This window comes from Bufo gargarizans, chromosome 8, assembly GCF_014858855.1.
Source record: "Bufo gargarizans isolate SCDJY-AF-19 chromosome 8, ASM1485885v1, whole genome shotgun sequence".
Lineage (NCBI taxonomy): Eukaryota > Metazoa > Chordata > Amphibia > Anura > Bufonidae > Bufo > Bufo gargarizans.
The window spans coordinates 68,577,826-68,649,914 of NC_058087.1; the positions used below are offsets into that span (position 1 = coordinate 68,577,826).

General features: G+C 45.5%; 1 protein-coding gene across 3 annotated transcripts; it reads right to left on the reverse strand.

The window, feature by feature from the left end:
* Positions 1–28,768: 28,768 nt before the first annotated feature.
* ADPRH (ADP-ribosylarginine hydrolase) lies at positions 28,769–58,854 on the reverse strand. Of its 3 annotated transcripts, none has more exons than XM_044303875.1 (4): positions 58,763–58,854; positions 49,534–49,888; positions 40,787–41,147; positions 28,769–31,802 (listed from the first exon to the last, which is right to left on the reverse strand). In XM_044303875.1, exons 1-4 carry the CDS (start codon positions 58,808–58,810, stop codon positions 31,415–31,417), a joined length of 1,152 nt encoding a protein of 383 aa, XP_044159810.1. In that variant the 5' UTR covers positions 58,811–58,854; the 3' UTR covers positions 28,769–31,414. The 3 variants fall into 3 exon arrangements, with proteins under 3 accessions (XP_044159810.1, XP_044159812.1, XP_044159813.1); XM_044303877.1 differs by lacking the exon at positions 58,763–58,854 and adding an exon at positions 58,669–58,753; XM_044303878.1 differs by lacking the exon at positions 58,763–58,854 and adding an exon at positions 52,616–52,646.
* Between the last annotated feature and the right edge of the window lie 13,235 nt (positions 58,855–72,089).

A 72,089-nucleotide genomic window follows, 5' to 3' on the forward strand; every position in this document is an offset into this window, starting at 1 on the left:
TCTCTATTACCACCTGCACTTGGCACACTTGCCTCTGTCTGTATTGTACAGTTCAATGGCTATGTGCATATCTTATGCGGCCATCCCAGGTTTTTGGGTGGGCTAGTTTGCCTTGTGCTATTTGTACATTTTTTCATTTATCTTTCTGTGCATGCAACATACATACCAGTACATGTTACTTTGAGTGAACCTACATTTCTCACAATTTTCATGCTGATGTATACCTAGGGCTGTGACATCTTTTTCCCTGCCAGTTGGGTGTTTGGGAGAGAGGTTGTATCTGACCTCCTTACACGAGGTCCCCCCCCCCCCCCTCCTGTACACTTGTGCCTTATGTTTCATATATTGTTTGTTATGTGATCATGTCTCAATAAATTACATATATTTTATATGTGTGTCTCCCACTTTTCTTTGGGGTTATCGGTTCTGTTTTTGGGTTGGTTGTCAGAATAAAGTCATCAAAGAAATGGAAGCCAACCAACCTTAGGTCACTGCAAATCTTGTGATTGGCGCTGAAAGGACACCAAGAAGAACCAATTCAGCCCGCTGTCCTACCTGTGCTCCATGAAAGGTGTGAAACACCCAAGGCTAATGTCTGCAATTGGCAACCCCTCATATCAGTAACCGTCCTGATGCAGCTGTGTCAATGCATAGGAACACTGTGGGGATGGTGATACACACAGGGACACACACACTGGGATGGTCAAATACACACAGGGACCGACACACACACACACAGGGACACACATACACATAGGGACACACATACACACAGGGAGAGATACACACACATACATACACAGGGACAGACAAGAACACACAAACAAAGGGACAGATACACAGGGACACATATACACACAGGGACAGATATACACACACACACGGACACATATACACACAGGGAGAGATACACACACATACACACACAGGGACAGACAAGAACACACAAACAAAGGGACAGATACACAGGGACACATATACACACAGGGACAGATATACACACACACACGGACACATATACACACAGGGAGAGATACACACACATACACACACAGGGACAGACAAGAACACACAAACAAAGGGACAGATACACAGGGACACATATACACACAGGGACAGATATACACACACGGACACATATACACACAGGGACAGATATACACACACGGACAGATATACACACAGGGACAGATATACACACAGGGACAGATATATACACACACACACGGACACACATACACACAAGGACATACAGACACACAGGGACAGATACACAGGGACACACAGGGACAGATACATACAGGGACACACACACACACAGGGACAGATACATACAGGGACACACACACACACAGGGACAGACATACACAGCTAGGCCTCACCACATTCCAGCCTTGCTCTTCTCTGTACAGGAACACAGTTCTCTGCTAATCCGGCTCATCCCCCACTGGTCACGTGGGTGGATGACATCAGGAAGGTCCTATAGCCATCTACCCTGTTCTGTGTCATAGAGCTGCCCACCCCAGCAGTGCACATGGAGAAAATTGTCTGCATTGCTGGGGTAAGCTGCCCTAGAATTCAGAACAGGCAGGACACGGCTGCAGGAGGGAGCGGGCACAGTGGGCCCCCGCAGGAGCACTACCATTCAGTAGTTATAAAAGTAGTTTTCTTCCTCTGCTACTGTAACATCCCAGAGTATGTCACTAAAACTCTGTCACCCTGCTACATTATGTTAAAGTGTAAATGTGTTATCATCTGGTGTAATCTGACATTACATTTGTATTATCTGGATTTCTTATGACTGTTATATGTAAATTCCTGTAATTATTTATGTACACCAGTAGGTGGCGGCAATATGCAGATAGTCTATAGGACAGTTTAGTATATCTAGGCTAGAATAGTCCATTCCAGGCTAGCTCCCCCCTTTCTGAGGAGGAGTGGAATGTTCCCATTTCCTACCTCATAGGGAGGAAGGAAAGGTTAGTCAGTGTGAACCAGCCCCCAAGGCTGTGTTGGTAGGAGCTCCCAGTTACCTCGGCTGATGTTCAAGATCCATCTTCCCAGCCTGAGTCATCTACCTCAGCTGGACGACCAGAGAAGCAGCATCCACAGAACAATAGATCTCCAGGAAGAAGACACCATACCCTGCGAGCTGTCCTGTGAGTACAAATCCCAAGTCCAGGAGAAGCCAAGTACCTCCTCAGCTAGTCAGGCCCATACCAAGCAGACTACAGACAGAGCAGAAGACTAATACCTGCCAGATTTATAGGCGTATGTACCAGATGCAGAATATATATAAACTCCTGCCACATATTGCCAAAACCTGCTGGGACCCAAGACTATTGCTGTAACTTGTATGGATCTAAAGCTGCATTAAGTAAAGATGAGTTGGACGATATTTCCTGTCTGGATCTTAATTATTCCATCAGAACTCCTATTAACAGCACTCATTTCGTTGCATGTGAGCTAGGATACAGGAGTCCGGCCGTACCAAGGTAGGATACACCGTTGAAACTGCATAGAGACATTATTCCCCCTCTGGCATTCCTCACCTGGTATATGAGCTACACCATCTTAAAGGGCCCTGCTACAGTACCTCTGCAAGCTGCAACGAACTTATACACCTAGAAAGCTGACCCACTGCATAGCAACCCCACTGACCCAGTGTCCTGCTCATTGCATCAAGTGGCATCATGAACAGGATCGGATTGTATTGTGTGTCCATCCCTAGCAACAGAGCCGCATCTAATTGTGCGCAAAAACTGACTTAACATCGCATGTTTCACAGTATAACAGCAAGGGCTGAAGATTGTGCAAAAGATCGCTAAAAAGCGACTTTCTTACTTGTATTGCTGTGCCAAGGAAAGCGCTAAATGTGCGCTGCAGCACTTGAAGAGTTAATTCGACATTGTGGAAATTCGCCATATTCGTCTTAAAATGGCGCTGCATCTTCATGCCAAAGAACAAAATGAACCCAGGTGGAACGAAATGTCCATCGGTGGAGAAGATGTGTACCAAGAGCAGCCGCTGGAGATCCAGGTCTCCCAACTAATGCAGAGACGTGGACCGTCAATCTTTGGTGCCAAGCCGGAGGCCGTGAATCCCTCCGTGCCCAAAGACCCAGCATCGCCTGCCCTATGCAGTATCACAGAGGAGTCGGAGAAGGCCGCCGCTGAAGCCCCGATCCCTGATGCTGAGAATGAAGAAGTGTTCAAGTACCCGGAGGCCGTGGATCCCTCCGCCGACACAACTACCCCCGCGGAAGGCGACGCAGCCATAAAGATGGAAGTGGACGTCGATCCATCCACCGCAGGCGCAGACGAAGATGGAGCTGCTGGATCGTGATCAGAGGACACCGGAACCAGCCGCCCGGCCGCGACAGCAGGTAGGAGCAACCCCGCTCCCTGAGGCCCAGGCCCGGTATGTGTCCGTCCCACTGCCACGTCCCAAGACCCCAGCACCTGCCATCAGGCCCAGGCCTGAACCGCGTCCTGCGACACCTTCCAATGTCACCGGACCCCAGCCTGCACCTCTGTCTGTGCATCCTGGTGTGGCGGAGGCGGCTGGAGATTCCACACCGCCGCCCAGCTATGAGAAGCTCCGCAGTCTGAATCCTTACGTGCCCCACGAAATTACAGCATTCGCCCAGACCGCATGGGAATATAAGTCAGCGTTTGAGGAGTGGGTGAAACAAGTGATAGATGACCCTCAACCAGGAGATCCCAAATTGGCCAGGAGGACCGGAACCATCCTATGGTTTTCGGTAGAGAGAGGAGTGGGGTTCCTCCAAGACAATTACTCAGGGACTGAAGTATTTGTGGGCCGCCAGTCCGTGAAACGTCACTATTTGCCCCAGGAGAGACACAATTTGTATGTGGGGGATCAAGTAGAATACACCCCCATGAGGTCCATGCAAGGACTCTTTGCAGCAGGAGTCTCCCTACTGCAGAAACCACTTTCCCCTGCCGTCACCCCAGAGTCCTGGCAGGAGGATCCAGGCTCTGTGGGCAGGACCCGTTGTCTACAGGAGACCCGGGATGGCCGTCTGCTATTCAGGGAAAAGGCGCAACCTGCCCCTGCACCATTGATTCCGGATTTATCACCGCCACCAACCCTGAAGGTGGCGCAGATAAACAATAGTGTCCTAACGTTTAATCCCAAGGTGCAGCCCTGCTTCATGCCGCCTTATATGCTCCCCTGGAAGCAGCCACAACAGCAGCGTGTTACAGCAACACTTTCCAGGCTGTCTTCAAGATCAATCCCTACTGTCACCGGTAGAGGGCGGTGGCATACTACCAACGCTACTGTGTGCTTCCACGAGAGGCTGGAACCTCCTCTCATGAGGTTTAGAAACTCCAACAGTGACGAGGAGCTGGACGCCTATCTGTAAGGTGTCCCCACTACAGAAAAATTCCAACAGTGACATTGTTTTGGGAGCCATACCATGGACTGTTACCTGACTGGTGAGGACCTGTTTGGCATTTGTGTGATTTTAACCGTTTTTTGTTCCAGGTTGCCTGTTTGTCCTCATCCAGATGGTCATGCTAGTAAGGACTCCCCCATTAGCACTTTAACCCCCCATCTCCAAGTTAACTGTTTTATCCCCTTTCTCAGGTTACTTGATAGCCTTTGTTGCTCTTATTGACTTTTAACCCTTTGGATTACAATTTACTCCTTTGCCCTGTGGATTGCAAGGAACTTTTATAAGATTCCAGAGGACTCTACAATTTAAGCACTTTCAGGAAAATGGACTCAAGTTATTGTTGAGCCTCACCTGACATTGACATTTGCACTATTTTATATAAAATGTTTTATGGCAACGTAAAAGTTTGCACCCAAAGAAAGGACTTAAACGTGATACCTGAGCTCTTTGTGATTTTCATGCTATTTAATAATTTGTGTCATTGTAACCAGTTTACAAATGTTATGCAACGTTCAAGATAACATGCCCATTGTGTGTATTATCCTTTCAGGTGCCACAATGTGAATTTATGCACTGATTGCCATGATTGCACTTACCATTGCACTTAACAAAAAATGTAGTAACTTACTTAAAGTCTGCCTTTTCTACAGCTCTTGTTCTCTCCCCCCTTATACGGACTGTCAACATAGGGACATTAAATACTAATGGCCTACACCAGGGTAGGACCAAGTGGTAAGTCCAGGCAGATCCAGTTACACAGGTACCCCTGCTGCTTCGGGAATCGTTAGAAGCCATAGGCTGCTTCTTCCCGCTTGTTAAATGTTCCTGATTGTTCCCATACGGAGGTGTCTCATTTCCAGGAGCGCACAGGATTAAATACCCTCCTCCTGTGACATTGCCAGAAGACATGGAGACGATAAATACCTCCCCTTCTGAGCCTTTTGCCTAAGGTATGGTACCTCAAGCCTTAGCTTCCTCTTAGACATCATAGTGATTGTGCTACAAGCCAAATTTCTTCAGGCTATGGTGCAGGGAAGGGAATACAGGATAAAGCCACCCTTCTATTTGCGGGCTTTGCATTACATAATGGTGGGATTACGGAGTAATGGTGTCACGAACTTATACACATAGAAAGCTGACCCACTGCATAGCAACCCCACTGACCCAGTGTCCTGCTCATTGCACTACCCACTGTGTTTACTCTGATCCTGATCTGAGCCTTTGTTAGGTCGAGCATCCTCAGTGTGTTGCTATCAATTCTCTAGCTAAATGTTTTGCGAAACAAAGGGCGTGTTAGTGTGCTGCTGATTACTGAGTAGAGAGGGCGTGACCGGACTGTATTTCAGGCAGCCAATCAGTAAACATCAACACCCACAGCAGGAAAGCTAGGGATTGTGGGGATTGTAGTTTTGTGAGGGAAGTTCAGGCGCCATGACACTCTGTCTGTTGCAGGCTCACACAGTAGCTAGACAAATGGATTGCAAGGTAAATTGAAGCTCTGGTTATATGTATAGGTATGGGTTCTGGTTGGGTCACAGCTTGCAGCCTTAATGCAGTTTTTCAAAAATTTAGTTACTTTACCGGAATACCCCTTTAAATATCATGTTTTGACTACAACTATGGTTCGGATGCGGACCCATTCACTTCAATGGGGCCGCAAAAGGGTTAGACAGCACAATGTGTGCTGTCCACCTCCATATGTCTGTTCCGCGGCACCCGCAAAAAAATAGAACATGTCCTATTCTTGTCTGTGTTGCGGACAAGGATAGGACAGTTCTATAGAGGGCAGGACATTCCACAAAATGCGGAACACAAATGACCGGTATCTGTGTTTTGCGGATCTGCAATTTGGAGACTACAAAAACGGCAACGGCCGTGTGCATGAACCCTTAGGCTGTGGACAGAGGTTGCATTGGAAGGAGGTTACTGCTTAACATACTTTATTTTGCATGTGATATCAACAGTGTTCACTACTTCTTCAATGTTTTCTCTGGAAAGGACGCTGAGACCCCTGTGGTCTGTTGCTTACACATGTAGCTGGAGTTTATTGCTTTCTGCTGTGAAGGAGCTCTGACATCTAGTGACACATCAGTGCTATTACAGAACTGTTTAGAACAAAATAGAAGAATCTCTGTTTACTCCATTTTTATGGTGAATGTGATTAGAGATCCAGCGCAGCCAATGGCAGGACAAGAACAAATCCAGGGATTGAGTTGTCTTACATCACAGGCTGCACTACAACTGCAGTGCGAAATAACTGTCAAAAACTTGCATTAGGGCCTTGCTCCGGCAGTTTTTGTTCACCAAGAAAACTCCTGCATTTTTCCATACAGGTTATAGTTTTTACTGTGTTTTTTCTAAATGTTTTTCTTCTAAACAACTGAAAAAATACCGTTTTTTTTCTTTTATTCCATATGTAGGATAAATTTCAGAAAAAAATATTTAGAGCCTCAACATGCTGCGTTTTAACCCTTTCCGGACCTCTGCCGTACATGTATGGTGGAAGTCCGGTCTTTCACCCTTTCGTTTTTGCTTGTTTGTTTTTGCTGCAGGCCATAGACTTCTATTATGACAGAATGAATAATGGAATGCCTCTAAAGGCATTTCGTTATGCATACGTCATAGAATTGTGTTATGGTTCATGGTAACGGAATCCATAACGCAATTCTGCTTTTACCACCAAAGGGTGAACGAATTTCATAACATGAAATTCGCTCATCTCTAGTCACGTCACTTCGCCAAAAAAATTAATAAAAAGTGATCAAAAAGTCATACACCATAGATGGTATAAAAAAAAAAAATACAGATCATCCCAAAAGATCATAAAAAAAAACTTTGGGGGACATTTTCACTTTATTTTACTTTGTACTTTTCTACTGTAATTGGGGGCATCCAAAGGATGCTGCCTCTAGTGACTGAATAATGTTTAGAGATGTGCAACAAAGAAAGGATACATTATTAAAGGGAACCTGTCATCAACTTTATGCTGACCTCACTGAGGGCAGTATAAAATAGTGACATAAATGCTGATTTCAGCGGTGTGTCACTTATGAGCTAAAAGTAAGGGGTTGCTGAGAACCAGAATCATAATCATTGCAGCCCAGGCCTTGAAAAGAGTCAAATCTACCTGAGAAGAGTCCTGGTTATTCATAATCTCCTCTCCCCGTCCATCTGCTGATGATTGGCAGTTCTCTCCTAGAGAGAAAGGGAGAAAACTAGGTAGAAGACTGTGAATGATCAGCAGGTGGGCAGGAGAGCAGGAATTCATGAATAACCAGGACTCTTCTCAGGTGAGGTACAGGGCTGGTTCTAGCTATGTTATAAAGAGATTGTCATGTACTATATGATTTCATTTTTTACATTAATCATTCATGGGATAACATCTCTCAATACTTTAAGCCTTTCTCTCCTAGCGGTTCAAAGGGGGAACATGTCAAATCAGACAGAACTCAATTTTACTTCCAAGGAGGAATAAAAGATCTCACTGTAGACCTTCTCCTATTTCTCTTATTGCTCAAGGATGATGTGCTATCTTTTCATCATAAAACACACTCAAGGTCAACACTTGTACCCTTAAGTTTCTAGGCCCTTTATTAAATCCTTGTTGAAAGAAATCGAGGATAGTAGGAATATGATGTTTATCTCCAACTAAACCTGAATCAACACACCAGGATGGACCTTTTTACAGGTGAAACTCTAAAAATTAGAATATTGTGCAAAAGTTCATTTATTTCAGTAATGCAACTTGAAAAAGGTGAAACTAATATATGAGACTCGTTACATGCAAAGCGAGATATTGCAAGCCTTTATTTGTTATAATTTGGATGATTATGGCTTACAGCTTATGAAAACCCCAAATCTTAGAAAATTAGAATATTCTGAAAAGGTTCAATATTCTAGGCTCAAAGTGTCACACTTTAGTCAGCTAATTAATCCATACCCCCTGAGCAAAGGGTATCTGAGCCTTTAAATTGTCTCTCAGTCTGGTTCCATAGAAATCACAATTATGGGAAAGACTGCTGACCTGACAGTTGTGCAGAAAACCATCATTGACACCCTCCATAAGGAGGAAAAGCCTCAAAAGGTAATTGCAAAAGAAGTTGCATGTTCCCAAAGTGCTGTATCAAAGCACATTAATAGAAAGTTATGTGGAAGGGACAAGTATGGAAGAAAAAGGTGCACAAGCAGCAGGGATGACCGCAGCCTGGAGAGGATTGTCAGGAAAATACCATTCAAAAGTGTTGGGGACTTTCACAAGGAGTGGACTGAGGCTGGAGTTAGTGCATCAAGAGCAATCACACACAGACGGATCCTGGACATGGGTTTCGTACTCCTCTTGTCAAGCCGAGGGGCGTCGTTAGGTCAAAACATTTGGGGCTTGAGCCCCGGATGTTTTGTCCAGTGCCCCAAATGTTATGCTGATAGCATTTTTTTTATTTGGCTATTCCAGGGCCCTTTAATATTGATTGGACCTGGGCAACCCACCACAGATCATCCCCCCACCCCCCTTGTACTTGTTCCGCTGATCCGCTACTTGCGGGCCTACGCGGGCGTGAGTTCAGTCACTTCGGTGCGCAATCACATCCTGCAGCGTGTGATCCCGCAAGACTCGCCGTGGGAGGTCATGGGTCTCGCGGGATTATGAACCGCAGAACAGGATTGCGCACCCGAAGTGACTGAACTCATGCCCGCGGGGGTGGGGGATGACCTGTGGGGTTTACTCCCATCAATATTAAAGGGCCCAAGCAAAGATTTCTGCAGTGGTGAGGAAATGAAACATAACAGATATTGGAAAGTTACAGAATGTTGTATTATATAATGACTGCAGTCTGCAGTACTGCACTACATTTGCGTAAACCAGAACACCCCTTTAAGCATGCCTTTAATGTGCAATTTCAACACAGTGGACTTGTGCCTTGGAGGTTTTCAGACCCTAGCAACGCCCCTGGTCAAGCCTGTCCTGAACAACAAACAACGTCAGAAGCGTCTTACCTGGGCTTAAGAAAAAAAAAAAACTGGTCTGTTGCTCAGTGGTCCAAAGTCCTCTTTTCTGATGAGAGCAACTTTTGCATCTTATTTGGAAACCAAAGACCCAGAGTCTGAAGGAAGAATGGAGAGGCACACAATGCAAGATGCTTGAAGTCTAGTGTGATGTTTCCACAGTCTGTGTTGATTTGGGGAGCCATGTCATCTGCCGATGTTGGTCCACTGTGCTTCATTAAGTCCAGAGTCAACGCAGCCATCTACTAGGTGATTTTCGAGCACTTAAAGGGAGTCTGTCACCTCCATATGGCCATATACAGTGCTTACATGGCTCTGTAGCACACCTATACAGGATTGTAATGGTCCCTTTGTTCTCTTCTTTAGACTTGCACCAGCAGGAAAAACTAAGTTTAATTCATATGCAAATGAGCACTCGCAAGTGCCCAGGGAGGAGTTCAGTGTGTAGGTGCCCAGGCTGCTCTGCCTTCTTTTCACTTTACTCCTCCCCAGCCTCTGCCTTTGCCTGCCCTCCAAGTCTCTTGCCTCATCGATAGGTCCAGACTTGGAGGGCAGGCAAAAGAAGAGGCTGGGGAAGAGTAAAGTGAAAAAAAGGCAGAGCAGCCTGGGCACTCACACACTGAACACGTTGCAGTCTTTGAGCTTGGACTCCCATATTGTTGAATGAATTAGGCAGTGGCTGAGGGACAGACAACAGAGGGTTGTAGTCAATGGAGTATATTAATACCATGGTCTTGTTACCAGTGGGGTACCTCAGGGATCTTTTCTGGGACCCATATTGTTTAATATCTTTATCAGCGAAATTGCAGAAGGCCTCGATGTTAAGGTGTGTCTTTTTGCTGATGACACAAAGATTTGTAACAGGGTTGAGGTTCCTGGAGGGATACACCAAATGGAAAAGGATTTAGGAAAACTAGAGGAATGGTCAAAAATCTGGCAACTAAAATTTTATGTTGACAAGTGCAAGATAATGTACCTGGGGCATAAAAACCCAAGAGCAGAATATAAAATCATTGATACAGTCCTAACCTCAGTATCTGAGGAAAGGGATTTAGGGATCATTATTCCAGAAGACTTAAAGGTAGGCAGACAATGTCATAGAGCAGCAGGAAATGCTGGCAGAATGCTTGGGTGTATAGTGAGAGGCATTACCAGTAGAAAGAGGGAGGTGCTCATGCCGCTCTACAGAGCGCTAGTGAGACCTCATTTGGAGTATTGTGCTCAGTACTGGAGACCATATCTCCAGAAGGATATTGATACTTTTGAGAGGATTCAGAGAAGAGCTACTAAACTAGTACATGGATTGCAGGATAAAACTTACCAGGAAATATTAAAGGACCTTAACATGTATATCTTAGAAGAAAGACGAGGGGATATGATAGAAACTTTTAAATACATAAAGGGAATCAACGAGGTAAAAGAGGAGAGAATATTTAAAAGAAGAAAAACTGCTACAAGAGGACAGAGTTTTAAATTAGAGGGGCAAAGGTTTAAAAGTAATATCAGGAAGTATTACTTTACTGAGAGAGTAGTGAATGCATGGAATAGCCTTCCTGCAGAAGTGGTAGCTGCAAATACAGTGAAGGGGTTTAAGCATGCATGGGATAGGCATAAGGCCATCATTCATATAAGATAGGGCCAGGGGCTATTCATAGTATTCAGTATATTGGGCAGACTAGATGGGCCAAATGGTTCTTATCTGCCGACACATTCTATGTTTCTATTTTCTATGAGATGGTGACTTCATTTTCCAGCAGGACTTGGCACCTGCCCACACTGCCAAAAGTACCAAAACCTGGTTCAATGACCATTGGATTACTGTGCTTGATTAGCCAGCAACCCCATAGAGAATCTATGGGGCATTGCCAAGAGAAAGATGAGAGACATGAGACCAAACAATGCAGAAGAGCTGAAGGCAGCTATTGAAGCATCCTGGTCTTCCATAACACCTCAGCAGTGCCATAGGATGATAGCATCCATGCTACGCCGCATTGAGGAGCCCAAACCAAGTACTGAGTACATATGCATGATTATACTTTTCAGAGGTCCTACATTTTTCTATTTAACTATTTTCTATAAAAAATTTTTTTTATTGATTTCATGTAATCTAATTTTCTGAGATTGTGAATTTGGGGTTTTCATAAACTGTAAGCCATAATCATCCAAATTATAACAAATAAAGGCTTGAAAGATCTCGCTTTGCATGTAATGAGTCTATCTCATATATTGGTTTCACCTTTTAAGTTGCATTACTGAAATAAATGACCTTTGCATGATATTCTAATTTTTTCGAGTTTTACCTGTATTTCCACATTTTTGCATTAATCTTTGTGGTCACTGTCTTCTTGTTAGTTATTATGGTATTGATTACTTTTTCAGATAACCCGTTTGTCTTTAAGATTAACCTCTCAGGATCCAGGCTGCTAAATGTAGCTTTCTACCTGAGGATTGGTCCTTGGGACAGCAGATCCAGTCTCCAAGGAAGTGTCCAGGGACTTTCTATTGTCATTGATTTCAGAAAGCGGAGCCAAGATTATTTTCAGCCAGATTGAAACTACTAAGATAATTGTCACCTTCTTTTCTTGAAGTTTTCTTAGCACTCTGGAGATCAAGGGCAGAAAAGGCTAATGCATGCCTCACCTAAAAGTTCTCCGGTAATGTTAGTGCATCCATCCCAGCACTTACTGTAACTTGTCCCTTTGGTCTAGCCAGAAACATGTTGGAAGTTTTCTGGATCCAACCTCTTTCTTCTGGATCCAAATGTTGCCTTTCTGGCCACCAAAAAATGTCATCAGTCAAATTTTGAAATAGTCTGCTTTTTGTGCCTCCTTGACAATTATATATGAGACTACTTTTATGTTGTCTGACCAAACTTGTATATTGTGGTATAATATATTTGGGGAAAAATTCTTAGAACTTCCCAAATGCCCTTTACTCTTTGTAATTTCACAGCATTCTGTTTTGTAACTGAGTCCATTCCCCCTTGAATGGAGAGTGACCAGAGTGCACACCTCAATGCCACAGAATGGCATCTGTTGATTTTGTTTTACCCAACAGACCCCAAATTGTAGATTTTCTTTAGACTCCCACCAGTTTAGAGATGTTTTTACGTTGTCTGAAATCACTAAGATGTCTTCCAGAGAATTCAGCCTCCTGTTCCATTAATGGATGTTTGCTGCTTGATGCACTTTCCCAGGTTGATCAGCTCAAACACGGCATTACAACGCTTTACTTTACACACAGGCTCGGACTGGCCCACTGGGATGCCGGGGAAACCCTCGGTGGGCCCCTGGCATTTTCATTCATAATGAATAGTGCGGCAGGCAGGTCTCCAACTTCCCGCTGGCCAGCACCACTGCCTGCTACTTCAATGAGCACGACAGTGGTTCCCTTAGACTTGTCATATAAGTGGCGTTGTGGCGAGATGACTTATCCATGATCATTCACCTCACCACTTCACTTGCCATGGCCGCCAGTGCCCAGTGCCTCCTCTTCAGGCAGCTCCCCTGCAGCGCTGCTTAGTGCAGCCGGGCCTACCTTCCACCATCATGGGTCTCGCCTCCTCATACTCGACGTGCCTGCGCTGCGCTCTCCGTACAGAGCATCCCTACGCAGTGCAGGCACGCAGCCAGTAAGGTTCCCCGCCACGCCCTGGAGTCTTCAGAGCACAGCGGCGGGTTTATAGTGCCCAGCAGTTATCCCTCTGTCTCAGGCTAGTCCAGACAGTCCATTTTCCCTGGAATGGAGAGTGACCAGAGTGCACACCTCAATTCCGCAGACTGGCATCTGTTGATTTTGTTTTACCCAACAGACCCCAAATTGTAGATTTTCTTTGGACTCCCACCAGTTTAGAGATGTTTTTACGTTGTCTGAAACCACTAAGATGTCTTCCAGAGAATTCAGCCTCCTGTTCCATTAATGGATGTTTGCTGCTTGATGCACTTTCCCAGGTTGATCAGCTCAAAAACGGCATGGCAACGCTTTACTTTACACACAGGCTCGGACTGACCCACCGGGATGACGGGGAAACCCTTGGTGGGCCCCTGGCATTTTGATTCATAATGATTAGTGCGGCAGGCAGGTCTCCAGCTTCCCGCTGGCCAGCACCACTGCCTGCCACTTCAATGAGCACAACAGTGATTCCCCAGACTTGTCATATAAGTGGCGTCGTGGCGAGATGACTGATCCATGATCATTCACCTCGCCGCTTCACTTGCCATGGCCTCCAGTGCCCAGCACTTCCTCTTCAGACAGCTCCCCTGCAGCGCTGCTTAGTGCAGCCGGGCTTACCTTTCACCATCGTGGGCCCCGCCTCCTCATACACGACGTGCCTGCGCTCTCCATTTAGAGCATCCCTACGCAGTGCAGGCACGCAGCCAGTAAGGTTCCCCGCCACGTCCTGGAGTCTGCAGAGCACAGCGGCAGGTTTATAGTGTGCAAAATCTCGCATGGGGTGAAGTCACCACACCAGCGAGCTGGCCGGGCTCGGTATCTTCAATCAAGATGGCCATGATGGCCTTTTCACAGGCAAATGGATAAGATGAGTATGTATTTTTTAGCTAACCTGATTAACCCCTGAAAACCCCCAATTGTTGCATCAGATGCCACGATCAGTGATGAATGGAGTATCTGAGGGGTTCAATAATGGGGGTCAGCTCCATCCCCATTCTCCTTCATTACGCCTGCTACATACAAAGTAATGTGCTTCTTGATTAAGTAATTCAAATCTGGGTTACAAATTTTTTTTTTTTAGAAAGTCGGGGAAACAGCCAAATCAAAGTTTTCATAACTTTGCTTGTCACTAATTAAAGTTATTAGTTTTTTTTGGAGAAGGGTTGTTGATTCAAGAAATTTCATAGCCAGCCTTCCAGCCCCATCTTTATTTCCCCAGTAATGAACCCAGAAGCTACACCTGGGTTGCCACTGGCTATGGGAAATTGTTCTGGTACTGGCATGAAGAGGGAATGGCAAGTCTTACTACCAAACCTACATGCCATTCCATAAAAAAATCCAGCCCACCAAACACATATTAGAAAAAGGTGATGTGAAGAGTAATAGAATAGGCGTCACTCACCAGCGTAGATAAGACAATTCTTTATTCATACTAAAGTATTTTTTTTTGTATGAATAAAGAATCGTCTTATCTACGCTGGTGAGTGACGCCTATTCTATTACTCTTCACATCACCATATTTTATGCTGTTGAGGCTGTGCACCGCAGATGGCGTATTAAAGGGACAGGTAGTTGAGGACCGGGAACACATATATACATATTGTGACGTCTGGCAGTGCCGCCTATCTTTCTTCTCTCCCAACCATACATATTAGAAAAAGACAGCAAACTACACTTTGCTCAAGCAACCCATCTTTGTTAGATTAATTTCACCTCACCCATTTAAACATTCTTGGTGAGATATCCTTTCCCTACAGTTCTTCCAGACACTGTATTACAATGGATAGAATAATGTGGTGTTTGTAGCAAATTGTCTTTCACCTAGGCATATAATATCACTAGTTTACCAATGAAATTATTGTATTAAATATATATATATGAAATACAAGGTCTTCTGCAATAATGCATCCGTTAACACAGATAACAGTGCAATGTTTGCAGAAATGTGAACTGTACATTTAATATCCCTGTTTTAACAGCTAAATTATTGTACTAAAAAGGTCTATGAAAAACACAGTCTGCTGCAATAATGTGTCTGCTGACATAGACATTGCAGTGTTTGTGGGAATTTGAACTAGACATTTAACTTCATGGGTATAAAAATTGCTTTATTGCAGTAAGATTTTGGTATAATGCATTTAAGGCATTTAACCCCTTAAGGACCAGGCTCATTTTCACCTTAAGGACCAGGCAATTTTTTGCAAATCAGACCAGTGTCACTTTAAGTGCTCATAACTTTAAAACGCTTTGACTTACCCAGGCCGTTCTGAGATAGTTTTTTCGTCACATATTGTACTTCATGACACTGCTAAAACTGGGTCAAAAAAGTTAATTTTTTTGCATCAAAAAATAAAATTTTTACCAAAATTTTTGAACAATTAGCAAATTTCAAAGTTTCAGTTTCTCTACTTCTGTAATACATAGTAATACCCCCAAAAATTGTGATGACTTTACATTCCCCATATGTCTACTTCATGTTTGTAGCATTTTGGGAATGATATTTTATTTTTTGGGGATATTACAAGGCTTAGAAGTTTAGAAGCAAATTTTGAAATTTTTCAGAAATCTTCAAAATCCCACTTTTTATGGACCAGTTCAGGTTTGAAGTCATATTGTGAGGCTTAGATAATAGAAACCTCCCAAAAATGACCCCATTCTAGAAACTACACCCCTCAAGGTATTCAAAACTGTTTTTTCAAACTTTATTAACCCTTTAGGTCTCCCACAAGAGTTAATGGCAGATGGAGAAACAATTTTGAAATTTCAATTTTTGGGAAAATTTTCCAATATAATCAATTTTTTCCAGGAGTAAAGCAAGGGTTAACTGCCAAGCAACACTCAAAATGGGTTGCCCTGATTTTGTAGTTTGCAGAAACACACCATATGTGGTCATAAACTACTGTTTGGCCGAACGGTAGCACATAGAAGGAGGGGAACACCATATGGGTTTTGGAAGGCAGATTTTGCAGGACTGGTTTTGTTTATACCATGTCCCATTTGAAGCCCCCTGTTGCACCCCTAGAATAGAAATTTCAAAAAAGTGACTCCATCTAAGAAAGTACACCCTCAAGGTATTCAAAACTGGGTTTACAAACTTTGTTAACCCTTTAGGTGTTCCACAAGAGTTAATGGCAGATGGAGAAACAATTTAGAAATTTCAATTTTTTGGAAAATTTTCCAATATAATCAATTTTTTCCAGGAGTAAAACAAGGGTTAACTGCCAAACAACACTCAAAATGGGTTGCCCTGATTCTGTAGTTTGCAGAAACACCCCATATGTGGTCGTAAACTACTATTTGGCTAAACGGCAGGACATAGAAGAAGGGGAACGTCATATGGTTTTTGGAAGGCAGATTTTGCTGGACTGGTTTATTTACACCATGTACCCTTTCAAGCCCCCTGATGCACCCCTAGAGTAGAAACTCCACAAAAGTGACCCCATCTAGGAAACTACAGGATAAGGTGGTTGTTGTTTTGGGTCTATTTTTGGGGTAAATTTGATTTTTGGTTGCTCTATATTACTCTTTTTTGAGGCAATGTAACAAAAAAATTAAATTCTAAAATTGTTTCTACATTCGCTATTTAGTTTTGTGGAACACCTAAAGGGTTAACATAGTTTGTAAAGTAACTTTTGAATACCTTGAGGGGTGTAGTTTCTTAGATGGGGTCACTTTTTTGGAGTTTCTAGTCTAGGCTACATCAGGGGGGCTTCTAATGGGACATGGTGTCAATAAAAAAACTGTCCATCAAAATCTGCCTTCCAGAAACCGTATGGAGTTCCCTTCATTCTATGCCCTGCCGTGCGGCTATATAGCCATTTACGACCACATATGGGGTGCTTCTGCAAACTACAGATTCGGGGCAATAAATATGTAGTTTTGTTTGCCTGTTAACCCTTGCTTTATTACCGGCAAAATGGATTCAAATTGAAATTTTGCCCAAAAATGGGTGTTTTGGCACAGTTTTTATTTTATATTTTTAACACCGTTCATCCGAGGCGTTTGGTCAAAGAATACTTTTATAGCGACGACTTTTACGCACGCGACGATGCCCAATATGTATGGCTCTCAGACTTTGGAGACACTAAGCAGGCATCCTAAAACTGCGGCCCTCCAGATGTTGTAAAACTACAATTCCCACCATGCCCTGCTGATGGCTGTAGGTTGTCTGGGCATGCTAGGAGTTATAGTTTTACAACATCTGGAGTTTGAGGATGCCTGCATTAAAACGAATATTTTTGGGGGAAAGAAAAATTGTTTCTGTGTCTCCAAAGTCTGAGAGCCATAGTGTTTTATGTTCTCTAGTGGACTGTTGGGGATTATGCAAATTTAGTAGTCCATGGAAGTGTGATACTCCTTGAAGCAATCGATAATGCAGAGGCCCGGATGATCGGGGCACGTGTCACATTGAGTAGTGGTGTCCTTCCGTATCCCCCTCTTGTGACACACTCTGCACTTTTTTGGGGTTCGTCCCTTCTTTCCAGTATGGGGGACCACACCTGGAAAGTGTTGGCCAGGGACGATCCGGGTGTCTCCAGTTCCCGAGGTACTCCGGCCTGCTCTTTCCCGGTCCGAAAAGATCAGGTCCTTGAGGACTGCCTCATAGAATTGGAGGAATGTCCCTGTGCTGCCAGCGCTTCGGGATAGTACAAAAGAGTTGTACATGGCAACCTGCACCAAGTAGACCGCAACTTTTTTGTACCATGCCCGGGTTTTGCGCATGGCGTTATATATGGCGTGAGGACTTGATCAGAGAGATCAACTCCTCCCATATACCGATTGTAGTCGACGATACAATCGGGCTTGAGGATACAATCGGGTGCGAGGTACCATCGTTGCCGTGGTACCTCGCACAGAGACTGGGGTGGTGCTGTTACCGTGGATTGTGGACAGCATAAGGATATCCCTCTTGTCCTTATACCTGACCAGCAACAGGTTTCCACTGGTAAGGGCACGGGTCTCACCCCTGGGGATAGGTACCTGGAGGGGGTAGGCAGGGAGGCTGCGTTGATTTTTCCGCACGGTCCCACAAGCGAACGTGGATCTGGCGGCAAGGGACCTGAACAAGGGAATGCTGGTATAAAAGTTATCCACGTACAAGTGGTAACCCTTATCCAGCAGTGGGTACATATGGTCCCACACGAGTTTCCCGCTAACACCCAGAGTGGGGGGACATTCTGAGGGTTGAATACGGGAATCTCGCCCCTTGTACACACTAAATTTGTAAGTGTACCCTGAGGTACTCTCACAAATTTTGTATAGCTTCACGCCATACCTCGCCCGCTTTGTGGGAATATATTGGCGGAAACTGAGTCTCCCCTTGAACGCAACGAGAGACTCATCAACCGCGACCTCCCTTCCAGGTATGTAGGCCTGCTAAAATGTGGCCCCAAAGTGATCGATGACCGGCCCTATCTTATACAGCCAGTCATAGGCAGGATCACCTCGGGGTGGACATGCTGCATTATCGGAATAATGCAGACATTTCCGGATGGCCTCAAACCGGGAACGTGTCATGACCATACTGTACAGTGGGGTCTGGTACAGGATGTCCCCACTCCAGTATTGCCTGACACTGGGTTTTTGGACTAGACCCATATGCAGCACGAGGCCCCAAAATGTCCTCATTTCGGCTGCACTGACCGGCGTCCAGACATCGGGTCTAGCCAAAAATGAGCCTGGGTTTTGAGCGACGAACTGTTGGGCGTACAGATTCGTCTGCTCCACCATCAAATTCACCAGTGGGTTACTGAAAAAAAAACTAAAATAGTCTATTTCAGTAAACCCCACTGTGGGAATCTGGATTCCAGGATTGCCAGCGAAATCCGGAATCTCAGGCTCAAAGTCCACTGGGGGACACCAGCTAAGTTCATTGGCAGGGGGCTCCGGTGGACTTATTTGGTGGGCAGGGAAACCAGTACAAACCCCAGGGCGGCTCGTACTAGGGTGGGCCACAGGATCTCTAGCATGTGGGGCCCCTGGCTCCGCCACCTTGGTGGCTCATCGTCATCCGATGATGATGAGGAGGATGAAGATGATAAAAGGAATGTGGGGTTATCCTCATCCCCACTGGGGCTCTCGGAGTCAGAGGTGTATGCCTCCTCGGCCGAGAACATCCGGCAGGCCATAGGTGTGTGTGCGTGTAGGTGTGCGTGTATGGAAAACTTTATTATATGTGCGTGTGTGTGGGGGCAACGGGTGTTCGCATACTAAAAAAGGCAAAAAAAAAGGGCAAGTGTTAGGAAAAAAAAAAGTTAAAACTTGCTGATCAGCGGTACAACGCTGATCAGCGGTGGGGCGGGCGATGCGCTAACAGTGGACGGATGCTAAAAAGTGCCAGCCAGTCATCGCACGCAGAAAAAAAAAAGTGGTGGTGAGGGGGGGGGGGGGGGGACGGAGGCTGGTGGGGGGGCCTGGCGGGGGTTGGCAAGTGGCAGGGGTGGGTCTGGGTTAATGTTAGATGGATAGATGGAAGTTTGGAATAAAAGTACTTTTTTTTTTTTTTCCTAACTAATTTTTCCCTTCTTTCCCTGCCTAACGGTGCCTCTCCCTCACTGACCCTAACCTACCTGGGTGGCGATGGGTGCAGGAGGGTGATGGATGCCGATTAGGGGGACACAGGAGCTGGTGCTGGACGATGCTGCATGGTCAGGGTGCTGGACAGGAAGAGGAGGGGAGAGAGGAGCGCAGGAAGTTTGAATCTCGCGCCTCTCTCCCCTGCACCAATCAGCACCCTGGACAGCAGTGTTCAGCACCAGGGCCAGCACCGCCTCCTCAAATCCTCGGACTGCGATTGGTGGTGTATAATTACCCCACCGATCGCAGTCTTTTTCCGGTTCATCGGGTCACAGGACACCCGAATGGACCGGAAACGCAGAAAACCGCAGGTCGCCGATGGACGATCAAATGACCCCCCCCTGCGTTGTTACGGGATGCCGGCTGAATGATTTCAGCCGGCGCCCTGTTCCGATTAACCCCCGCGGCGCCGGAATGCCGATTTTAAGTCAGGACGTACCGGTACATCCTGTGTCCTTAAGGACTCGGGAAATAGGGCGTACCGGTACGTTATTTTTCACCATGGGCCAGGTAATTGCCTAACAATGGTTATCTGTTCAGATTTGGACCAGGACATATACCAAGTGGTTGTTGTCTCAACACAATTGCCAGCAGCGTCTGGAGTACTACTGTAGGGCGACCTGCTGGTGTATGGGGTAGACTGATAATGGCCCTTGTGGGCCAGTTGAGGGATTCCCTGGGTCTCAAGGTAGTTTGTGAATGATCTGTGACATTACACACAGGTTCACCCCCTGATGCTTTAAATTGCTAGCTTTGACTATCTTTAGTGCAGGTGAAGGCCTCTTGTCCCCTTACTGCAGCCTGAGTGTCATAGTGGGGAGGGTGAGGGACATATATAGGGGGTGTAATAAGGTACAAGGAATCATCGTGGATGATAAGTATGTGTCACTGAGGTTCCTGGCCTTAGTGGAGTAAGAGCCGTTTTTTATGTGTCAGCAGCAGTTGCTGTTTGATACCTTGATACTTAGTATGGCTGTAATAGCTGATCCGGGATGGTTCTTACTGGGAGTAGTCAAAGTGCTGGGTGGGTGACTACTCCCCATGTTCCAGGCCGGGTTTAGCCAGGCATAAAAACAAGCCAGCACTGCCAGGTGGAGAGGATTACCTCCGTCTGACAGTGGCGCTCAGGAGGTCTGTGTGCTGTGATCTGAGGGCTGTGCTGGGATCCGCGTCTTGAGCTAGGCTGGAGGGCTCAGACCCCTGTGAGGGCGAACAGGCTGCCTAACGCTTGTCTGTGGACTTGACAATGCAGAACTTCCAACAGGTGTGAAGTAACACCTCATGTGTGTGAACGATCAGCTAGCAACTTGCGTTTTTGTTTTGCTTTCACGTGTGAATAAATACTGATATTTTGAACCAAGAACTTGTACTTTGCCTCTGTGCTGCATCCACTAATCCTAACTACCAGAGCGAATCCCCACAGGGGATACATGGTATGCATTAGTGTCATCCAACTGTGTACCTCACCTGAATCCTGATCTGTCAGGGGAACCTTAGTGTACATGTAACATTTACCATCCTTTGTCTCAGTCTGGTTGATATCCCCATCAACCCAGACACGTTGATCCATGCATTCACAATTGACAACATTATTTTTATGTATCCAGTCTCTCTCATTCTTCCCAGACTCACGTAATCTCTTCACATTAACACTCCATCCTTGGATGTCCAAGCTTTCCAAGTGACTTTCACTGCTCTATAACTCAGATGAGACCATACTACCTGTGATGCCAAGACACCTTCTTTTCTACCTCCCACTCTACGGTTCCTGGAGCACATTGCATATGAGGGCATGCATTAAGTAAATGATTGGTCCCTTAAGGACACATGGTCATCCCAGAAATCATTTCTTTAGGAGCCTGATAGAAGTGTTGAGCAAAGCATTTGAAGTGGAATTCAGGAAAATTTTGATTCTAAACTAATCCGAATTCGCTTGCGCTTCATGGAAATGAATCATTTTTCTCTAAAATGGAGGTTGCACATGTTAGAAAGTGAAAGTAAGTGTAGAGGAGACAAGCATAAAAACATGAGTTGTCCCGTAATGGCGTGCAGCCAGCCAATCCGCAGGTAGTCTCCCCCCAGTGATGTCACAGCTAGGCAGAGCCCTATAAAACTCTGATCCCAAGAGCTTGCCACCATTTTCCTGTGAGCTGAGTTTAAGGATAGATGTGACAAGACTCTCATGCACCGGGGACAGTGTTCTTGCAAACTGTTAGTGTAAGAAAATATTGGAGGGGGAGAGTGCAGGGAGAGTAGAGGAAGAGCATAGGAGACTGCTGAACTACAGACTCTACTACAATTTATCGCCATGCACATAACTGTGCAGTGCACCAAGAGTCATAGCTAATCATTCTGTTAGTTGTCGAGTTACTGTGCATCATTATTACAGGCCACTGTTACATTTAGGCAGATTGGCTTGGGTATACCTAATTGAGAGTGATTTGTGACAAATTAATTCATAATCAATCAAAATTGCTTGTCAAACTTCATTGAAGCTACCGAATAAAATTTTTTAAACTTCGCTCATCTCTACCTGAGAGCTAGTAGATGGTCGACATTTGGAAGCTCACACAGAAAATACCCCCTCTCAGACCGTCTGTGTCATGGTCTCTACCGTGACAGGGGTTAGAAGATCTAAGAGACTGGCTGCACGTGATGTGATCTGGTAGCCTCTTTGGTTTCACTTGTTTCTGTGTTGTTGCTGACCACACCTCTTGTCTCAGATGTAGCTTAAGGGGTCATCCCAACTCTCATATTTAGTCTGGTGTCACCCATCATGATATGCAATGAGATAGCTCCTTTCTGGTTGTGGAAGTGCTGGTGTTTGGGTCCCCTCTGTGTTCCTGCTCGTACGTGTACTTCGGAGATAAATGTATTTTCCCTATTTCTTGTTTGTTGTATTCCCCTATCTTTTGGTATTAGGCCTGAGGTAGTCTCCTGTTCCTTCAGCTGGAAAGGAACAGGTCATCTTCAGTCCTGACACTATTTCTAGGGCTCTTTAGGGTCAGATAGCGTTCTAGGTTCCTGCGTATGAACATTCCTACCATTGAGGTCTGTTCATACTGATAGTAGTCAGGGCTCGATTTAGGAATTCACTAGGTGGTGACCTTTTACCGTTTCCCTAGTTTCCAGACCTAGTACCCTTTCCCTTCCCTCCTGTGTTCGGTGTGGAGTTTACCACCCACACTGCGCCGTAACACTCTGGTCACACTTCCTAGGAAAGCTCACACAGAGAACACTCCCTCAACCCAATACAATTTCCTTGTCACGGAGGCAGAGTGTCACTAACATTTCACCTTACAAGTGGGGGCGTATCACCACAATCATACAGCATACAGACATGCTCCTTCCATACAACTCATATTACTTGCACACCAAGATGGCAGCTTGATGTTGGCAGAGAACCACACAGACACAGGATGTTTACCATTTACCATAAGGCTGGCAACCTCTTTATTTATACAACAGCTTTGCAGGAGAGTACATACAAGACTTTTGTTATTGACATTTGAGCGTATGTCATTATTTTAGGTCACAAAATTCCATGCCCATATAGGGGGCATGCAAGCACTGCAGATATACATTTATAGCTTTGATGTTACAGTTTCACCACATTTCTTTCTTGCAAGCATGCCTAGCCTTGAAATGAACTCATGACATACCTGTTTGAGGAAGTTTTGTCTGTCTATACATTCTCCTCTTAGGTTTTCACTAAATAACTGGCAGTTGTTTATACAAAAGTAGAGATGGCCTTGCGGTTTGCCCGGCGGTCGTTTCGCGGCAAACTTTGCGCATTCGCGATTTGCCGAACATGCGAACATATGGCGATGTCCGACGGCGCCATAATATTTTGCATTGCGCCGAACTTTGACCCATGACACATCCATCTGGTGGGCCAGGACAGCCAATTGAAACATTTTAGCACATGGACACAACCTCACCCTATAACAGAAGCCTATCTGGCAGCCATTTTACTTTCTGTGTTTTGCCAGTATAGGGAGAGGTTGCTTTATGGAGCAGGGACAGGCTGTTAGGGACACCAAACGCTAGCTAATAGGGCCACAAAAGTCCTTTTAAGGTTTGGTATAGGTGTACTATCGATGGTGTGATATAATGAGGGGTGTGATATACTTATAATATACTTTCTAACATAGAAAGTATATTATAGTGCATTTGTATTGTGCAGCAGTTGTGTGCGTTTCTGCTGTGATACCGCAGCTATATAGAGGGACAAGCGCTATTGGAACAACTAATTGCAAGTGGTGCGATATACCTGTTGCCCCCAAAACACTGATTAAGGGGTGTGATATACCTGCTTCCACAACCTGATATACCTGCTTCCACAAAATACTGATTGACGGCTGCGATATACTTGTTCCTGTTGCCCTAAATAAACAGGGTGGTATGATATAACTGTTGTGGCAATAAAAATAATTGAGGGATGCGATATACCTGCTTCCACAAAATACTGCTTATGGAGTTCAATATACCTGTTTCTACCAAATATTTATTGAGGCCTGCGATATACCTGCTTCCACAAATACTGCTCTTCTCTAGGGACTTAGGCACATTTAAAAATGACAGGCAGAGGAAGAGGCAGGCCGTTCCACAGGGGTGGTAGGGGTCGGGCAGGTGTACCAGGCGGGATCCTAAGTGGCAAGTTGGAGAAGGCGCGTGCGATTACTTCAAAGGACGCACCAGAGTTGGTTGAGTGGCTCATTAAGCCTTCCGCTTCTGAACGCTCCTCACTCTCTGCTGTGTGCACCCCCAAAGACACCACCACTACCATAGCCCCTCCACTCGAGTTAGAGGAATTATTTTCCCATCCATTCCCAGACCTTACTGATGCACAGCCATTTTTGAAATCGGATGAGGAAGAGGAGGTAGCAACGGCCGCCACCCAGCAGTCTGACGACAGTACCCAGATCAGCCCAAGGAGGGAGGTCCCCACTGCTGCTGCCTACTCTGAGATCTCAAATGTCAGTGGTGGTGAAGGTGACCATTATGACGTGTCAATGGATGTCACGTGGGTGCCAATAAGAGAAGAAGCGGTAGAAGTAGGCAGAGTTCACAGGGCACAGGGAGAAAAAAGCAGACTGCAAATGTATCTGGAGCGAGCCATCCACCATGCACGCTCCCAGGACGCCGGCACATGGCTCCGCAGTGTGGGCTTTTTTTTTACGTGTCAGCTGCTGACAATAGGGTTACCATCTGCAGCCTGTGCTGTCAACGCATAAGTCGCAGTAAGCCCAACACTCACCTAGGGACGACCGCCTTAAGAAGGCACCTGGCCTCCCATAACCGAGACCAGTGGGAGCAACGCCGTCAGAACCCACAAAGACCCACTCCCAGCTTTCCACATCCTGCCTCTTCTCCTCTCTCCTCCCATTAGTCCTCCACTCCACCTTCCACCGTCGCGTTTATCTGGCAGAAGGAAGGCTTCCTTGGCCAAAATGTTTGAGCGTAAAAAGTTGATGACGCCGGATAACCCTCTTGCCCAAAGGCTGACCACTGGCTTGTTGGAACTGTTAGCCCGTCAACTACTGCCATATAAACTGGACTCGGAGGCCTTTAGAAAATTTGTGGCCATTGGCACATCGCAATGGAAGGTCCCCGGAAGAAAATATTTCTCCAAGAAGGGCATCCCAGAGCTATATGGCCACGTTCAGCAGCAAAGGAATATACACTCACCTAAAGAATTATTAGGAACACCATACTAATATGGTGTTGGACCCCCTTTTGCCTTCAGAACTGCCTTAATTCTACGTGGCATTGATTCAACAAGGTGCTGATAGCATTCTTTAGAAATGCTGGCCCATATTGATAGGATAGCATCTTGCAGTTGATGGAGATTTGAGGGATGCACATCCAGGGCATGAAGCTCCCGTTCCACCACATCCCAAAGATGCTCTATTGGGTTGATATCTGGTGACTGTGGGGGCCATTTTAGTACAGTGAACTCATTGTCATGTTCAAGAAACCAATTTGAAATGATTCGAGCTTTGTGACATGGTGCATTATCCTGCTGGAAGTAGCCATCAGAGGATGGGTACATGGTGGTCATGAAGGGATGGACATGGTCAGAAACAATGCTCAGGTAGCCCGTGGCATTTAAACGATGGCCAATTGGCACTAAGGGACCTAAAGGGTGCCCAGAAAACATCCCCCACACCATTACACCACCACCACCAGCCTGCACAGTGGTAACAAGGCATGATGGATACATGTTCTTATTCTGTTTACACCAAATTCGGACTCTACCATTTGAATGTCTCAACAGAAATCGAGACTCCTCAGACCAGGCAACATTTTTTTTCCCATTCTGACATTCAGTTTGGAGTTCAGGAGATTGTCTTGACCAGGACCACAACCCTACATGCATTGAAGCAACTGCCATGTGATTGGTTGACTAGATAATCGCATTAATGAGAAATAGAACAGGTGTTCCTAATAATTCTTTGGGTGAGTATCTCTGGCACACAGTCTCGGTGCCAAGATACATCTGAACACAGACACGTGGTCTAGCAAACACGAGCAGGGAAGGTACATAACTTTTACTTCCCACAGGGTGAACCTTCTGACGGCCGTAAAGCATGTAACCTGTGGCATCTGTCTCGTGTGGATTTGGTGTTACCGCCATGGATTGCATACAGGCCTGCCTCTTCTTCTCCTCTTCCTACTCCATCCTCCGTCTCCTACTCGGCTGACTCCTCCTTTTCCACTGCTACCACCTCTTCCGCTTTCAGCTCTGCGGCCACAGGCCAATCAGTGGCAAACTCCGCTCAATTTGACAGTTGGTAAAGTGGTGTGTGACAACGGTGCCAATCTGCTGAGCGCGCTGAAACAGGGCAAAATGACACATGTGCCGTGCATGGCACACGCCCTTAACTTAGTCGAGCAGCATTTCGTTGCCAAATACCCCGGGGTCCAGGTTGTCTTGCAGGAGGCCAGGAAAATCTCTGGGCATTTTAGAAGCTCCTACACGGCCATGACTTGCCTTGCTGATGTTCAGCGGCGACACCACCTTCCTGTCAGAAGTCTGATTTGTGACAGCCCAACGTGCTGGAACTCCACCTTATATATGTTTGATAGGCTGCTCCAGCAGCAACGTGCCATTAACGACTACCTTTATGAACTCTGCAGCAGGACAGGTTCTGGAGAGCTTGGTTTCTTTTCACCGTGCCAGTGGCTGCTCATGCGCGACACATGCAGACTTCTGCTGCCATTTGATGAGATCACCAAACTGGTCATTCGCAGCCAGGGCGCCATCAGTGAAACTGTACCTTACGCCTTCTTTCTGGAGCGTGCATTGCATCGTGTCATTGATCGAGCCGTTGAGGAGCAGGAAGATGAGGAAGTCGCAATGCTGAATGAATTCCCAGGGGGGGGGGGCTACTCCATCTGAGACAAGTCAGCAGGAGTCTGAAGAGGAGTCAGAGGAGGATGATGGCTGGGGGGGGGAGGAGCAAGAAGAGCAGGCTTTGAGGGGGACTTTAAACTTTTTGGGGATCCCTGGTGTTATCCATGGCTGGGGGGAGAGGAGACCGAGGATGACATTCTCCTGGGCGATGAGCAGGAGCCAGGGCGCTCCACCGCTTTCAATTCAGTGCAAATAGGGGCCTTCATGCTCCAGTGTTTGAAGAGGGACCCCCCGTATAAAAAGCATAAAGGGCAAGGACTAGTACTTGGTGGCAACGTACTTAGACCCCCGGTACAAACACAAAATGGCGGACATGTTACCAGCACCACAGAGGGCTGGCAGAATGCAGCATTTCCAGGCCTTGCTGCGAGAGATGCTGCATTCTGCTGTTGCGGGCGATGGCAGAGGAATTCCCACCCACAGCGAAGCAGGTGCAGGTACCAATCCTATTGCGCCATATGAGATCATTCTTGCAGACAACCCATCGACAGCCGCCCTCCGGCTTCAACCTCAGGGAACGCCTAGACCGACAGGTGTCTGACTACATCGGGTTAATGGCCGATGTAGATGCTCTGAGAAGCAAGGAACCCCTGGACTACTGGGTGTGCAGGCTTGACCTGTGGCCAGAGCTGGCACAATTTGCTATGGAACTCTTGGCTTGCCCCTCGTCGAGTGTCCTGTCCGAAAGGGCGTTCAGCACAGCAAGGGGTATTGTGACCGATAAACGCACTCACCTAGCTCAAGACAGTGTGGACTACTCACATTGCTAAAAATGAATGAGGCATGGATCTCTGAGGAATTCAACACCTGTGACGACCACGCGTAATTGAATTTCCACATGCCAGCCACACATATCCGCTGCTACCCAGAACAAAAAGAATGCTCCTTATATTATGTATATACAGCGGCATAAAAGGCCTTTTCAGTCAGGTGAATGCCTGATTTTTGGGACCTCTACTCAAGTGGGCTACAGTAAAATTTTTATCCAGTGACCGCCTAATGTACCTCCAGCCACATAATCATAAGTTCTTTTCTGTTAGGTGAATGCCTAATTTTTGGGGCCTGTACTCCAGTGGCCTACAGTAAAATTTTTATCCAGTGACTGCCTAATGTACCTCCAGCCACATAATCACAAGTTCTTTTCTGTCAGGTGAATGCCTAATTTTTGGGGCCTGTACTCCCGTGACCTAAAATACAATTTTTCTAGGCTCCAGCAGGGCACATTTTTGAGAGTTTTCCTTTAAGACGCATAAAAATGGCCCCTGATTAAAATACATATTTTTTGTGGGAATTTGTGCCAATGATCCCCCTCTGGTATGTCACTGCGCATGTTGTGGGACTATTTGTGCACTTCTAGTAAGTATTTGGTGGCTGCAAATATGACCTGAAGGTTTTTCAGGTTCGCCTGCCAAAGTCAATGGGGCCCGCCGCTAACACAAGGTTCATGAACATTTGATCGCGAACACACGTTCACGAACCGTCCCGGTCGATGTTCGTCCATTACTATACAGGAGTCCCATTCACACTCAGAGCAGTTTCTGTTACTTATGCTTATAGAATTGAAACTGTATATGAAATAATTTACTATATTAAGCTCCAACTACTGTTAATACATACTTTGTTATGTTCTCTTTGTTCAGATGCTGTGTACATATATAGAAATTGTTTGCAATATGTTCACGGATGATCACAAGTGACTTGTTTTATTTATTTTTTGCTACATTGTTACTTTTCCTTTATTACTTTTTTACATACAGTGTCCCTCATAAAGGATTAACAGACATTTTAGCTTCGATTTATTTTTACTGGGATCGCTAGGATTTATACAGCCAGTGGCAAGTACTGATGTCTTGAGGAATTGTGAAGGCAAATAAGGCAATAAACCACACCTGCCTTCTCTTTTTGGAGTCAAGATGTCTGACTTTGAGTAATCATAAGCACCAAAGAGCTATAGGAAGACTAATCTGATGTATATCTCCGCCAGGTGGTTACCAAGTGGTTAAGGCACGTGGTCCATCTATTAGTTTACGGTACATCTAAGATAAAAAGTGCATTTCTACAGTATAAAATTCCTTTCACTGTTTGTCACAAGACCTTTAACTGTCTGATTCTCCAAAGCATCAGAGAGAAGCTAGAACCTTCACAGGAACTCTATGGCTTACAACTAAAATGATATATATATATAATTAAAAATGTTTACAGGGGAGAAAGAATTAAAAATAAAAATCTAATGTCTTCAAAAAACCATCAATAAAATTTTAGTGAAGAAATCACAACTCAGTAAAAGCTTTACACTTTGGCATAGAGCTACCACCTGCATTTCTTCTACATTTAAATGTGTCACTCATTGCGAGGAGGCTGTAAAATCACTTTCACTGTGGTAGTATGCCCCAAGACTATTAAGTATTATTTACCCTGGTACATTGGCATGTTGTTGGAGGAAATGTGGACAAACTGTCATGTCCTAAACTATAAACGTTCTGGCAGGACGTATTTTCTTTAGGGTCCATTTACACGTCCGTAGGTTTTTTTGCGGTCCGCAAAATACGGACACCGGCAATGTGCCTTTCGCATTTCACGGACCGCACATATCCGGCACTATTATAGAAAATGCCTTTTCTTGTCCGCAGTTGCGGACAAGAATAGGACATGCTCTATTTTTTTCGGGAAAGGAATTACAGATCCGGAAATGCAGATGCGGCCCCATTAAAAAAAAAAAATGGGTTCTACCCGTTCCGCAAAATTGCGGAACGGATCCTGACCCAAGTTGAGGAAGTGTGAATGGACCCTAAATATCAAAAACTCGTAAAAACCTGTATAACACCTTCCCCAGGGTTAGCCCTACTTTTCCTCATAATCCATGAGGTTCCCCCTAAAATCAGAATTGTAGTTGGTTTTATACTCATACTAGTGAAACTAGTCATAACTAGACATTGGAAACAAGTAAACACCCAACAGTTAGGATAAGTAATCCAGTCTACGAATGTCACTTGTGGCTATGAATTAAAGGGGTATTACCATCTCAGACAATGGGAGCATATTGCTAGGATATGCCCCCATTGTCCGATATGTGCAGGTCCTACATATGTAATTCGCACCTATCTCTAAAATGAGGCTGGCAAAGTGGTGGCCAGCAGTGCCGGGTTTGGCCACCACCAAGACTTCCTACTGGTCCCCCGAAAATAGAGAGCAAGCATTTCCAGCAAATTTAAGTATCTCAAACAGACCAGAGCAGCATCAAATATGAAACATTGAGGCAAGTAATGCTTTATAATTTTTGACCCTCTCTGGCCGTTTTCTCCCCCGGGAAACGTCTTCTGACGAATTTTAAGGGGAATTCCTGTTAAAATGATCTCCTAACATGTCAAAGATAGATGTGAGAAAATCACTTTGGTGACGTCTGTAATTTTGGACCACCACTGATTTCCACAGTAAGAGGCTCTATAGTGTCCATATACACCTTCAGAAATGTATAAATGGAAATTGGAATTTTTGGGTAAGATTGATCACAAGGGGAATTTTAAAGTCAGTTAACGCTTCTGTCTGGAGATGTTACTCCACTTTCTATGCCACCCCTTTACTGGAGAAAGATTGCAAACATTTTTTAGAATGTTTTGACTGAAGTTGATAAATCTGGCTGAAAGCAGCATCACAGACAACGCGCTCTTATCCACTTTATTTTCAAAAGTGGTGTGAGTGGTGTAAAAAATGCTAATTGTAGCAAAATATTTGTGCAAACAAGCCTAAAAAGTAGCAGAGGCTTTTTTAAGCCAAAATGTTTGGAGAGTAGAGCTGGATAAATTTCTCACTTTAAAGGGAATCTATCACCTGTACTATGCTGCCTTCTCTAAAGGAAGAATAGTGACAAACCTGCTGATTTCAGCATGCTGTCACTTTTGGGCTAATTCTGTATTTATTAGTACTGACAGGAAGAACCTCTCAGCGCTGTGAGGGAAGACTAGTCCGAAGAGACTTGTGCCCCCCTCCCTATGACTGACAGGGTTCTTTTATGTTAAGCAAAGGAAAGAAACCTGCCAGTCATTGGCAGGAGGCAGGGGAGGGATAGGCCACAAGTCTTGTCGGACTCGTTTCTCAGGTCTGCAGAGAGGGCAGAATAGTAGAGGTGACAGGTTCTGTGGTCTACTGGTTACTATGGCATGTGTTGTTTCCAGTAACAGGATTCTAAGAGCAACACAGTTTGAGTACTGTAAGTAGGGAAAGATAATTTTTGTTGGAATTACTCTTCAAATTGCCTAAGGCACATTTCAGTGAAAGGAATTTTTTACTTTATAGATAGAAGCTTTACAAATTAGGCCCATGCTTTATGCAAGATGGTAGAGCTCCTTTCCAAGCTTTTCTAGTCTCTCTCTGTATTCCAATTTCTTATAGTTGGCTTTGGGGACACTCTTGAATCCATACATGCTTCCAAACCAGGCACCTGCAATGGCTGCAGTTGAATCACTATCCCCACCATGGAAAAATGCACGGTGAGAGAGTTCTGTCCAGTCTTCACCAGAACCAAGGATCGCATCATAAGCAATCATGGGTGCATCATGCCCACTGCCTCCACCCCATCCATTGTAGCTTACTGAAGTGTAAAACTGATCTCGTTCCTCAACATCATATTTCTCTGGAAACTGTGGCTGAGATGTTCCATTCAAAATTTCCCTTTTTCCAAGATAGGAAATCCACTGTTCTTCAAAGTAAGACCTAGACAAAATAATTAGGATGCTTTATTAGACAATATGGCTCTGTAAATTTTTCACCATGCCTTATATTCTGAGGACCTTCTATGTCAGGCATGGCCAACCTGAGGCTCTCCAGCTGTTGTAAAACTACAATTCCCACCATGCCCTGCTGTAGGCTGATAGTTGTAGGCAGTCTGGGCATGCTGGGAGTTGTAGTTTTGCAACAGCTGGAGAGCCTCAGGTTGGACATCCCTGTTCTATGTAGACAAATGTTTCATGCGTGTACATGTGTTATCTATAGATACAAACTAAAGCTGGCCATATACATGAGACAACTGAGACAAAAGATATCCATCTCTGCGGAGCTTAGAGTAAGAAACCAGCCTGATTTTGAATAACGTAGGATGTTTTTTATGGGTTGTGCACAATAGACGTTTTTAAAGCAGATAACATATTTTATATAACATATTTTTCCAGTTCCATCCCATTTGGATTTTTTTCCAGCTTCCCATTACATCCTTTGCAATACAAAATAGGGCCATTAGAAAGTAAATTTTGTTCCACAAAAAAACAAGCCCTAATAAGGCTATGTAAATGGCAAAAATAAAAAAGTTATGACACCAGGAAGGCAAGAAGTAAAAAACAAAAACACCAAAAAATTGGTCACAGAAGGGTTAAAACCTACCATATTTTTCAGACTATAAGACAGGGGGAAAATGGCAGTGCTCACTGCTCCCTGGTCTTCTTCCGGGTGTTGCACCGCATGTGTTCTGAAGTGTACAGCATCCAGACGTAGTACAAGTAGGCACGCACTATGACCTGATGCTGTGCAATGTCAAGTCATAGTGCAGTGCAAGTTGGCATAAGACCAAGAAGTGGTGAGTGCCAGCATGGTCCAGAGCAGGAGAGGTAAATATATATATATATATATATATATATATATATATATACACACACACACAGTTGCAAGAAAAAGTATGTGAACCCTTTGGAATGATACGGATTTCTGCACAAATTGGTCATAAAATGTGATCTGATCTTCATCAAGTCACAACAATAGACAATCACAGTCTGCTTAAACTAATAACACACAAAGAATTAAATGTTACCATATTTTTATTGAACACACCATGTAAACATTCACAGTGCAGGTGGAAAAAGTATGTGAACCCTTGGATTTAATAACTGGTTGAACCTCCTTTGGCAGCAATAACTTCAACCAAAGGTTTCCTGTAGTTGCAGATCAGACGTGCACAACGGTCAGGAATAATTCTTGACCATTCCTCTTTAAAGAACTGTTTCAGTTCAGCAATATTCTTGGGATGTCTGGTGTGAATCGCTTTCTTGAGGTCATGCAACAGCATCTCAATCAGGTTGAGGTCAGGACTGTGACTGGGCCACTCCAGAAGGCGTATTTTCTTCTGTTTAAGCCATTCTGTTGTTGATTTACTTACTATGCTTTGGGTCGTTGTCCTGTTGCAACACACATCTTCTGTTGAGCTTCAGCTGGTGGACAGATGGCCTTAAGTTCTCCTGCAAAATGTCTTGATAAACTTGGGAATAAATTTTTCCTTCGATGATAGCAATCCATCCAGGCCCTGACGCAGCAAAGCAGCCCCAAACCATGATGCCCCCACCACCATACTTTACAGTTGGGATGAGGTTTTGATGTTGGTGTGCTCTTTTTCTCCACACATAGTGTTGTGTGTTTCTTCCAAAAAACTCAACTTTGGTTTCATCTGTCCACAGAATATTTTGCCAGTACTGCTGTGGAACATCCAGGTGCTCTTGTGCAAACTGTAAACGCGCAGCAATGTTTATTTTGGACAACAGTGGCTTCCTCTGTGGTATCCTCCCATGAAATCCATTCTTGTTTAGTGTTTTACGTATCGTAGATTTGCTAACAGGGATGTTAGCATATGCCAGAGACTTTTGTAAGTCTTTAGCTGACACTCTAGGATTCTAATTCACCTCATTGAGCAGTCTGCGCTGTGCTCTTGCAGTCATCTTTACAGGATGGCCACTCCTAGGGAGATTAGCAGCAGTGCTGAACTTTCTTCATTTGTAGACAATTTTTCTTACCGTGGACTGATGAACAGCAAGGCTTTTGGAGATACTTTTATAACCCTTTCCAGCTTTATGCAAGTCAACAATTCTTAATCGTAGGTCTTCTAAGAGCTCTTTTGTGCAAGGCATCATTCACATCAGGCAATGCTTCTTGTGAAAAGCAAACCCAGTACCGGTGTGTGTTTTTTATAGGGCAGGGCAGCTGTAACCAACACCTCCAATCTCATCTCATTGATTGGACTCCAGTTGGCTGACACCTCACGCCAATTGGCTCTTGCAGATGTCATTAGTCTAGGGGTTTACATACTTTTTCCACCTGCACTGTGAATGTTTACATGGTGTGTTCAATAAAAATATGGTAACATTTAATTCTTTGTGTGTTATTAAGCCTCCCTGTCATGGCCTGCCATTGGCTGCCCTGTCCCCCCTCCCCACCCCTGCTGAATGTTTGGATCTGCGCTAATGGGAAGATGTATCGGCGGGCATCAGAAGCGACGCGGGTGTCGGGAAGAAAGGTAAGTACAACCTGTGTGAGGATTATGAGATGTTATCTCTGGTAATCTCTATCTTGATGATGATGTTACAGTTAAAGGGGTTCTCTGGGCTCTCGTATATTGATGACCTCAGGATAGGTCATCAATATCAGATCGGTAGAGGTCCAACACCTGGCACCCCAGCCGAGATGAGGAGACGGCGTGTGGTGAGCATTTGCCGTCTTCCTTCCTGCTTGCCGCTGCTTTGCCATAGGTAGTAGCGGTGCGCAGGAAGACAGAAGGGAGATGGCACGTGTGCACTGCACATGCCATCTCCTCATACAGATGATCGGCGGCTGTTGTCAGACCCCCACCGATCTGATATCCTGAGGATAGATCATAAATATAGGTGAGCCCGGAGAACCCCTTTAATGGTTCTGCTTTGTCCTAAGTAAAATAAACTAGTTTTTTGTTCTCCCACAATGTCTGAGCGCTGTTCATAAAAGCTGCAAACACTGCAACAGTTAATTCACTCAGTATGAGGGTACAGAAATTGTGACTGTTGCAGTCTCTTAAAGGCACATTATGCATAATGGTTTTCATTCAGAGGCACAGTCCTTTACCTGTAAACATTCTGTATTTACAGCTGAAAAGTCCTATGGAGGGCAATGTTTCGGCCTCTGGTGCCTAAGCTTGGGGTCTTCTTTTGGGAACATTGAAGGAGTTATTTCTTGGTGTCAAAGCTGCATCTAGTATTTCCCAGGATTGATGCACGGACCACGACATTAGCTCTTCACTAGAGTTGAGCCGACACCTGGATGTTCGGGTTTGGCAGGTTCGGCCGAACTTGAAAAAAAAGTTCGGGTTCGGGAGCCGAACTTGACCCCGAATCCGAACCCCATTGAAGTCAATGGGGAACAAACTTTTGGCCACTAAAATGGCTCTAAAATAGCCCTGGAAACAGCTAGAGGGCTGCAAAAGGCAGCAAAATGTGCTTAAGAGCATGGCAAATGCTCTGCAAACAAATGTGGATAGGGAAATGAATTGATAAAAACATAAAAGACCTTAAAAAAATAAAAATTAGGAATGATGTAGGAGGAAGAGGAGGAAGAGGTTGAGGAGGCGGTGAATGGGTGGATGTGGCCGTGTAGGCTCAAGTGGTGGTCTAGGTGGAAGCGGCGGCAAGGGAGGAATAGGTAGCCAAAACAGATGTGTGTTATCTTGCATTTTTAAATAGGGGTATCCCCCAAAATATTGGGACATATAAAAAAATAAAAATAAATAAGGAAAAAGTGCACTTGAGTACAAGGATGGATGGTTGAGGCTGTTAGAACTGTCTATTCTGCACAAGGTACAGACAAGTCTTGTGGGATCCAGGCCTGGTTCATTTGAATAAACGTGAGCTTGTCCACCTTGGCTGTGGACAGGCGGCTGCGTCTGTCTGTAATGACGCCTCCTGCCATGCTAGATACACGCCCAGAGAGTACACTGGCTGCAGGGCAGGCCAGCACCTCCAAGGCATACAGGGCAAGCTCTGGCCATGTGGACAATTTGGAAACCCAGAAGTTGAATGGGGCAGAACCATCAGTCAGTACATGTAGGCGTGTGCACAGGTACTGTTTCACCATGTTGTTCAAATGCTGCCTCCTGCTAACACGCTCCATATCAGCAGTTGGGGCCGGTTGTTGCGGCGAGGTGATAAAGCTTTTCCACATGTCGGCCATGCTAACCCTGCCTTCTGAGTTGCTGGCGCTGACACAGCTGCGTTGGCGATCTCTTCCTCCTCCCCTGCCTTTGCCTTGTGCTTCCACTTGTCCCCGGGCGTCAGTCGGGAATGCTCTCAGGAGCGCGTCTACCAGCGCGCGCCGGAAGTCGCGCATTTTCCGATCACGCTCCAGTGAGGGAATTAAGGACGGCACATTGTCTTTGTAACGGGGATCCAGCAGGGTGACCAGCCAGTAGTCAGCACACGTTAAAATGTGGGCATCTCTGCTGTCGTTGCGCAGGCACTGCAGCATGTAGTCGCTTATGTGTGCCAGGCTGCCCAGAGGTAAGGACAAGCTGTCCTCTGTGGGAGGCGTATCGTTTGCGTCCTACGTATCCCCCCAGCCACGCACCAGTGATGGGCCCGAGCTGTGTTGGATGCCACCCCGCTGTGAGCATGCTTCATCCCCATCCTCCTTCTCCTCCAGTAGTGGGCCCTGGCTGGCCAAATTTGTACCTGGCCTCTGGTGTTGCAAAAATCCTCTTTCTGAGCCACTTCTAAAAGACTGGCCTGAAAGTATTAGAGATGACCCCTCTTCCTGGGCCACATGCTCTTCCATCATCGCCCTAAGTGTTTTCTCAAGGAGACATAGAAGTGGTATTGTAACGCTGATAACTGTGTCATCGCCACTGGCCATGTTGGTGGAGTACTCGAAACAGCGCAACAGGGCACACAGGTCTCGCATGGAGGCCCAGTCATTGGTGGTGAAGTGGTGCTGTTCCGCAGTGCGACTCACCTGTGCGTGCTGCAGCTGAAACTCCACTATGGCCTGCTGCTAGGTGGAGTTCCACCTGGTAGGCACGTCGCATATGAGGCGGTGAGCTGGAAGGCCGAAGTTAGACTGTAGAGCAGACAGCCGAGCGGCGGCAGGATGAGAACGCCGGAAGCGTGCACAGACGGCCCGCACTTTATGCAGCAGCTCTGACATGTCGGGGTAGTTGTGAATGAATTTCTGCACCACCAAATTCAGCACATGCGCCAGGCAAGGGATGTGCGTCAAACCGGCTAGTTATAGAGCTGCAACGAGATTTCGCCCATTATCGCACACCACCAGGCCGGGCTTGAGGCTCACTGGCAGCAACCACTCGTCGGTCTGTTGTTCTATACCCCGCCACAACTCCTGCGCGGTGTGGGGCCTGTCCCCCAAACACATCAGTACCAGAACGGCCTGCTGCCGTTTACCCCTGGCTGTGCTGAAGTTGGTGGTGAAGGTCTGTCGCCGACCGGATGAGGAGGTGGTAGAAGAGGAGGAGGAGGAGGAGGAGGAGGAGGAGGAGGAAGCCGAGTAGGAAGAGTAGGCAAAGAATGATGCCCTGCGATCCTTGGCGGCGAAGGATGTGCGCCAAACAGCTCTCCGACTGGGGCCCAGCCGCCACTACATTTACACTGTGTGCAGTTAGGGAGATATAGCATCCCTGGCCGTGCTTACTGGTCCACGTATCTGTGGTTAGGTGGACCTTGCCACAGATGGCGTTGCGCAGTGCACACGTGATTTTATCCGATATTTGGTTGTGCAGGGAGGGCACAGCTCTCCTGGAGAAGTAGTGGCGTCTGGGAACAACGTACTGTGGGACAGCAAGCGACATGAGCTGTTTGAAGCTGTCCGTCTCCACCAGCCTGAATGACAGCATATCAAAGGCCAGTAGTTTAGAAATGCTGGTATTCAGGGCCAGGTATCGAGGGTGGCTAGGTGGGAATTTACGCTTACTCTCCAAGGTTTGTGAGATGGAGAGCTGAACACTTCTGTGTGACATGGTGGAGATGCTTGGTGACGGAGGTGGTGTTGTTGGTGGCACATCTTCTGTTTGCTGGGCGGCAGGTGCCAATGTTCCTCCAGAGGCGGAGGAAGAGGCTGAGGCAGCAGCAGAAGAGGGAGCAGGAGGGGCCTGAGCCCTTTCTTGGTTTTGAAGGTGCTTACTCCACTGCAGCCAGTGTCTCGCATGTAGATGCCTGGTCATGCAGGTTGTGCTAAGGTTCAGAACGTTAATGCCTCGCTTCAGGCTCTGATGGCACAGAGTGCAAACCACTCGGGTCTTGTCGTCAGCACATTGTGTGAAGAAGTGCCATGCCAGGGAACTCCTTAAAGCTGCCTTTAGTGTGCTCGGTCCCTGGTGACGGTGGCCAGTAGCAGGCAAACTGTTTTGGAGATGGCTGCTCTGCTTTTGCACCCTGCTCCCGCTTTTGCTACGCTGTTGGCTCGGTCTCACCACTGCTTCTTCCTCTGAACTCTGAAAGTCAGTGGCACAACCTTCATTCCATGTGGGGTCTAGGATCTCATCGTCCCCTGCATCGTCTTCCACCCAGTCTTCCTCCCTGACCTCCTTTTCGGTCTGCACACTGCAGAAAGATGCAGCAGTTGGCACCTGTGTTTCGTCATCATCAGAAACGTGCTGAGGTGGTATTCCCATGTCCTCATCAGGAAACATAAGTGGTTGTGCATCTATGTCTTCCAGGGCTAGGTGGATGCTCTTCCAGGGCTAGGTTCTATGTCTTCCAGGGCTAGGGGGATGCACTTGGGAAACCCTGCAAGCAGAGTCCTCAAACAGAATAAGAGGCATCTACTTGAGGCTCAGACAGGTTCCCTGATATGCACGGGGGTGATGTGACAGACTGATGGGCATGAGTTTCAGGCGTCACCTGTGCACTTTCTGCAGAAGACTGGGTGGGAGATAATGTGAACGTGCTGGATCCACTGTCGGCCACCCAATTGACTAGCGCCTGTACTTGCTCAGGCCTTACCATCCTTAGAACGGCATTAGGCCCGACCAAATATCACTGTCGATTCTGGCGGCTACTGAGACAGAACGGCCACGTCCTCTCTCTGCACCAGAGGCACCACCAACACCAACACCACCACCATGACCGCGTCCCTTATTAGATGTTTGCCTCATAGTTAGCGTTCACCAAACAAAGTAAAAAATGGTTAAGTCTGTTAAAAATAATTAACCGGCAATAAAAACCCTGATGTAGGGTATTGCACTCAATATTTTTTTTAAACTCTATTTGACAGCGGTAGTTGTGGCCTAAATTTCACATTTTTGCAGTATATCAGAGGGTTTTTTTCACCCCAGTAAGCAAAAAGCTGTATTTCTGACCTAAATGTGACACTCACTTATGCATGTCTAATCCTAGATGTGCACTATATGAAACAGATGTTTTTTTTTCACCCCAGTATGCCCCAGTATGAGAAAGCCGTATTTGTGGCCTAAATTTCACAGTCACTTATGCATGTCTAATCCCAGATGTGCAGTATATCAGAGGGTTTTTTCACCCCAGTAAGCAAAAAGCTGTATTTCTGGCCTAAATGTGACACTCACTTATGCACGTCTAATCCCAGATGTGCACTATATCAAACAGATGTTTTTTTTTTCACCCCAGTGTCTCGTCAGTATTTCTGGACTTGCAGACATGCAGATATCCTGGGCTGGTGCACTATCGTTACATAAAATGGCTGCCGATTATGTATTGATATTGACTAACTGAAGGAAAAAAGGTTTGTTTTCAGTAGTAGTTGGCTCATGGCAGGCTTAAAACAATTGTGCACTGCACCCACAAAACACATTTGCTGTAGATCGCTGAGTAAAGAAGCAGTTCTTCATAAGATTTCTCCCTGATCTCTCCCTCACAGCAGCTGCAGCCTAATCCCTACACTAATCCGAGCAGAGTGACGGGCGGCGCTACGTGACTCCAGCTTCAATAGAGGCTGGGTCACATGCTGCAGTTGGCCAATCACAGCCATGCCAATAGTAGGCATGGTGTGATGACCTTTTGGGGCAAGTAGCATGACGCTTGATGATTGGCTGCTGTGCAGCCTTTCAAAAAGCGCCGAACACCAAACCCGAACTTTTACCTAAATGTTCGGGTCCGGGTGCCGAAAAACCGAAAGTTCGGTACGAACCCGAACTTTACAGTTCGGGTTCGCTCAACTCTACTCCTCACATCTGCAGCCATTATGTTCTGTAGCCATCTCACCTGCAGCTTGTCTAATCTTCGGTGGCCAAACTGCGAAGCGGGAGACTCCCTGCCTTCTCCCTTGTTCGAAAACGTGTCTTAGCTTGTCACTGTGGAGTGATCAAGCTGGTAGACGATCATAAGGCGCATTACCACGACCCGGTACAGGATACAATAAAGTTTATTTTGAGACAACGCATTTCGGGGTCTCAACGGCCCCTTTATCAAGTCTGTGTCACCCTAGTTTTTTGTGCAGCTGGGTGTGTACTGCCTGGTTTCTTCTAAAAAAGGCGCATGTCCGTACCTTGATTTTGTTCTTGTTACACTTGGAGTGAGTGTAGCGGTTCACCGCTACAGTCCTATGTGCGGCACGTGTAGAAAGGGGGCGCAGGCAGCAGCCTGTCCACCACTATCATAGTCTTGTGGGAATGCAGGTTCCTTCTCCTTTCATGTTATGTGGAGTGGACCTCTGTATGGTCTTGTTTGGCACTCATGTGGGAGACTCCCTCTCCACCCATAGTTACCCTCTCGGTAAAATTTCTGCAAGACATCCTGCTTATTGATTAGGCCACTACATGTTCCAAGCCTGGAACTAAAGTTCAGATCTACTCTCTTTGAGTTGTCTATTGGGCAGAGTACCTAGCATTGATAAATTAGTCTTGGACAATGTGGCACTACAGTATTGTACATCACACACAAGGAGATGAATTTTTCTACTGTAAACTAAAGCAAACATGATAGCACACTTACCATGCACCCAGATTCTGCGACACATCCCGTCCGGCATCTATGACATAGTCCTTTACCAAAGGCAACACATCCAGCAAACCCTTACCCCACTCGTGCGGAGGCTTACGATTTATGGCATAAGAGGTGAACAATGCAGACACCAGTGAACCCAGGTATCCTGTAGGATGGTGGTGTGTCATTCTACCACTCTCTACACTGATGCGTATCAGATCATTCAGTTGCTCTGGGCGTGGAAACCTCAGTCCTATGCACATAGCTCTCATAGCTGCACCGCACCCTCCTGCTGATTTATGGAATGGGATCATCCATCCATCTGGAGTTGCAGGATTTAGCTGATATGCACTGCTCATGCAAGTACCTCCTGTATGGACACAAGAAATAAACCAGTTTAGCCAGTAATATTATCAACATTAAAGCAAAGTGTTTCTTTTTTACATTGGACTGAAAAACTGAACATTAGGTCTATAATTCACCAGGCTGAACAGCTTTTATGTTCTCCTGGGTCTTCTGTGCAGTTGTGATGCAAACTTAAAGGGGTTCTGTACTTTTTCTTACTGATGATCTATCCTTTGGATAGGTCATCAGCATCTGATGGGAGTCCGACACCTGGGACCTCCGCCGATCAGCTGTTTGAGAAGGCAGCGGTGGTTGCAGTAGTGCCACAGCCTTCTCGCTGGCCAGTGACATCACGACTATGTCACGTGGCCTGGGCGCAGCTCAACCCCATCGAATAGACCTTTGCATAGACTGTGTTTGCCACTAAATGGAACTTACTATTCTCACCTGTTAAATGCCCCACCACACCAGCACCGCCACTTTGATGATCCCCACCAGTCTCTGATTACTCTGTAAACAGCATGCAGTGACAGCATGCTATTTAGGTACTGTTAATTAAAAAAAATATATATTTCCTACTTTATATTCCTGAACAACCTCTTTTAAAGGGACACTGACAGGCCGGATAAGCATAATTAGCTGTATAGTATGCACAGGTCTTCTATTGTGTAATAAAAACATATAAGTATAACTGCAGTGTCCCAGGGGGTCAGTAGTGTATGCTGGGCTTTGTAGTGCAGATTGACCCACTAACCTGGGATCCACCGTCGTCTTCAATTGGGGCGAATACTGGAACAGGCAGGTGATTAAGAGTTCGTGACGCCAGTGTCAGTTAAACGGTGACACGCCGTGTATGGTATTGTAGAAGAATGAAGCAAGCATAGGATAGCCAACAAAAACTGGAACTTTACTGAATATCAGCGAGTATAATACATGGACGCAGTTGGAAGCGCAGTTCCATGAAAGACAGTTGGTTACTATTGGAATACAGCTGGTTCTTGGAAGTACAGAATGGCCGGTCTCAGCAATGTTTTATACAGAGTGTTGATTACAGGAGATGCAGTACAGGCGGCTTGCACACTATTCCTGACTGGTCCTGAAACATGTGACTTTCTCTCCAAGGTCTAATGCCCTTTATCTGGCGTACCCTTGAAGCTGTCCTTATCTAGTACCTCCTCTGTTATCTTGAGTACCTCTTGCTTTATCTGATCGGCCTCTGTGGTATTCTGTGTCTTGGCTGGTGGCTTGCTTATGCTGTTTCAGCTAAACGGATGATGACTCAGGAGGGGAACCTTTTCCTTGGATCCGGAACCCGGTTACAGGGCCTTGACTACCCTCTCCTAGTCGGCAGGCTTCAGGCCTGCTCTGCTCTCACAGGCCCATAGCCTGGCCTTCACTCAGACACAGGATCATTTCTGACCCCTGCTCCCACTGTCTGAACCTACCTACTACTTCCTGACTGGGCCTTATATAACCTAGGGTTCCCTAGCTCCCTCTAGTGACTCAGAGCTGGAATGACACCCTAGCCGGCCTGCACATGCACGTTTCACAGTAACAGGAAGTACATAGCATTACATTTACAAGATGTTCTATACCAACCTCCCCATAAATACAGGGGGAACGACAATACCCAAGTGACCCTTCTGTAGTGACGGGGTATTACTCTCCCGTACACTACATAACCCCTGTCCACCTTATGAAGACTGTAAAATTATGTTTTATAACCTGATAGAATTGCTCGTCTTTCTGCTCAAGGGGCGGCGTTTCAGCTTCACTTCTGCCCAGGCAGCCTCCCCCCAACCGCTGTTCTGAAGCGCCGCCCAGCTCATCAATATTCACTTCGCTGGGCGGCTTCTGCTGTCCCCGACGTTCCTAGATTCGGCGCATGCGCCTGGCACCCTCACTGGCCGGGATCGCATCGTGCCTGCGTCCCCTCTGCTTCTTTGAGGCCGCTTCAGCCTCTGCGCCTGCGTCGGGCACTTTTCTCAGCAGCACAGAAGCCGCCCAGCGAAGTGAATATTGATGAGCTGGGAGGCGCTTCAGAACGGCGGTTGGGGGAGGCTGCCTGGGCAGAAATAAAGCTGAAAAGCCGCCCCTTGGGCAGAAAGACGAGCAATTCTATCAGGTTATAAAACATCATTTTACAGTCTTCATAAGGTGGACAGGGGTTAGACTTATATGTTTTTAATACACAATAGAAGACCTGTGCATGCATATATATAGATAATTATGCTTATTCGGCCTGTCAGTGTCCCTTTAAGGCCATGTTGACAACAACATTGTACTTTCCTTTTTAAAAGGGTTTCTGTCACTAGAGTTTTGACTATTAAACTGGCTGACATTAGCGATGTGCTAATGTTAGCTGCACCTAACTGTGCTATGGGATGAAAGGTCATACCCCACTTAACATATTCCTAATAATATCAATAAAAACACTGCCAATTTGATTGGAAAATATTTTTTTACTAAATTAATAATTTAACATTAACCACTTCAGCCCCGCTAGCTGAAACCCCCTTCATGACCAGGCCACTTTTTACACTTCTGCACTACACTACTTTCACTGTTTATCGCTCGGTCATGCAACTTACCACCCAAATGAATTTTACCTCCTTTTCTTCTCACTAATAGAGCTTTCATTTGGTGGTATTTTATTGCTGCTGACATTTTTACTTTTTTTGTTATTAATCAAAATGTAACGATTTTTTTGCAAAAAAATGAAATTTTTCACTTTCAGCTGTAAAATTTTGCAAAAAAAACGACATCCATATATAAATTTTTCGCCAAATTTATTGTTCTACATGTCTTTGATAAAAAAAAAATGTTTGGGCAAAAAAAAAAAATGGTTTGGGTAAAAGTTATAGCATTTACAAACTATGGTACAAAAATGTGAATTTCCGCTTTTTGAAGCAGCTCTGACTTTCTGAGCACCTGTCATGATTCCTGAGGTTCTACAATGCCCAAACAGTAGAAAACCCCACAAATGACCCCATTTCGGAAAGTAGACACCCTAAGGTATTCGCTGATGGGCATAGTGAGTTCATAGAACTTTTTATTTTTTGTCACAAGTTAGCGGAAAATGATGATTTTTTATTTTTTTTCCTTACAAAGTCTCATATTCCACTAACTTGCGACAAAAAATTAAAAATTCTAGGAACTCGCCATGCCCCTCACGGAATACCTTGGGGTGTCTTCTTTCCAAAATGGGGTCACTTGTGGCGTAGTTATACTGCCCTGGCAATTTAGGGGCCCATATGCGTGAGAAGTACTTTGCAATCAAAATCTGTAAAAAATGACCGGTCAAATCCGAAAGGTGCACTTTGGAATGTGTGCCCCTTTGCCCACCTTGGCTGCAAAAAAGTGTCACACATCTGGTATCGCCGTACTCAGGAGAAGTTGGGGAATGTGTTTTGGGGTGTCATTTTACATATACCCATGCTGGGTGAGAGAAATATCTTGGCAAAAGACAACTTTTCACATTTTTTTATACAAAGTTGGCATTTGACCAAGATATTTCTCTCACCCAGCATGGGTATATGTAAAATGTCACCCCAAAACACATTCCCCAACTTCTCCTGAGTACGGCGATACCACATGTGTGACACTTTTTTGCAGCCTAGATGCGCAAAGGTGCCCAAATTCCTTTTAGGAGGGCATTTTTAGACATTTGGATCCCAGACTTCTTCTCACACTTTCGGGCCCCTAAAAAGCCAGGGCAGTATAAATACCCCACATGTGACCCCACTTTGGAAAGAAGACACCCCAAGGTATTCAATGAGGGGCCTGGCGAGTTCATAGAATTTTTTTTTTTGCATAAGTTAGCGGAAATTGATTTTTTTTTTGATTTTTTTCTCACAAAGTCTCCCTTTCCGCTAACTTAGGACAAAAATTTCAATCTTTCATGGACTCAATATGCCCCTCACGGAATACCTTGGGGTGTCTTCTTTCCGAAATGGGGTCACATGTGGGGTATTTATACTGCCCTGGCTTTTTAGGGGCCCTAAAGCGTGAGAAGAAGTCTGGAATATAAATGTCTAAAAAATTTTACGCATTTGGATTCCGTGAGGGGTATGGTGAGTTCATGTGAGATTTTATTTTATGACACAAGTTAGTGGAATATGAGACTTTGTAAGAAAAAACTAACAAAAAAAATATATATATTTCCGCTAACTTGGGCCAAAAAAATGTCTGAATGGAGCCTTACAGGGGGGTGTGATCAATGACAGGGGGGTGATTAATGACAAGGGGGTGATCACGCATATAGACTTCCTGATCACCCCCCTGTCATTGATCACCCCCCTGGTAAGGCTCCATTCAGAAGTCCATATGATTTTTACGGATCCATGGATACATGGATCGGATCCGCAAAACACATGCGGACGTCTGAATGGAGCCTTACAGGGGGGTGATCAATGACAGGGGGTGATCAGGGAGTGTATATGGGTGATCACCCCCCTGTCATTGATCACCCCCCTGTAAGGCTCCATTCAGACGTCCGTATGATTTTCACGGATCCATGGATACATGGATCGGATCCGCAAAACACATGCGGACGTCTGAATGGAGCCTTACAGGGGGGTGATCAATGACAGGGGGTGATCAGGGAGTGTATTTGTTTTTAGTGTCTCCAAATTCTGAGCCATAGTTTTTTTTATTTTTTGGGTGATTGACTTAGGTAGGGTCTCATTTTTTGCGGGATGGGGTGACAGCTAGATTGGTACTATTTTGGTGGGCATACGTCTTTTTGATCGCTTACTGTTGTACTTTTTGTGATGTAAGGTGACAAAAAAATGGTTTATTTAGCACAGTTTTTATTTTTTATGGTGTTCATCTGAGCGGTTAGGTCATGTGATATGTTTATAGAGCCGGTCGATACGGACGCGTCGATACCTAATGTGTCAATTTTTTTTTCCCCCCTATTTTTTACCATTTTTTTTTTTACTTTATTTGGGGAAAATGACGTTTTTGTTTATTTTTAATTGAAACTTTTAATTTTTGGGGGGAAAACTTTATTTTTTTTAACTTTTTTTAACTTAAATTTTTGTCTCACTTTGGGGCTTCAACTTTTGGGGGTCTAATCCCGTTTACAATGGATTCCAATACTTCTGTACATTGGCTGTATGAGTAATACTGTGTGTATTACTCATACAGCTTCTGGCCTGTGAAATCCAGGGGGCTGGATCGCGCTGCCTTCCATGCCATCGGGTCCCCCCTACAGCCGCATGGGGACCCGATGGCACCGCCGCAGCCGCCACCGCAACAGTGAAAAGACGCAAACCGCAGGTCTGAATTGACCTGCGGTCTGCGGCGGTCGCCGGCGCCGGGGGCGGGGGGTTGCGGGTCACGGGACCCCCCCTCGCATTTAGCCAAAGTGCCTTCTCAATTAATTGAGCAGGCACCGGGTTCCGATCACCGCCCGCCGGTGATCGGAAATACACGTATCTGTACGCCCTGTGTCCTTAAGGGGTTAAAGGGGTTGTCTCACTTCAGCAAATGGCATTTATCATGTAGATAAAGTTAATACAAGGCGCTTACTAATGTATTGTGATTGCCCATATTGCCTTCTTTGCTAGCTTGATTTATTTTTCCATCACATTATACACTGCTCGTTTCCATGGTTACAACTAGTGATGAGCGGCAGGGGTCATATTCGAATTCGCGATATTTCGCGAATATTTTTAGAATATTCGTTGAATATTCGAAATTTCGCGATTTTTTTCTTGAAAAAAATCGGCAAGGTAATGATTGTGTAATATGCAAATTTTCGTAATTCGAATTTTCGGATTCGAATTTCTTTTGTGAATATTTCAACTTACAACTATTAGCCAAAAAAGATTATAGCACTATATTAGCTAAATTGCTCTATATTAGATTTTTCGAATATTCGTAATATATAGCAATATAGCGAATATTCGAAAAAAACGAATATAGAGCAATTTAGCTAATATAGTGCTATAATCTTCTTTGTCTAAAAGTTGAAAAATTCGCAATAAAAATTCGAATCCGAAAAGTCGAATTACGAAAACTCGCATATTACACAATCATTACCTTGCCGATTTTTTCAAGAAAAAAAAATCGTGCATTTTCGAATATGACCCCTGCCGCTCATCACTACACCTAAAGTCAAGTATATTGCAGCCTTCTCAGTGGCCCACAAGCTAGAAGCAGGAAGGGATCATGTGTACTGATAAAAAAAAAAAAAAAAAAATAGAAAACAAAAAAGATCGGGAAAAAAATAAATCGGGAAAAAAATCGAATATTCGAAATTGTTAATATATTACTATATTCGAAATATTCGCGAATTTTCGAAGTACCTATATTCGCGATAAAAATTCGAAATTCGAATATTCGTGATCAACACTAGTTACAACCACCCTGCAATCCAGCATCACTGGCCATGCTGCACACTATAGGAAACGGCGCTAGCCTCTCCAGTGGCTGGGACCATGGGATAGTGCATTGGTATGTATGTGCAGTAACTCCCCTCCGGCCACCTCGTATCTGCACTGCAGTGGGAATTGAGCGATTGGAGTTGTTGTGTATTCCTACGTATGTGCACTCTTATGTTCCTGGCCACCAGAGAGGCTGCCGCTTTTTCCTGTAGTGTGCAAGCACGGCCACCGCTGCTGAATTGCATGGTGGACATAACCCCTGGATACAAGCAGTGTATAATGTTACGGAAATACGAATCAAGCCAGCAATGGAAGCAATATGGACAGAAACAAAACATTAGTAAGTGCCTTGTATTAACTTTCTCTACATGATAAATACCATTCTGTGGACACAAAAATGAGTGTTTGTTGGCACACTGCCAACAGAAGATGCGCTGCCGACAATAATGTTACCTGTAAATGAAAGCAAACAAGTGCTGATGAACTTGCTACATACTTTTCCTGCCCGTGTGAAGGGTCCCTAACAGAAATCCAAGGGGTTATCCAAGACTATAAAAATGCTCCCCTATATGCCGGGCCCCTCACAATGAATATACTTACCTGGCTCCCTGCGCCACTCTTGTACCCCGCACCGCCACTGCTGCTTTTCCCCGTGCATAGATGATAACATCCGGTGTCGGCGAGGGGGCAGCTAAAGGCAGGCGGGGATGACCCTTCCTAGTGTCACCCTTGATGCTAGTGAGGCTTCCCCCCCCCGTCCCCGCCTGCCATTGGCTGCTTCCCCCGGACACCGGATGTTTTCATCCCCGCACGGGGAGAAGCAGCAGCGGCGGTGCGGGGGGACCAGGAGCGGCGCAGAGAGCGGGGGCCAGGTAAGTAGAATCAGTGTGAGGGGCATTTTTATAGTCTTGGATAACCCCTTAAAGGGGTTGTCCCAGCAAAAGCATTCTACAGGTTTCAAAGCAGCACCTGCATCTGTGAATACTTTTGTAATTGCAAGTAAATATCCAAGTTATTCAATAAAAATCTGTAAACCACAACATACTGTTTGTTCTTTTCCTTTTTTTGCGGTCCACCAGCTCCATCCTTTCACTGCCACCAGCTGAATCTGTTATACACTATGACTGTTATAGGGAGAGACCTGCAGCAGAAAGGATATGCCCCCTGAGAATGGACCCAGACCCCCCCCCCAACTGCGATAGGAAGAGAACTGCAGCAGAAAGGATATGCCCCCTGAGAATGGACCCAGACCCCCCCCACCCCGAACTGTGATATGAAGAGAATTACAGCAGAAAGGATATGCCCCGTGAGAATGGACCCAGACCCTCCCCCCCCCCCCCGAACTGCGATAGGAAGAGAATTGCAGCAGAAAGGATATGCCCCCTGAGAATGGACCCAGACCCTCCCCCCCCGAACTGCGATAAGAAGAGAATTACAGCAGAAAGGATATGCCCCGTGAGAATGGACCCAGACCCTCCCCCCCCCCCCCCCCGAACTGCGATAGGAAGAGAATTGCAGCAGAAAGGATATGTCCCCTGAGAATGGACCCAGACCCTCCCCCCCCCCGAACTGCGATAAGAAGAGAATTGCAGCAGAAAGGATATGCCCCCTGAAAATAGACCCAGACCCCCCCCCCCGAACTGCGATAGGAAGAGAATTGCAGCAGAAAGGATATGCCCCCTGAAAATGGACCCAGACCCTCCAACCTCCCCCCCCCCCCCCGAACTGCGATAGGAAGAGAATTGCAGCAGAAAGGATATGTCCCCTTTAAGAATGGACCCCCTTCCCCTGAGCAGTGATAGGGAAAGAGCCGATTATACGGGTGATCAGAAAAATTATAACTGAACAATCCTGGATGACACACCCAGGTTTCGTTACAGCCTGTAACCACGGAGACAAAAAGCTCTGCACAATAGCTGCAGGCACAGAGCAGTATAATATGTTTAACATATGCTATTTGCAGAATTACTTCTTTGTATAATATATGCATTGGATCAATACAGTATGTTTTAATATTACCTGGTGCTCTGCCATCCATGTCATCCATACACTCCTTGTATTTCTTTGCCAGTAAAGGATATAGATTGGAAGGTTCAATGTTTTTTCCTGCCTTCGCCAAAGCTTCTGCCGTGGCAATATGCATGACAGTGTCATCACTTACTATCCACGTTTTTACATCTATGTTCTCAATGCCTCCTAGTTCGGCCAGTGCAGCATGAATCTTTGAACCCTTTGTACAGAACTCCCATTCGCGATTTTTGTAACCGAGGGCATCTCCGGCACCACTGAGCACCATGGCTGCGACATAATTCTCCACTATTCCGGAACACATGGCAAGTCCACAGAAAGGCTTACAGAGACCTGTAAACAGGAGCTGGGAACAGAAAGTTATCATTTAATGCAATGGATAATCTCAGGTTCTCTTGACATCAAACTAAAGCAAAATGGAAGTTTTTACACATCATTCATGAAGCAGGAGCTCAGGATGAACACAGACGGCTATAACAGTACTTACAGAGTCTATGGCTTCTTAGTGTCGGACTGCAAGGACACAAAGTAGCACATTTATTAAGACTGGCCTCCCCATAACTTCGGCGCACCCAGCGCCAGTTCTAAATGTAAGACCATGTTCTATGCCTAAAACAGTCATAGAAAATGGTAAATGAGAAGGGCCTTCCGGCCCAGCCCCTTCCCCGCCAGCACCAAGCAAGGCGAAGTCGCAGATAGCGGTGCAATGGCTCATTTCAGAATAGTAAATGACCCCCAAAGTGTTGTGATTTAATGTTAAATCACTTATCTCTTTATCTCTGTATGGACAACAAATAGTTAACACTGGCAGTATTAGCCCTAGTTCCCAGGGCGATGGGCTGGGTCTGCCCCTGTCTAGTAGGATTCTTAGCTGAGCAGAGTTAGTGGCAACAGGTTTGTGTGTTCTTGAAGAGAAGGCTAGGCCAGAAGAGAAGTCTGCTGCAAGAAAACACTTCCTGAAATTGGCCAGAAAACAACTTAATTATTGATATACATAAAAATCCATAAAGAACATATTTCCAGGCTCTTCTACTGTCATCCAAGATGGCCACATTGCTTCTCAGACTACTTGATTCACACTGTGCATCGGTAATCCAAGACAATTCCTGCTTGTCCAGACCTGCTCTTGGATTGGCTGACACTGTTCACCTCAGCAATGCTGGCCAATCGCAGGGCAGCAGGAAGTGTTTTGGGCACAGTATGCAAGAGGTAGTCTGAGAAGCGTGGCAGCCATCTTGGATGACAGGAGGGGAGCCAGGGAACCTGCTGACGTTGAGCTAAAAAGATGAAGACGGGGGTCATCAGGTCTGTTCATTCACCACTTAATAAGAAATTATTTTCCTGAACCCGAGGGTCACTTAAGAGATTGTCCAAAGGGCCCAACCCCTCTAAGAACAGTTTGCACTTTAAAGTCACACACATATATAAGTCCCTGTCTGCCTCAAACAACTATAAGGCCCCTTTCACACGAGCATGATGAATTAGGTCCGGATGCGTTCAGGGTGCGTTCAGTGAAACTCGCACTATTTTGCAAGCAAGTTCAGTCAGTTTTGTCTGCGATTGCGTTCAGTTGTTCAGTTTTTTCCGTGCGGGTGCAATGCGTTTTGATGCGTTTTTCACACACGTGATAAAAACAGAAGGTTTACAAACAACATCTCCTAGCAACCATCAGTGAAAAACGCATTGCATCCGCACCTGCCTCCGGATGCTATGCGTTTTTTAACTGAAGCCCCATTCACTCCTAAGGCCTAGTTCACACTTCAGTGTTTGGTCAGTGATTTCCATCAGTGATTTGTGAGCCAAAACCAGAAGTGGAGCCTCCATAGACATTAGGTAGAAGGGAAAGATCTGCTCCTGTTCTATGTTTAGAGCTGCACCTGGTTTTGGCTCACAAATCACTGATGGAAATCACTGACCAAACACTGAAGTGTGAACGAGGCCTAAGGCCCCTTTCACACGGGCGAGTTTTCCGTGCGGGTGCGATGCGTGCGGTGAACGCATTGCACCCGCACTGAATCCTGACCCATTCATTTCTATGGGGCTGTGCACACGAGCGGTGATTTTCACGCATCACTTGTGCGTTGCGTGAAAATCGCAGCATGCTCCTCTTTGTGCGTTTTTCACGTAACGCAGGCCCTATAGAAATGAATGGGGTTGCGTGAAAATCGCATGCATCCGCAAGCAAGTGCGGATGCGGTGTGATTTTCACGCATGGGTTCTAGGTGACAGTCTATTCACTGTATTATTTTCCCTTATAACATGGTTATAAGGGAAAATAATAGCATTCTGAATACAGAATGCTTTGTATAATAGTGCTGGAGGGGTTAAAAATAATAAAAAAGTTAACTCACCTTCTCCTCTTGTTAGCGCAGATGCCGGTCTGTTCTTTATCTGTGGGCTAAAGGACCTTTGATGACGTCAGATCACATGCTCCATCACCATGGTGATGGACCATGTGATTGGAGCATGTGATCTGACGTCACCTCAGGTCATTCAGTCCACAGCTAAAGAACAGAGTGGAATCTGCGCGAACAAGAGGAGAAGGTGAGTTAACTTTTTTATTATTTTTAACCCTTCCAGCACTATTATACAAAGCATTCTGTAGTCAGAATGCTATTATTTTCCCTTATAACCATGTTATAAGGGAAAATAATACAATCTTCAGAACATCAATCCCAAGCCCGAACTTCTGTGAAGAAGTTCGGGTCTGGGTACCAAACATGCGCGATTTTTCTCACGCGAGTGCAAAACGCATGACAATGTTTTGCACTCGCGCGGAAAAATCGCGCATTTTCCCGCAACGCACCCGCCTCTTATCCGGGCAAAAAACATGACGCCCGTGTGAAAGAGGCCTAAGGGGCCAGGGCTGCGTGAAAAACGCAGAATATAGAACATGCTGATGTGTGAAGAAAGAAAACGCTCATGTACACAGACCCATTAAAATGAATGGGTCAGGATTCAGTGCGGGTGCTATGCGTTCACGTCACGCATTGCATCCGTGTGGAAAACTCACTCGTGTGAAAGGGGCCTGCCCTTAGTCACTCTCAGGCACATATTTGACACAAGAGCTCACAATTGCTGTCAGTGCGGCAAACACTCTCCTCTTCGTTGGAGCGTTGAACAGCTTCATAGTGTCCTCCGAGTGCTTGTGCTTACAGTCGGCTTATGTATTCCTCACATAAGTGCTAAAATAAGACCGACCCCTCCTCCATGACACAAATGCAGAGCATCCGTGATGTCCCTAGACAGCTCCCACCAGTGTCTCAGGGCACATTATGTCCATGGCTATTATTTCTCAATGGCCATGTGATAATCGACTCCCTTATCTATTCTGAGCTTCAAACAACTGTTGGGGTGTAAGATCCGGGCGTATGTCAGTCACATAATAAAGAACAGGCAAAATACTGTAGATTTTACAAGTAGTCAGGGCGGCCTGGTAAGAAGATCAAAAAGATAGGCACCTTGGCTACCCGCTCCTGCCACCTGCCTGGGGGCCAATGGATTGTGCGGTAAAGTTTCAATGAAGGAAAACGTCACAGAGTGAAGGACAAAAGCAGTAAATCTATGAAAGGCATAAAAGCTATGCTTTTCGAGAAAATACTGGTGTGTGCCTTTGGCCTGCATTACGTTAGACATAATGTACTATAAAGGCTTGGGACAGCGGACTGCAACCTGTAGCTACGTATATTCGCTAAGGAAGTGTATATTCCGATGGCTTTTTTTTTTACAAGGATTGCCCCAATTTTTTTGCACCGAAATCCACATAAAAAAGAAGACGACACTTTAAAACTGCAGTATATTACAGTATCAGGAAAGTGTATGAGATGACACATTTCTGCTGTGCGGCGATTGACCTGCCATGTGGATTTTGCCATTAAGGGTGAGATCTATGGCAAAACCACATCTAATCAACAACTACAAATTGTTATTAACCCCTACATTACCCTGCCATTTTTCACCTTAAGGACCAGGATATTTTTTGGAAATCTGACCAGTGTCACTTTATGTGGTGATAACTTTAAAACGCTTTTACTTATCCAGGCCATTCTTCTGAGATTTCTCGTCACATATTGTACTTCATGACAGTTGTAAATTTGAGTCAAAATATTTCTTTTTTTTTCTAAAGAAATACAAAATTTAGCCAAATTTTATAAAATTAGCAATTTTCCAAATTTCTATTTCTCTGCTTTTAAGGCCTCATGCACACGACAGTATTTTTTCACGGTCCACAAAACGGGGTTCCGTTGTTCCGTGATCCGTGTCCGTTTTTTCTTCCGTGATTTTTGGAGGATCACCGTGAGTTTTGGTGTCCGCCTGGCCGTGCGGAGCCAAACGGATCCGTCCTAACTTACAATGCAAGTCAATGGTGACGGATCCGTTTGACATTGACACAATATGGTGCAATTGCAAACGGATCCGTCCCCCATTGACTTTCAATGTAAAGTCAGGAGTCCCTATTGGAGTTTTCTCCATTCCGATGGTATATTTTAACTTGAAGCGTCCCCATCACCATGGGAACGCCTCTATGTTAGAATATACCATCGGATTTGAGTTACATTGTGAAAACTCAGATCGGACACTTCAAGTTAGAATATACTAAGAACTGTGGACATAATTGCCCCCTGCTGCCTGGCAGCACCCGATCTCTTACAGGGGGCTGTGATCCGCACAATTAACCCCTCAGGTGCCGCACATGAGGGGTTAATTGTGCATATCATAGCCCCCTGTAAGAGATCAGGTGCTGCCAGGCAGCAGGGGGCAGACCCCCTCCCTCCCCAGTTTTAAATTCATTGGTGGCCAGTGCGCCCCCCCTCGGCCCCCCGCCTCAGCTTCCACCAATGATGGGGGGGGATTTTAATTAGCGGGGGGAGAGGGGAGGCCGCACTGGCCACCAATGAATTTAATACAGGGGAGGGATTCCACTTGGAAATGTTTTTTTTACAGTATAAATCAATTTCTGAAGTTATTAGACTTATAGACTTCACGAAGTAATAACTTCGGCTCATCGGAGCCAATACATTCTAATACTGTACAGAGCACTGGTTCCATATAGTATTGAAACAAAGTTTTATGCGAATCGACTTTGGATGTTTCATCCGAAGTTGATTCGCTCATCCCTAAAAATATATATTTTTTAAATACTCACCTAACCACTTGCATGCAGGGGGACACTGACTGCTTACTGGAGACAGCAGGACCTGTGCCCCCTGCATAATGACGTCACATAATCAGGCTCTGAGTGTCAGGTCTTTCTGCCTCCAGGGAGGAGCAAGTGTCCCTGCACGTGCCCGTGGTTGAAGTGAGTATTTTATTTTTTTAGTTGCCAGTCAAAAAAAAAAAATGGGGGCACTATGGAGGACATTATGACTGCTGGGGCCACTATAGGGAATATAATTGATGCTAGGGGCCACTATGGGGCATTATTTTCAATAGGGGCTACTATGGGGGGACATTATGTGTACTGTAGGTGTTGGGATAATCCAATGAAATTCATCCAGATGCAAAATGTTGCTGAAAACAGCTATACGGCCAGAAAATGGATGCACAAAAGGGTTAAAATGGCCTTGGAAAATGGGCAACGTGCTGTTTCTTTTTAGATTTTTTTGCATGTAGCCTTAAGGCCCTCTGAGACATACAGTCCGTGAGCGGGCCATATGTCCCAGGGCGGCATTGATCGCGCGCACGGGAGTACACAGCATCATAGATTACAATGATGCTGTGCACGTTAGGCCGTCTGCGGGGCTATTGTCCTGCACTCATATGATCTTATGAGTGCAGGACAATAGTCCCGCGGGAGGCCCGACGTGCACAGCATCATTGTAATCTATGATGCGGTGTACTCCCGTGCGCGCGATCAATGCCGCTCCAGGACATATGGCCCGCGCTCACGGACCGTATGTCTCAGAGGGCATGCGGTCGTGTGCAAGAGGCCTAAGTCTCATTTACACGTCTGTGTCCGTGCTTTAATCCGTAAAAAAGGTGGTCAGTGAAGCCTCCGTGAAGATGTCCGTGATGGGTCCATGTGTGCATTTTTTGCTGTCTGTGTGTCAACTGCACAGCTGAAAAATAATTTTTAAAGCATCTCTTCCTAATGATCCATGAAACACATGGCATCCGTGTTGCATCCATGGTTTTCACTGACCCATAAGACTATAATGGGCGAGATGGATCCGTGAACAAAATAGAGCGTGCTTCTGTGCTAAAAACACGGACCGTGGTAAACCCAAAAAATTATGTGTGAATACGCACATTAAAATGAGGGGGGGAGTGATGTTCTTTACATGGGACTGTATTTTGGAGGGCTGAAGAGAGGCAAGTGATGTTTTTTTTTTTTTACTTCCTGTAACAGTGGCGGCTCCAGAGCCTGGTCTCGGGAAGGGGCACTTCCAGATTATTTTCTGTCCACCGCCACAAGACTACACAGTCTAGAGGTATACTGTATATTGTGTGGCACAGTGTATGCTATATGTGTATAACAAACATATTCCACATGAAAACTTACAATTACTTGGCTTGGCCCTTGGAGATCTCGGACACCACTTCAACACTTGGCTGGGGGGCTCGGCGGAGCTGATGTTGTGTTTTATCCTAATGAGAAATATTTCATAATAAGGATTTGGAGAAAGGGCAGAGGGAGAGCAGAGCAGGGAGAAGCCAGTGCTGCTACTAGGAGGTCATACCATGGGGAGTAATAAAGCCCACCATAATAGACAGTGCAAATAATACCCCCTTGTAATGCCCCTAGTTGAGCCAATGTCCACATAATGTGCCAGTATAAAATACTCCTATATAGTGCCCCCAGTAAATGCCCCCATAATGTACCAGTATAAAATGCACCATATATAGTGCCCCAGTAGATGCCCTCAGTGTCCCTCATAATTTGCAAGTATAAAATACCCCTTCTTAGTGCCCCCCGTAGATGACCACATAGTACGCCTCTCCCCCCTTCCCCATAGTACCCACCATAATGTGCCCCAGTATAAAATGTTACTGTACAGAGCCCCCATATAAAATACCCCTTCTTTGTAGCCTCAGTAGATGCCCCTATAGTGCCCACCAATAATGTGCCAGTAAAATGCGCCCCCATAGATGCCCCCCAATCATGTGCCAGCAACAAGAGGCCCCCCTAATGTGCAAGTAACAAGAGGCCCCCCTAATGTGCAAGTAACAAGAGGCCCCCCTAATGTGCCAGTAACAAGAGGCCCCCCTAATGTGCCAGTAACTAGAGGCCCCCCTAATGTGCCAGTAACTAGAGGCCCCCCTAATGTGCCAGTAACTAGAGGCCCCCCTAATGTGCCAGTAACTAGAGGCCCCCCTAATGTGCCAGTAACTAGAGGCCCCCCTAATGTGCCAGTAACTAGAGGCCCCCCTAATGTGCCAGTAACTAGAGGCCCCCCTAATGTGCCAGTAACTAGAGGCCCCCCTAATGTGCCAGTAACTAGAGGCCCCCCTAATGTGCCAGTAACAAGAGCCCCCCTAATGTACCAGTAAAACTATTGTACATATTTAAAAAAAAACACATACTTACCTCCATGTCAGCGATGCAGGCCTCTTCCGGCCTGTGTCCCGTGCTGTACGGCTCAGGCGGCGCGATAACCTCATCGAGCCGCTTGCGCCGGCCTCTGATAGGCTGCAGGCACTAGGCCTGCAGCCTATCAGGGAAAGGGACATTCCTCTCCCTCCCCTGCCCGTTCACATTTGCAGCACAGCCATCTGTATCGCTGTCCTGAGGACGGCGATACAGATGACTATGGAGATGAGCGCTCATCTCCCTGTGTCATGCGGCCGCCGCCCCCGCTTCTGAGCAGCTCGGGGGGCCCCGTTGCTCTCCCTGGATCCGCCAGTGTCCTGTAAAGGGGACACATATCTGGGCATAACGTGTAAATGGGGCACATCTGGGCATAACTAGTGTGAATGGCACACATGTGGGCACAACTACTGTGAAGGGGGCACAATACTGTGTAATGGCATAAAGGGGGAATAATTACTATGTGGGGGCATTGAGGGGACTGGGTGGGATTGGGTGTGTATAATTATTTTTAGGCAAAGTTACAGGCTTAGCTTATTATGAAAAATGTGCTGCACAAAATGTCCCTCTTTCTACTTTTCAAACGTTGGGAGTTATGCTTCATGAGAAAAACTCTTCACTCAGCCTTTCTCCAGGGAACAATAAATAACAGAAGCATTTCTGCATCCATGAGAAAGTCGTAAATAGCAGACTGGCCGTGGGTCTGATCACTATGAACCGGACCGGAATCAGACCTGCGATCAGCCCAGGATTTGCTCCTATATTATATATTTTAATGAAATTCTCCTTAGGGCTCATGTACACAAACAAATTTTTTTTACGCTTCCGTGGGTCTGCAAAAACAACGAAAGGTACTCCGTGTGCATTCCGTTTCCGTATTTCCGTTCCGCAAAAAAGTAGTACATGTCCTATTATTGTCCACAAATCACGGTCCGAGGCCCAATTCAAGTCAATGGGTCCACAAAAAAATACAGAACGCACACGGAACACATCCGTATGTCATCCGTATTTTGCGGATCCATACTGTAGAAATGCTATGCCCCACCCATATTGCTCATGTGTTTGGTGATTAATAAGTTACTGTTTCCGATCTGCAAAAAACGGATCACATACGGAAACCATACGGATGTGTTTTGTGGAATAACGGAACAGAAAATGACTTAAATCAGAAAAAAAAAACCCTCAGATACGGAACAACAGATCCATGAAAAACAGACCACAAAACAACAACGGTCGCGTGCATGAGCCCTTAGGGTGTGACCACATGGTCAGGTTTCCTGATGCAAACCCAAAACCAGGAGTGAATAAAAAAAATAGAGAAGAGAAGTCGTATCTGTCTTTTATACTTTCTCTCCTGTAATGATCCACTCCTGATTTTGGCTAAGGTCACCTGCCAATGTAGTCAGTGTTATCCAATACATTCCATGTAAGGGTTACATAGCATCATAAATCAATATAATGCTATGCCACCCAGTCAGTGTCAGTGAGGTCAGTGTTCTGTCTCTATTACCCTGCGTGTCTAGCAGCTAGGAAACATACAAACACATACAACAAGCTGTTTACAATACACAATTCTGCTGCTCTGCTCAGTCTCTTACCTTGTTGTATTGGGCTTCAGCGACTGCTGAAACAAATCTCACCTGTTAGACCGAGTGACTAGAGAAACTGATGCAAATTGTGTACATTACTCACCGCTGAAACCAGCACCAGCTCCCAACTCCTGTTTCTGCTGAGCACCATGTAGGAAGTGAAGCACTGCGCATGGACACAGCTGTCATTTTCAGTTTATCATGAGAGAATACCTGCGCCACCTTGTGGCAGAAGTCAGGAAGTATCAATAAATTGTAGTTGGCGTACAATTTGAACATTGAAGGGGTTAGCCACTTTCTGCTTATTGTTGACAAAGGTGTTTGAGAGATGATTATATGGCACTTACTAATATTGTGTTTTTTTTTTAATTCTGCAGCATTTTCTACATTTAACCACCTCCCATTGAATATAAATGTGGTTCTCTATCTCTGAATGGACGTTTCTGAATGTCCATTCAGAGATCACAGCTGCACGCTAATCGTGCAGCTGCAGATCAGGTTGCCCACTGTCAGTGACAGCAGGGCAACCCTTAGAGAAGGCAAGGACAGTGCCCAGGTGTCCCTGCCTTCTAGATCGCTGTATACACAGCACTCACCAAGTGCTGTGTATACAGAGCAGGAAGCGCTATGCCCTTCCTGTTCTGGCCCGGTGGTCATGTGATCGCCGGGACCGGAGAGTGCAGGAGCTGTGTGAGGTCTTTCAGAGACCTCGATCAGCCCTGCTCTGAGGCTGTACAGTGCTGTATTGCGCTGTACAACCTCTCTGGAGGGTGCATTTATCCTGTAACTCGGCCTACTATGTCAGCCCCAGTTACAGGAGAAGTCAACAGTGAAAATAAATAAATAAGGGAAATAAATATTCCCCAGAGGCCTTGTATGACCTTATGGGGGGACACAAAGGCCTCTTTCACACGGGCGTGAGTTTTTTTGCCCGGATAAGAGCCGGGTGCGTTGCAGGAAAATGCACGATTTTTTCTGCGCGAGTGCCAAACATTGTCATGCGTTGCACTCGCGTGAGAAAAATCGCGCATGTTTGGTACCCAAACCCGAACTTCTTCATAGAAGTTCGGGCTTGGGATTGATGTTCTGAAGACTGTATTATTTTCCCTTATAACATGGTTATAAGGGAAAATAATAGCATTCTGAATACAGAATGCATAGTAAAACAGCGCTAGAGGGGTTAAAAAAATAATAATAATAATTTAACTCACCTTAGTCCACTTGCTCGCGAAGCTGGCATCTCCTTGTGTCTCCGCTGCTGATGAACAGGACCTGGGGTGAGCTGCTCCATTAAATACAGGTTAAGGACCTTCGATGACGTCACTCCGGTCATCACATGGTACGTCACATGATCTTTTACCATGGTGACTCACCATGGTAAAAGACCATGTGATGACCGGAGTGACGTCATCGAAGGTCCTTAAGCTCTATTTAATGGAGAAGCTCACCCCAGGTCCTGTTCATCAGCAGCGGAGACACAAGGAGATGCCAGCTTCGCGAGCAAGTGGACTAAGGTGAGTTAAATTATTTATTTATTTTTTTTAACCCCTCTAGCGCTGTTTTACTATGCATTCTGTATTCAGAATGCTATTATTTTCCCTTATAACCATGTTATAAGGGAAAATAATAATGATCGGGTCTCCATCCCGATGGTCTCCTAGCAACCATGCGTGCAAATCGCACGGCATCCGTACTTGCTTGCGGATGCCATCCGATTTTCACACACCCCATTCACTTCTATGGGGCCTGCGTCACGTCAAAATCGGACAATATAGAGCATGCTGCGATTTCAACTGAACGCACAAGTGATGCGTTAAAAACATTGCTCATGTGCACAGCCCCATAGAAATGAATGGGTCAGGATTTAGTGCGGGTGCCATACGTTCGCCGCACGGATCGCACCCGCACGGAAAACTCGCCCGTGTGAAAGGGGCCAAAGTGTAAAATAAAAAATATAAAAAATAAAGTGTTAAAAAATAAAAAAAAGGTTTCACATGTAAAAAGGAAATTCCCCATGTAAGAAAAAAAAACTTTAAAATAGAAAAAATACAAAAAAATAGACATATTTGGTATTGCCGTGTCCGTGACGGTCGGCTCTATAAATATATCACATGATCGACCTAGTCAGATAGACACCATAAAAAAAAACGGTGTAAAAAAATGCAATTTTTGTCACCTTACATCCCAGAAAGTGCAACACCAAGTGATCAAAAAGGCGTATGTCCCACAAAATGGTACCAATAACCGTAACCTCATCTCACAAAAAATGAGCCCCTACATAAGAAAATCGCTAAAAAAATTAAAAAAAACTAGCTCTCAATGGACACATTAAAACATAATTTTTGGGTTTCAAAAATGCTATTATTGTGTTAAAGTGAAATAAATAAAAAAAAAGTATACATATTAGGTATTGCCACGTCCGTAACGAGCTGCTCTATAAAAATGTTACTTGACCAAACCCCTTAGGTGGACGCTGTAAAAATAAATAAATAAAAACTGTGCTAAAACAAACAATTTTTGGTCACCTTGCCCCATAAAGTGTTATAATGAATGATCAAAAAATTATATGTACACAAAAATAGTACCAATAAAACTGGCATCTTATCCCCTAGTTTCTAAAATGGGGTCACTTCTTGGGAGTTTCTACTGTAAGGGTGCATCAGGGGGGCTTCAAATGGGACATGGCATCTAAAAACCATGTGGCGCTCCTTTTCTTCTGCGCCCTGCCATGTGCCCATACAGCAGTTTATGCCCACATGTGGGGTGTTTCTGTAAACCGAAGAATCTAGGTTATAAATATTAAGTTTTGTTTGGCTGTTAACCATCGATGTGTTAAAGAAAAAATTGGATTAAAATGGAAAATCTGCCAAAAAAGTGAAATTTTAAAATTTGATCTCCATATTCCTTTAATTCTTGTGGAACGCCTAAAGGGTAAACAAAGTTTGTAAAATCAGTTTTAAGTAACTTGAGGGATGTAGTTTCTACAATGGGGTCATTGATGGGGGTATGCACTATGAAGGCCCCACAAAGTGACTTCAGACCTGAACTGGTCCTTAAAAAGTTGGTTTTGGCAATTTTCTCAAACATTTTAAGAATTGCTTCTAAACTTCTAAGCCTTGTAACGTCCTAAAAAAATAAAATGACATTTCCAAAATGATGCCAACATAAAGTAGATATATGGGCAATGTTAAGTAATAAATATTTTATGAGGTATCGCTTTCTGTTTTAAAAGCGAATTTTTCAAAATTTTTGGTACATTTGGGATTTTATCATAAATAAAGATGAAATATATTGACTCAAATGTATGACTAGCATGAAGTACAATGTGTCATGAGAAAACAATCTCTGAATGACTTGGATAAGTAAAAGAGTTCCAAAGTTATTACCACATAAATTGAGATATGTCAGATTTGCAAAATTAGGCCTGGTCAGGAAGGGGACAAATGGCCCAGATGTGAAGTGGTTAATAAAGTATGCCCCCTTGTTTTCAATGTCTTTTGTGCTGTCCACACAGAGGTACTGTCCATAAAATGGCTACTGATGGTGGTTCATGTGACCAGGTAAATCACCTCCATGTAATGTCTCGTCGATTCAGATACACTGCACCCGTTCTGTTAGAAGTTTAGTGCAGATGCAGTGTGTTTGAATGGAGAAGACATCTCATGGAGGTTATTTGCCTGGTCACATGACCCTCCATCATTTTATGGACAGGACCCTTCTAAACAATAGAGCATACCTTATAAAATATAGAAAATACCACAAAATTTAAATAAGACTATATTAACCGGGTCATTTTTCACCTTAAAGGGGTTGTCCAAGTTATATTTATTGATGACCTATCCTCAGGATAGGCGCACGCCTTCTCTTCAAACAGCTGATCGGAGGGGGTGCCGGGTGTCGGACCCCCGCTGATCTGATATTGATGACCTATCCTGAGGATAGGTCATCAATAAATATAACTTGGACAACCCCTTTAAGGACCAGACTGATTTTTACAAATATGACATGTGTCACTTTATGTGGTAATAACTTTAAAACGCTTTTACTTATCCAGGCTATTCTGAGACTGTTTTCTCATCACATATTGTACTTCATGACAGTGGTAAATTTTTATCAAAATATTTCATTTTTATTTATAAAAAATTACCAAATTTACCAAAAATTTGGAAAAATGTGCAACTTTCTAAATTTCTATTTCTCTGCTTTTAAAACAGATAGTGATACCTCATATAATAGTTATTATTTACATTTCCCATATGTCTACTTCATGTTTAGATCATTTTGTGAATGCCATTTTATTTTTTGGGGACGTTAGAAGGCTTAGAAGTTTAGAAGCAAATCTTCAAATCTTGAAGGTTTTTGGAGGGAGGATTTCACTGGGATAATTTTAAGTTGCCATGTCTCATTTGAAGACCCCCTGATGCACCTCTAGAGTAGAAACTACAAAAAAGTGACCCCATTTCGGAAACTACGGGATAAGATGGCAGTTTTGTTGGTACTATTTTAGGGTACAGATGATTTTTGCTTGTTCTATATTACACTTTTTTTGAGGCAAGTTAACAAAAAAATAGCTGTTTTGGCACTGTTTTTATTTTTTGTTATTTACAACGTTCGTCTGACAGGTTAGATTATGAGCTATTTTTATAGAGCAGGTTGTCACGGACTCGACAATACCAAATATGACTAGTGTGAATAGCACACATGTGGGCACAAATACAGTGAAGGGGGCACAATGTGGGCATAGCTACTGTGTAATGGCATAAAGGGGGAATAATTACTATGTGGGGGCATTGAGGGGACTGGGTGGGATTGGGTGTGTATAATTATTTTTAGGCAAAGTTACAGGCTTAGCTTATTATGAAAAATGTGCTGCACAAAATGTCCCTCTTTCTACTTTTCAAACGTTGGGAGTTATGCTTCATGAGAAAAACTCTTCGTTCAGCCTTTCTCCAGGGAACAATAAATAACAGAAGCATTTCTGTATCCATGAGAAAGTCGTAAATAGCAGACTGGCCGTGGGTCTGATCACTATGAACCGGACCGGAATCAGACCTGCGATCAGCCCAGGATTTGCTCCTATATTATATATTTGTATGAAATTCTCCTTAGGGCTCATGTACACAAACAAATCTTCTTTACGCTTCCGTGGGTCTGCAAAAACAACGAAAGGTACTCCGTGTGCATTCCGTTTCCGTATTTCCGTTCCGCAAAAAAGTAGTACATGTCCTATTACTGTCCACAAATCACGGTCCGAGACCCCATTCAAGTCAATGGGTCCGCAAAAAGTACGGAATGCACACGGAACACATCCGTATGTCATCCGTATTTTGCAGATCCATACTGTAGAAATGCTATGCCCCACCCATATTGCTCATGTGTTTGGTGATTAATAAGTTACTGTTTCCGTTTCCGATATGCAAAAAACGGATCACATACGGAAACCATACGGATATGATTTGTGGTATAACGGAACAGAAAAGGACTTAAATCAGAGAAAAAAAAACCCCTCAGATACGGAACAACAGATCCATGAAAAACAGACCACAAAACAACAACGGTCGCGTGCATGAGCCCTTAGGGTGTGACCACATGGTCAGGTTTCCTGATGCAAACCCAAAACCAGGAGTGAATAAAAAAAATAGAGAAGAGAAGTCGTATCTGTCTTTTATACTTTCTCTCCTGTAATGATCCACTCCTGATTTTGGCTTAGGTCACCTGCCAATGTAGTCAGTGTTATCCAATACATTCCATGTAAGTGTTACATAGCATCATAAATCAATATAATGCTATGCCACCCGGTCAGTGTCAGTGAGGTCAGTGTTCTGTCTCTATTACCCTGCGTGTCTAGCAGCTAGGAAACATACAAACACATACAACAAGCTGTTTACAATACACAATTCTGCTGCTCTGCTCAGTCTCTTACCTTGTTGTATTGGGCTTCAGCGACTGCTGAAACAAATCTCACCTGTTAGACCGAGTGACTAGAGAAACTGATGCAAATTGTGTACATTACTCACCGCTGAAACCAGCACCAGCTCCCAACTCCTGTTTCTGCTGAGCACCATGTAGGAAGTGAAGCACTGCGCATGGACACATTTTCAGTTTATCATGAGAGAATACCTGCGCCACCTTGTGGCAGAAGTCAGGAAGTATCAATAAATTGCAGTTGGCGTACAATTTGAACATTGAAGGGGTTAGACACTTTCTGCTTATTGTTGACAAAGGTGTTTGAGAGATGATTATATGGCACTTACTAATATTGTGTTTTTTTAAATTCTGCAGCATTTTCTACATTTAACCACCTCCCAAACGCCCATTGAACATAAACGTCCGGGAGGTGGTTCTCTATCTCTGAATGGATGTTTCTGAATGTCCTTTCAGAGATCACAGCTGCACGCTAATCGTGCAGCTGCAGATCAGGTTGCCCATTGTCAGTGACAGCAGGGCAACCCTTAGAGAAGGCAAGGACAGTGCCCAGGTGTCCCTGCCTTCTATATCGCTGTATACACAGCACTCACCAAGCACTGTGTATACAGAGCAGGAAGTGCTATGCCCTTCCCGTTCTGGCCCGGTGGTCATGTGATCACCAGGACCGGAGAGTGCAGGAGCTGTGTGAGGTCTTTCAGAGACCTCTATCAGCCCTGCTCTGAGGCTGTACAGTGCTGTATTGTGCTGTACAACCTCTCTGGAGGGTGCATTTATCCTGTAACTCGGCCTACTATGTCAGCCCCAGTTACAGGAGAAGTCAACAGTGAAAAAAAAATAAGTGAAATAAATGTTCCCCAGAGGTCTTGTATGACCTTACGGGGGACACAAAGTGTAAAAAAAAAAAAAAAAAGTGTTAAAAAATAAAAATAAAGGTTTCACATGTAAAAAAAAAAAATCCCCATGTAAGAAAAAAAAAATTTAAAAATAGAAAAAATATAATAAAATAGACATATTTGGTATTGCCGTGTCCGTGACAGTCGGCTCTATAAATATATCACATGATCAACCTAGTCATATAGACACCATAAAAAAAAACTGTGCAAAAAAAGCCATTTTTGTCACCTTACATCACAAAAAGTGCAACACCAAGTGATCAAAAAGGCGTATGTCCCACAAAATAGTACCAATAAAACTGTCACGCCATACCGGAAAAAATAAGCCCCTACATAAGAAAATCACTTTAAAAAATATATATATATATATATAACTCTCAGAACATGGACACATTAAAACATAATTTTTTGTTTCAAAAATGCTATTATTGTGTAATACTTAAATAAATAAGAAAAATATACATATTAGGTATTGCCACGTCCGTAACGATCTGCTCTATAAAAATGTTACTTGACCAAACCCCTCAGGTGAATGCTGTAATAATAAATAAATAAAAACTGCTAAAACAAAAATTGTTTGGTCACCTTGCCCCATAAAGTGTTATATTGAATGATCAAAAAATCATATGTACCCAAAAATAGTACCAATAAAACTGGCACATTATCCCCTAGTTTCCAAAATGGGGTCACTTCTGTATTGTACTGTAAGGGTGCATCAGGGGGGCTTCAAGTGAGACATGGCATCTAAAAAACATGTGGCGCTGCTTTTCTTCTGCATCCTGCCGTGTGCACATGCAGCAGTTTATGACCACATGTGGGTGTTTCTGTAAACCACAGAATCTTGGTTATAAATATTGAGTTTTGTTTGGCTGTTAACCATTGATGTGTTAAAGAAAAAAAATGGATTATAATGGAAAATTTGCCAAAAAAGTGAAATTTAAAAAATTGATCTCCATTTTCCTTTAATTCTTGTGGAACGCCTAAAGGGTTAACAAAGTTTGTAAAATTCGTTTTAAGTAACTTGAGGGGTGTAGTTTCTACAATGGGGTCATTTATGGGGGTATCCACTATGTAGGCCCCACAAAGTGTCTTCAGACCTGAACTGGTCCTTAAAAAAAGGGTTTGGGCAATTTTATTTCTCTACTTTTAAAACAGATAGTGATACCTCATATAATAGTTTTTTTTTTTTACATTTCCCATATGTCTACTTCATGTTTGGATCATTTTGTGAGTGCCATTTTCTTTTTTAGAGACATTAGAAGGCTTAGAAGTTTAGAAGCAAATCTTCCCAAAACCTACTTTTTAGGACCAGTTCAGGTCTGAAGTCACTTTGTGAGGCCTTCATAGTGCATACCCCCATCAATGACATAATAGAAACTTCCCAAAAATGACCCCATTTTAGAAACTACACCCCTCAAGGTATTAAAAAATGATTTTTACAAACATTGTTAACCCTTTAGGTGTTCCACAAGAATTAATGGAAAATGGAGATGAAATTTCAGAATTTCACTTTTTTTGGCAGATTTTCCATTTTAATAATTTTTTTCCGCTAACAAAGCAAAGGTTAACAGGCAAACAAACCTAAATATTTATTGCCCTGATTCTGTAGTTTAGAGAAACACCCCATATGTTGTCGTAAACTGCTGTACGGGCACACGGCAGGGCGCAGAAGGGAAGCCATATGGTTTTTGGAAGGCAGATCTTGATGGACTGTTTTTTTGACACCATTTCCCATTTGTAGCCACCCTGATGCACTCCTAGAATAGAAACTCCCAAAAAGTGACCCCATTTTAGAAACTACACACCTCAAGGTATTCAAAACTGATTTTTACAAACTTTGCTAACCCTTTAGCTGTTCTACAAGAATTAATTGAATATGGATATGACATTTCAGAATTATTTTCCACTATCAAAGCAAAGATTTAACAGCCAAACTAAAGTCAATATGTCATGGTCTTACCTTCTTGCTGTTCTCCTTCGTTTGACATGTGCTGGCGGCCATCTTGGTTTCTGGGTTTCTTGTAGCCTCCCACCCTGCGGCTTCTCCTTCCCACTGGGAGGAGCTGGATGCCTAGCTCATATATATAGGAGGTCTGTGGCTTCAGTTCCTTGCTTGGTCCTCCTGTGTTCACATGCTTCTAAGACTGCTGCTGCTTCTGGTTCCTGATCCTGGCTTCGTCTGACTACCCTGCTGGTTCCTGATCCAGGCTTCGTCTGACTACCCTGCTGGTTCCTGATCCAGGCTTCGTCTGACTACCCTTCTGGTTCCTGACCTCTGGCTTCGCAAGACCCTGCTTCCGTTTAGCCATCCGTTTGGACTTTTGCCTCACAGCTTGATTTTCAATAAAGCCTTCTTATTTCCACTTATCTCTTGTTGTACGTCTGGTTCATGGTTCCATGACATTAGGACCAAGCCATGAATTCTGACGGTACAGGGCCATCCTCGCTACCTACGCTGGTTGCCAGACTTGATCAGCAGGATCACCTGTTGGGTCGGTTCGCTGTGGCGTTGCAAACCCTGCTTGAACGCACGGCTCATTTAGCTTCCGTTGCCGATGGGTCGGTTGTCGCTCCTGGGCCCGCTCCTACTGCCGCTCCGGTTGTTGCGCCAGAGTCTACCCCGACACCTGTTGCTGCGCCTGCGGTGTTTCGGGGTATGACCGGTTCTGCCCCCCTTCCACAGCGCTTTGGGGGAGAGCCAACTCAGTGCCGAGGTTTCCTTAACCAGGTGGGCATTTATTTCGAGTTGCTGCCACATGCCTTTCCTACTGAGAGATCAAAGGTGGGCTTCTTGATCTCGCTGCTCTCGGACAAGGCCTTGGCCTGGGCCAGCCCTTTATGGGAGAACAACAATCCGGTGGTTGCCGAGTTTTCCGGTTTTGTTGCTTCTCTTCGGAAGGTATTCGATGTGCCGGCTCGTGCTGCCTCTGCTGCGAAGCTCCTTATGTCCATCAGACAGGGTTCACGATCCGTAGCTGAATACGCCATTGAGTTTCGTACCCTGGCAGCAGAGGTGGGCTGGAATAATGAGGCTCTGGTCGCTGCTTTCTCTCATGGTCTCTCGGATGCCTTGAAGGATGAGGTTGCAGCTAAGGACCTACCAGTGGAGCTCGAGTCTCTTATTTCTTTCCTGATTTTGATTGACACCAGACTCAGGGAGAGACCTTCCTTTAAGGAGAGCCTGCGGAGGTCTTCTAACAGATTGGCGCCTACGTTTGCTGTCCCACCCGTGCCTCCCTCTCCCCCCACGCCTCCTGGGGATGACTTGTCTGGGGGTGAACCCATGCAGCTGGGGTTTGCTCGCCTGTCCGAGGGGGAGAGGGCACTCCGGAGACGCGAGGGCCGATGCATGTACTGTGGTCTCGGTGGGCATTTTCGGTTGGCATGCCCGAACCGTCCGGGAAACGCTCGCACCTGAGATCCTGTCGGGGGCAGATCTTGGGTGGAGTCTCCTCGTCCCCGGTTTCCCGTGTTGACAAACCACTGATTACTGTTGTCCTCTCCTGGGTCGGGGGCTCGGTGACGACCCAGGCGTTGGTGGACTCTGGTGCTGGTGGTTTGTTCATTAATAGTGTGTTCGCTGCCGCCAATTCCATTCCTCTGCAGCCTCGAGGTTCCCCACTGGCTCTTGAGGCGATAGACGGCAGACCCCTTCTGCCGCCACACGTGACTCATGAGACCCTTCCAGTGGGGATGGCCATTGGTGCCGTTCACAGAGAGTCGGTCTGTCTCCAGGTTATTTCGTCTCCACACTACTCGGTGGTCTTGGGGTACCCCTGGCACCAGAAGCATAATCCGACTTTCGATTGGAGATCGGCCGAGATCCTCTCGTGGTCACCGCAGTGTGGGGCTAGTTGCATCCATGGGTCTGTCAAGTTGCTGTGTACTTCCTCGGACTCTCTGTTGCCTCCTGAATACGAGGAGTACCGGGATGTATTCGATAAGGTTGCCCTACCTCCGCACCGCCCATACGATTGTGCCATAGAGTTACAATCTGGTGCCGTTCCTCCTCGTGGCAAAGTCTATCCACTGTCGGTAGCGGAGAATGAGGCCATGGAGGAGTACGTGAGGGAGGCGCTTTCACGCGGACACATTCGCAAATCCTCGTCCCCGGCAGGGGCTGGATTTTTCTTTGTGAAAAAGAAGGGCGGTGAGTTGAGGCCTTGCATCGATTACAGGGGTCTCAATCGCATCACGATCAAGAACGCTTACCCGATACCCTTGATTTCCGAGCTGTTCGATCGCCTCAAAGGGGCCACGGTCTTTACCAAACTCGACCTGAGGGCGGCATATAACCTGGTAAGGATCAAGGCGGGCGATGAGTGGAAGACCGCGTTTAACACCAGGACCGGTCATTATGAATCCTTGGTGATGCCCTTTGGGTTGTGCAATGCGCCCGCAGTCTTCCAGGAATTCATCAACGATGTTTTCCGTGACCTGTTGCAGCAGTGTGTGGTGGTCTATTTGGATGACATCTTGGTATATTCTGAATCCATGGAGGCCCACATTCTGGATGTCAGACGAGTGTTGCAACGGTTACGAGAGAACAAGCTGTTCGGTAAGCTTGAGAAATGCGAATTTCACCGATCCCAGGTAACCTTCTTAGGTTACATCATTTCCGCTGAGGGGTTCTCCATGGATCCTGAGAAGGTTTCGGCTGTCTTACAGTGGCCCCAGCCCAGTGGTCTTCGTGCCCTGCAGCGCTTTTTGGGCTTCGCCAATTATTATCGGAAGTTCATCAGGGACTTTTCCATGCTAGCCAAGCCTCTCACGGATCTGAGCAGGAAGGGCAGTAATCCCCAGGTCTGGCCGCTCGAGGCCATCCGAGCTTTTGAGGCTCTAAAGTCCGCCTTTGTGTCGGCTCCGATTCTGTCGCATCCCAACCCTGGGTTGCCTTTTGTCCTCGAGGTGGACGCGTCTGAGACGGGAGTAGGCGCCCTTCTGTCTCAGCGTAGAACACCAGAGGGTCCTCTGCTTCCTTGTGGGTTTTACTCCCGGAAACTGTCTTCCGCGGAGTACAACTATCAGATTGGTGACAGGGAGTTATTGGCCATCGTGCAGGCCCTTAAAGAATGGAGGCACTTGCTCGAGGGCTCGGTGGTTCCGGTTCTCATCCTGACGGACCACAAGAATCTGACCTACCTCTCTGAGGCCAAGAGATTGACACCACGTCAGGCCAGATGGGCTCTGTTCTTGTCACGTTTTAATTACGTGGTCTCCTACCTACCCGGTTCCAAGAACATCAGAGCGGATGCCTTATCACGGCAGTACTCCGAGCTGTCCGGGGAGGAGTCGATTCCGACTTCGGTCATACCTCCGAATCAGATCCTGGCCGCCATTCGCACCAGCCTGACCTCTCCCCTGGGTGAGCAGATTTTGGCGGCTCAATCTGGTGCTCCCTCTGGGAGACCCAACGGCAGATGTTTTGTGCCTGAGGAGTTGCGCACTCGGTTGTTGCGAACCTACCATAACTCCAAGGCCGCGGGGCATCCTGGAAAGAATCAGCTGTCATGGGCTGTTTCACGTCTGTTCTGGTGGCCTTCTCTACGTTCCGACATCGCCGCATATGTAGCGGCATGCTCCGTTTGTGCCCAGAGTAAATCCCCTCGGCACCGTCCGTTGGGCCTTTTGCAACCCATAGCCACCGGGGAGCGTCCATGGTCACACCTGGGGATGGATTTCATTGTGGTCCTCCCTGCATCCCGAGGCCATACGGTCATTCTCATGATTGTGGATCGGTTTTCCAAAATGTGCCACTGTGTTCCTCTCAAGAAGTTACCCTCTGCACAAGAGTTGGCCACGATTTTTGCCAGGGAGGTCTTCCGGTTGCACGGTTTGCCCAAGGAGATTGTGTCGGATCGGGGGAGTCAGTTTGTGTCCAGGTTCTGGCGCTCCTTTTGCTCCCAGTTGGGGATTCATCTCTCTTTCTCCTCGGCCTACCACCCTCAGTCCAATGGGGCCGCAGAACGATCCAATCAGGCCTTGGAGCAATTCCTTCGTTGCTATGTCTCCGATCACCAAGACAATTGGGTTGACCTCCTGCCTTGGGCTGAGTTTGCCAGGAACACGGCGGTGAACTCTTCCTCTGGGACGTCTCCCTTCATGGCCAATTATGGGTTCCAACCTGCCGTGTTACCAGAGGTATTCTCTCCCCAGGATATTCCGGCTGTGGAGGATCACCTTTCCGTCCTACGTGCTTCTTGGGTACAGATCCAGAGGTCCCTTGAGGTCTCTGCGCAGCGCCAGAGACTCCAGGCTGATCGCAGACGAGCGCCCGCTCCTTCCTACCAGGTCGGAGACCGCGTATGGTTGTCCACCCGCAACCTCAACCTTCGAGTGCCCACTCCCAAGCTGGCGCCTCGCTTTGTTGGTCCCTTCCGAGTGCTTCGCAGGGTAAACCCGGTAGCCTATGCCCTTGCGCTTCCTCCTGGCATGCGGATCTCCAACGTGTTTCATGTCTCCCTGTTGAAGCCACTGGTGTGTAATCGTTTCACTTCCTCGGTTCCTCGGCCTCGTCCGGTCCAAGTGGGCAATCGTGAGGAGTATGAGGTGAGCAATATCCTGGACTCACGCCTGGTCCGCGGTCGGGTGCAGTTTTTGGTCCATTGG

What these genes read in the sequence shown, in the direction of transcription:
- ADPRH (XM_044303875.1), bottom strand. Translation starts at nt 58,810, where the DNA reads ATGGTGCTCAGCAGAAACAGGAGTTGGGAGCTGGTGCTGGTTTCAGCG. An exon ending in CATGGATGGCAGAGCACCAG is followed by an intron (nt 41,148 to 49,533) that starts GTAATATTAAAA and finishes GTGTCCATACAG; the next exon opens with GAGGTACTTGCATGAGCAGT. An exon ending in TCGCAGAATCTGGGTGCATG is followed by an intron (nt 31,803 to 40,786) that starts GTAAGTGTGCTA and finishes TATTTTGTCTAG; the next exon opens with GTCTTACTTTGAAGAACAGT.